The 72,089-nt window shown below is 33.7% G+C and overlaps 4 protein-coding genes across 4 annotated transcripts; all 4 read right to left on the minus strand.

The window, feature by feature from the left end:
• Window positions 1-20,904: 20,904 nt before the first annotated feature.
• Window positions 20,905-25,886, minus strand: LOC115874132. The gene is made up of 5 exons (XM_030889225.1): window positions 24,127-25,886; window positions 23,843-24,073; window positions 23,689-23,763; window positions 22,893-23,621; window positions 20,905-22,836 (listed from the first exon to the last, which is right to left on the minus strand). Exons 1-5 carry the CDS (start codon window positions 24,221-24,223, stop codon window positions 21,557-21,559), a joined length of 2,412 nt encoding a protein of 803 aa, XP_030745085.1. The 5' UTR covers window positions 24,224-25,886; the 3' UTR covers window positions 20,905-21,556.
• A 1,516-nt stretch (window positions 25,887-27,402) lies between these two features.
• On the minus strand, window positions 27,403-27,870 carry LOC115874126. The gene has a single exon (XM_030889221.1). The coding sequence runs from the start codon at window positions 27,868-27,870 to the stop codon at window positions 27,403-27,405; it is 468 nt and encodes a 155-aa protein (XP_030745081.1).
• A 19,204-nt stretch (window positions 27,871-47,074) lies between these two features.
• Window positions 47,075-47,452, minus strand: LOC115874127. Its single transcript, XM_030889222.1, has one exon. It carries the CDS (start codon window positions 47,450-47,452, stop codon window positions 47,075-47,077), a length of 378 nt encoding a protein of 125 aa, XP_030745082.1.
• A 7,763-nt stretch (window positions 47,453-55,215) lies between these two features.
• On the minus strand, window positions 55,216-56,709 carry LOC115874128. Its single transcript, XM_030889223.1, has one exon. It carries the CDS (start codon window positions 56,707-56,709, stop codon window positions 55,216-55,218), a length of 1,494 nt encoding a protein of 497 aa, XP_030745083.1.
• Window positions 56,710-72,089: the final 15,380 nt, after the last annotated feature.

The raw sequence follows: 72,089 nt of genomic DNA on the forward strand, positions 1-72,089 counted from the left end.
GATGAAATTGTCTCCATGACACTCATCGGGCAAAACCACAACTATCTCACTGACAGTTAAACCAAAAAAGTGGTGTAATTGCTCGCAAAACAATACACCTGGACTAAAAACCAGAAAAACTAATAAAACAGAGCAATCATCATCTCGCCATGCACGCCACTAAGAAACTCAATGCATCTGCACATTCCATACAGACACTGCCAAAATTTACAAAAAAAACTAAACTTGATATAGATGTCCCAAGACAAAACATCTCACAATACAAAAAGATATCTGAACATGACACAAGCATCAAAAAAATATCTCCAAATAACAGAAAACTAGAACTCCAACTAAACTCAAACTATTGACGCGTTTTGACACAGATATAGTTCTTCGGAAACATTGCATTGGCTATCAGATCTAGTAAAACTATTAAAACCAGGCAACAGAATCCGAGAACAGAAATGTCAAACGTCAATCCTCCATAAACTTGAGTCACAAGCGCCAAATCGCTCAAATAACTCAAAACAATCATCATATCAAATGATGACAACACGTTAATGATCCTGGACGTCTCCAAAAAAATCATTAACAACCAAAATGTTCACAGTAGCCTCCTGCTAACTGTAAACCATAAATACGACAAGTGCTCCCGCATATGTCGTCTGCAACACTGCAAAAAATTTAATGTCCTCCTGACACTAAATCACTAACCGGTAAATGTCTGTATGAAAAGTTATTCGGCAACTATCATAACAGAACAAGTACCAAACATTCCTTTGACACGTACATAGGCAGCTGCCAAAAGAAAACTAAACGATACCTCACGTATCAAATATGGCAAGTCACCCTCGTCATACACTCAAAAAACTCAAAATATACACTTCCTGTATCACCATAACAGTCCTGGTATAACTGTCATAACCAAAAAAAAACTCAAAATGTACCTAAAGTACCAAACAGGACAGTCTAGCAACTGTCGATAGTAACTGACAACACTGAAGGTTCAGATGGTGAAACATAGTGAATGCGGATACTAAATAGAAATATTGGCATAAAAAACATTGTCGTAGAAACCTGAAGGTAAATTAAACAATAAACGAGATGAGATTAACTCTAACGTACTTCTATACAAAAAAATAACCCTAAATGTAAGTTTAGCAGCTCGCCCTAACAGTTATCGATAATCACAAAAACTTGTAAAATGAATTGCAATCAATTAATCAACAAAAACAAAATCAAAATGGTCAAATTGTAACCACCCAGTATAGTAAAATTATCAAAATAATCTCAACTAAGTATAACGTTTAAAATTTATAAGGAAATTCTCAAACCACTAGGAGATATAAAAATCAAAGTCGAAAATTTAATGCTTATCCACCCTGTATAGGAAAATACAAACCAAAATGTCTGTAAATATAAAGTTTCAAACTTTATCAATTTTTTTTTATAAAAAGACTTAAATTTCAAAGTCATTAAAAAGTATTGACCACCCTGTAAAGGAAGTCCCAACAATAGATAAACTTTCAAGTTTATCTACCAAGAAAAATTTTAAACAACTATTAAAAAATTTTTAACCCCAAAGAAAATTCAGGTCCAAGCATTAAATCTTGACCGCCCTGTATACCAGGTTCAAAAATATATCAAAAACACACAGCTGACACATCTCCGTTATATGAAAGTGTCCAAATTCCATAGACCCAAATAATAATAAATAGAAATATCAAAAATAAGAAAGAGAATTAAAACTTCAGTCTTAAATCGTACCAAGAAAACAACAACTGTTTCCTCCTCTGTATCATGCCAAAAAAAAAAATTAAACTACAAAAATTAATTTAAGAAAATTAATCAGGAAAATTGTCAGACTCCAGTGAAATACATTACCAGTAAAAAATAAAACAGACTGACTGTCAAACTAAAAACAATAAAGTGTCAAATTAAAGGTTCTCCGCAGTCGTGGATAAGGTATTTCACTGGAAAGAAAACTAATTAATAACAATAAACAATAAAATAGATATTGGGCGCCAGGCATGTACAGAGAAAGAAAACACAGTTGTATATTACTTAAAACTAATCACTATATTCATTCATGATGTTCGTTGCTGATACATGACATTGTAGAGTTCTAGTGAATATGTAGTGTTTATATGTCAAAAAGAGGCGGTGGTAAGAGTTGTATCAAATATCTATGAAAACGACTATGATAAAATACAAGAAATGTAAAGTTTAAGAGAATGTATGAAATGTAGCATTACTTTATTAATTTGATATATTTTATATGATGTTAGAGTGCAATAATAATATCTATAAAAAAGTAATACTATTACAAGATATAATGCAATGAAACCTAAGATCTTAAATTATATTTTAACTACTAAATCGACATGAATGTTCTTTACAATCTAACCACCAACATAGTCTATAATGATATTATTTAAGATGTACATTATTGTTTAAGACTGTAATGTTTTAAATGTTAAATGCAAAACTATAACTTAAATCTACACTTAGCTGTTCTTATGCAATCCTGCTTAAAACAGTAACATCGTGAGGTGGTCTCGCATCTCTCTACTCAGCCATCCAACACAAACAAAGGGGCCAGAATGAGAACACCATGACTTGATACACCCGTAACTAACTAGCTTATAGCTGGGAACGAAGCAGCATGGGACTCGCTACATCCACGCTGTGGCACTTATATGTAGGAAAAAACTATTCTTATTGGGACACTCGTCCATTGCGGACATCTGTACATAATGTCTGTACATAAGACACGGTCCGTACCTTGGACACAGTCCGTACCTTGGACACTGTCCGTACCTTGGACAGTCCGTATCTTGACACAGTCCGTACCTTTGACACAGTCCGTATCTTGGACCCTAAAAATATGAAACTCTTGTTTAAAACCAAACAAGGTCTAATAAACAAATAAACCTACCTCGAAATACTTCTGAGGGCTCAATAAATAATAAAACAACCTTTTTTCCATGTGACACTTGAGGACAAAAGAAAAGGGACGCCAACGTGTCAGCAAACACAAATACAAGTTGGGACATCCGTAACTCTACCCTAAAAATATTCAATAATAATATCGAATCTAAAAGGTTAATATCTCATCTTTATCTGTTGCTTTGAAATAGCAGCTGATTCAGATTATACAGCAAGATTTAAATAATCACCATTTCTAAAAGCTGGGATAAAACAGAGCGTCAAAACAAAGTGAGATTAAGCACGGAGAGTTGACAGAAGCGATGTTGACAGCGCGCGCCTTCACAGAATAGTAACAGGGTTGTGTCGAACGATCACAGGGTTGGCGACCAGGGAACGTAAAAATTACGCGTCATCTATCCGGCCTGAACGAGAGGGAATCCGGTGATGATAGGCCAGACATCATATATTATATATAAAAAAGACATGTAACGAACTAAAAACGTTACAGTATACAGGTTGGAACAATTAAATAAATCTTTCAACGTTATTCCTACTCATCTAACTAAAAATAAACTAGAACGGCATATCAATCTCCTTATGATACAAGACAATTATTTCAGTTTGGATAACGAGGAGCAAATATTTACTCCTGTTAAATTTCATTATGTATGGACCAAAAATTTATCGCGTTTAGTTTCAAGCCAGATAAACAAGGATCAGAAAAAAATTATATGTGACAGGTGTCTTCACTATTTCTATGATGAAGACAACAAATTTACATTTAAAAGATTGTATAGATCACAATAATGGTCCTATTCCAAAACTTCCACAAAACGATAAAAAGTGGATTGAATTTAAAGATTTTTCATTTAAAAACTAAAGTTCCTTTTCACAATTTATGCCGACTCTGAATGCCTTTTAATACCCACCGAAGATAACAAAATTAAACACTTCAAAAATATCAATCACATATACCGTTTAGCGTAGGATACTATGTTAAATGTGATTACGATGATTCGCTCTCGTTTTATAAATCGTACACAGGACCGGACTGTATTGAATGGTTTGTTAAAGAACTGTTTGATTTCGCCGAAAATGTGGAAACGGTTTTCCTTTGCGATTTGCCTATGGATCCCTTAACACCACAACAAACGCGAGCTTTTTTAAATTCTAAATTATGTCATATATGTGAATCTCCTTTTACCACTGATGATAAAAAAGTTAGAGATCACTGTCATCTAACGGGGAGATATCGAGGTGCGGCCCATGAAAATGTACCTAAATTCAAGATAAACATATACTTCCCGTTTTATTTCACAACTTTAGTTCGTACGACGGACATCTGCTGATTAAGGCCCTGGCAGAAGTAGAAGGATCTATTGATGTATTTCCCGTCAATAAAGAAAAATATATATATCAGTAACTAAACATGTGCCCGGAAATTTTGTTCAATTTAGGTTTCTAGATAGTTTTAGATTCATGGCATCAAGCCTGGATACTTTAGCTTCTAATCTTTCGGAATATCCAATTCTAAAGTCGGAATTTCCACACTTAAACGAAGAACATTTCAATTTGCTCACTCGTAAAGGTATTTTCCCATATGATTTCATGGATGATTGGAATAAACTGAATGAAACTCAACTACCTCCTAAACCTGCCTTTTACAATAAATTAAATGATTCATATATTAACGATAAAGATTATGCGCATGCTAAAACAGTTTGGAATATTTTTAATTGTCAAAATATGCGTGATTATTCAGAATTGTATATGAAAGTAGATATTCTTTTACTGGCTGATATCTTTGAGCAGTTTAGAACTACGTCCCATAAAACTTATTGTTTCGATCCAGCTCACACTTATACTCTTCCCGGATACGCTTGGCAATGTATGTTGTTTCAAATGAGGAAATCTGATATTAAAACACTGAAACCTTACAGATTTGGAGGTAAAATTTTCATTGAAAAGCAATCGAGGTTCAAGGAGTCAATGCTCGAAAAGGTACGCTGAAGCGAACAATAAGTACATTCCATCGTACGACTCCTCTAAAGACGAAACCTATCTTATGTATTTCGATATTAATAATCAATACGGGTGGGCCATGTCACAATACCTTCCATATGGCGGTTTTAAATGGCTTAACGAAAATGAAATTTCAAACTTAAATATTCAGAATATCACCAATGAGTCAAGTAAGGGATATATATTAGAAGTCGACCTGTATATTCCATCCGAGGTGCATGATTTCTTTTCTGATCTACCCCCTTGTCCTGAACATGATATACCTAAAGGGTCTAAAAATTCTAAATTATTAGCCACGTTATATGATAAAAAAGAATATGTTACTAATTATAAAAATTTACAAATGTTTAGCTTTTTGTGGGCGTTAGAGTAAGAAAAATTCATCCTGTTTTAGAATTTAATCAATCTCCCTGTTTAAAATCCTCTATTATACAGGGTGAATAAAAAACAAATAAAAAAAAAAAAAAAAAAATGATTTTGAAAAGAATTTGTTTAAATTGATGAACAACGCGGTTTTCGGTAAAACCATGGAAAATATCCGGAAGCATTCTTCTGTTAAACTTATAACAATGTGGGAAGGTCGATACGGGGCGGAATCGTTAATTTCAAGACCTGAATTTAAAAGCAGCACCATAATTAATGAAAACCTTATAATAATTGAATTATCTAAATTCGAAATATATTTTAATAAACCACTTATGGGAATGTATTTTGGATTTGGCGAAAACCACAATTTACGATTTCCATTATAATTATATGAAAAACTTTTTCCGATTGTACCGTTCTGTATACTGATACCGATTCGCTGATTTATGAAATTAAAAATCAAGACGTCTATGACGTAATGAAACGAGATTGTTCGCTGTACTTGACACCAGCGACTACTCTCCAGATAATATTTATAGAATTCCTCTAGTAAATAAAAAAATTCTCGGTATGATGAAGGATGAAAATAGCGGACGCATTATGACTCATTTTGTTGGCCTTCGATCTAAAATGTATGCAACAAAATTATATTATACACCTATGGAGCTAGAACAGAAAGAAATTGAAAAAAAGGGGGAAGAACAACAAGAAATTGAAAATTATCTGAAAAACATTGGTTTAACAAAAAGATTATAAATAAAAAATCTGTTATTAAAAATTGTATTAAATTTGATGATTACGTTGATTGTTTGAAGAGTTGTAATGAAAAATAATTTCACAGACGTTAATACGATCTAGTAAGCATAATATTTATACCATAAAGCAGTCGAAAATTGGGTTAAGTCCCCATGACGATAAGAGACATCTAATTAAGGACTCTGTTCAGACTTTACCGCATGGGCATTGCTCCATAATGGATACTTAGTTTATTATATATATATATATATATATATATATATATATATATATATATATATATATATATATATATATATATATATATATATATATATATATATATATATATATATATATATATATATATATATATATATAGTTATATATATATATATATATATATATATATATATATATATTACGCTTCTTGTCATGATATATAACTATTTAAAAATTATTATAGGGACCAAACGCTAAAAAAAGATCAAAGTATCTAGACACATAGTTCAAAACATGTTTTGGTTGATCTACACATGGGTTTTAACTCAAAAACTAATTATTCATCTCACACACACAACCGTCTTAAATCATTATACTAATACATGAGTATATTTGGTTGATATCCTAAAGAAATTAAGAAAAGATACTACACATAACTATAATAGAGTATTTAAAGTATTTATTAATTTAAAGAGTTTACATTAAAAATATGTTCAAATACAATAAAACGCTAAATTATATTTATACATTTATTCATAAGAGGTAAATACACATATGAGTTGAAAATCATTTTGAGCTTATCTGGATTAATTTATAGAAATTCCAACATATAATATGATAATTCACAAACATTTAAATAACAATATTTTTTAATTTCTTCTAAACAATTTTCTTTCAGAGACATTACAAGTTCAATATATGTAAAAGAAAAGGGTCTTAAACCTAATTTTACAAGTAACTCTAACCTATAATTAACAATAAACTTTTGATTTAAAATTAATCGAATGTTCATCCAGCCACATCATTTAGCATGTTTATGGGAGATCTTCAATTCTAGAAGTTTCGAAAACATATACTGTTTCTCTTCGTAAAATTTTATAAGTTCTTTTAATTGTTGTAAATTAGCCAAATGTTTCTCTAGTAAAAAATTTATATCTGCTGTAGAGATCTTTCTCCTTTCACACTCGAAACAATCTGGTGAGGAACATGATGAATTTGAGGTTATGTCTAGCGCTCTCATATCGACATACACACAAGCGGCTGTCTTGATGATTACTAATCGATCGTATATGTTTTATTTCCTTCCCCTATCACCACCAAACTAATTCATTTGTTTAAACTTGTTTATATTCAATTCTAAAAATAGAATCTTACGTAACGACCAACCGCTATCTCTTTCCTGGAAAGCACCAAATTTCGTCACTAAGACTTATTTAAACTCGTTGAATACTTCATCCAGATTTGTATTTTCACAAACAACATAATATCGGGAATTAAACGATTTAATATCTTCTTTCGTTTCAGATCCTAATATGTATGAACAAAATAATTCCATATTGAATTTGATGGCGGTTTGGTTTGGTTTGGAATGAATCGATATATATTCCTGAAGTAAACGTACAATAGTATCTTTAAGAGCATCTAAATAATAGGATATATTATTCGGATATGATTCAGAGGTTATCTTATAAGATTTAATTCGATTTTTAAAAGCACACCTAACAAGCTGAATTTCAGGCTCTAATTCTACACAACACTGATTTTTATGTTGATGACTTAAACAGTGTAGATTACACTCCTTACACAATGAATGCATTTTTGTGGTGGATTTATACAGACTGTCTAGAAAAAATATTTATTACTCGTAAGTTTAATTTATATTGTAATTATTGAATTTTATATAAATAATTTATATAGAATCCGTATTAATATTTATATTTTATACTAACATGTATGTTAACACTATTTTTAAATGTTACTACTATACAGGCTGTCTAGAAAAAAATGTTTATTGTTTGTAAGTTTATTTTATAATTTTATATAGAACCCGTATTAATATTTATACTAACATGTGTGTTATCACTATTTTAAATGTTACTATACAGGCTGATTAATATTTATACTAACAAACTGTTTATTACTCGTAAGTTTATATTGTAATTTTATATACTTGCATAATATATATATATAGCAGAGAAGAGCAGTATATATATATATATATATATATATATATGTATATATATATAAAATATATATATATATATATATATATATATATATATATATATATATATATTAACAAGTATCTATTTTGTTATTACATATTTTATCACACACGCTATCCAAAAACACACGTCATCCCGCTAACTATTCATTAGTGGGCAGAATCATCATTTCCTTTCAAAACCGTATCAAAAATTTCTGATATAATTATCTACATCCGGCATCCGGCGGATGTAGATAAGACCTATGCAATAAAGTTTAATTTTACTTAAATATTTATCAAGTTAAAAACCGAGCGGTGATTTCATCACGTATTACTTTTACACCATATATTTTACAGTTTATTTTTTCTCATTGTATATATTCAAAAAAAATATTTTATGTAATTATTAATTTTTCCGCACTATATTTTCTGTTAAATTACCCAATACCATCGTTAATAATTTTTCAACGATATTTTGATGGACCATCAGGCTAATACAATTTCAAATGTGTGTTCCTGTAAGTCCAAAATTATTTCTATAGAAAAATAGATCGAACAAAAACAATATATTATGAGTATATGAGTATAGAAGATAATTAGAATAAAATAGGGTAGATAATTTGAATAAATGTGTAATGTGAAGGGCCCATTTAAAGAAATTCAAACTAATGATATATGTAAAAGTCTAAAAAGATTACAAATATGTTACACGGTAATCAAGAGCTATATTATATGGGTAAACGTTTTTCTTTGTAATAGCTATACCAAAAAAAATATTGAGAAAATTTCAAACTAATTGGTTTACATTTTGAAAAATCTTTCTTAACGACAGCTATTAGGTTTGACCCGCTATAGATTCGATTAAAAATATGTGAAACATTCAAAGACCTAAGCTTTAGCCGATGTAGGGCTAACCGCTCTATCAGACCTGTTGACCCGATCGATATCTGGCTAGGTACCTGAAAAGAAAAACATATACAAGTCCAAAATACGTCATATCTATTGTTTCACGAAGCTATAGCATCATTTCCTTTCAGAAACCACAACATCCGCTAGATGACCAAATTGTCTAACCACCGAAAAAATATGATTGTGGTTAACCACATGATAGCAATATTCTAGAAAAATATGATATCATACCGGAAAACCAAACTGATAAGGGGGATTGCACAATGTCGGAAAAATTCTAGAAAAACAAAAATATGCAGAAATAACAGAAACCGTAAAGACTGATTACTACTTTTTATTTTACATGTGTATTAGCACTAAGTTTGATTTATTTTTACTTAAATATTTATCGCTAAAACCAAACCATGGTGACGAATTTTCTCACGTATTGCTTTTACACCATATATACTTTTTTTCACACCCGGTATATATTCCAAAAAAATTTATAAGTTCTTTTTAATTTTCCACACTATATTTTCTGTTAAATTACCCCGTAGCATAGTTAATTATTTTTTAAACTATCGGCAAGGAGCTTGCGCTAGTGGATTTTAAAAATATGTACCTAAGCCAACGTTAGACAATCAGGGGTCCGTTGAAGCGGTTCAATCAGGTAAACGGGCCGTTCCAATCAGATCTGTTGCAATCAGGGCCGTTCCAATCAGGGCCGTTCAATCAGGTCTGTGTTGCTTTCCTGTTGCTTTACTCTAGTGTTCCTGTTGCTTTACTGTTGTGTTGGGTATAAATACTACATATTCTTATGAAAGGTATTATTAGTACGTCATCGGTCATGGAACGACAACGCTGTAGGTTAAAACTCCTGGATATACCAAACCAAAAATATATTTGGTAATAGAAGAGCGAACAAACGTCTGCTTATCGGTAACGAACCAGTTAAAGTTCAATATGATGATGGGTATCTAGCGATTAAAGATGAAAAATTTGAACTGACGAGCGGATTATTGAATCTTCTTACTCAATCGCATCCTACTGAGTACTCCGAAATAGATTTAGAGAATTATAAGTTTATACTGTTATTGACAAACGCACATAGACGTCAGTTTAATCAGGATAAACACATTAATTCAAGCAAGAGCTGCAAAAATATGTAATATTATTTTCTAAACTATTTCCACCAGCAAGGAAGAAAGGCAAAAGAAAACGTGTGAAACAACAACAAGGAAGTGAGGATTATAAACGAACAAGTCGTAAACTTAGTTCTCCTGCTTCTGGACAATGATGATATTAAACAAACAAAGTCTTAAACAATAGTTCTCCTCCTCTGGAATACGACGACGAATTAATGAACTAGGCGATAGACTATATGTATTTGGATCAGACCCAAGGAAAAAAAGAGGATATTTTCAAGATTTTAAGGGAGCTTGAGCGTTTAGAAGTGGTATATAAGCCCTAAACGTATATATGGTGGTTAACAAGCTACTTACATTCAGTTGACAGCCTAATCTTGTCTGAACAACATGTACGTTATTTTAGTGCTAGTGGCAGTGGTTGTTGTGCTTATTCACCCTGCAAGTGGTAAGGAGCTAACACAAGAAGAAGCCCAGACTTTCTTACGATTTCACGGTTATTTTCATAATAACGAATCAGCAGACGTCCAGAACCTAGAATCATTGACGGAGAGTTTAAGCGAATTTCAGACTATATATAATCTGCCAGAGGATGGAACATTGAACCCCAAACCGTTTCTTTTATACAGAGGTATTGGTGTGGAACTTCTGATAATTACTATACCCTTCGTAATAGCAAACAAGGAAAATGGAATACTAATATTCTAAAGTGGACAGTTTACCCTCCATCAACCGCATATCTTCCACATAGACAAAAATATGTAGGAATAACGAGACAGGCTTTCGAAATGTGATCTGCCAATAGCAATTTGCAGTTTGAGTATGTCAACCCGTACTCGAAAAAAAATTATTTCTGTTAAATATAGTGATTTCATTTACGGAGGCAAACCATACGTTCCAAAGAATTAATAATAGGGGTTGGTGCCCATTTCCAACAGGAGGAATGGTACTAGGGCATGCCTATTTTTCCGATTTAATGTCCACGACCGAGGAAGTTCACCAATACAAAAAAGTTTAAAGTTGGTATTTGGATGAGGAACCAGTCCCGGAAGGCGCTACAAGTCTGTTGAGAGTTTTAACACATGAAATAGGTCATGTCCTTGGTATAGCGCATTCTGCAAACTACGAATCTATAATGTACCCGTCTTTGGTGTTTGAAAACACAACGAAACTATCGCAAGATGATATATTGGCAATTCAAGAGTTATACGGTTCCAAACCGGCCCGGAGTGTGAGAACTACGGTGAGAACCATGAAGACAACAAAAACGATGCCTACGACAACCACGAAGACAACGACGACTATCCCAACGCCGGACACGCAAGGAAATTCTAATTAAAAAGTTCCAAAACTTATGCGATTTTAAATTGCCTAAGGATGTCAAAATACTTTCGTTTTCAATTGTGAATAATAACTCTATTGTTTTATAAAAAGTACGTGTGGATGTTAAATTTAAACACTAGGGAAATTCTAGATACACCGCTTGTAATAACTTGATTTGGTTAACATTTTTTACATAACCTTTGAAAAATCGGGCTATTTATCAAAAACCAAATAACGAAGTTGTATTATTCAGTGAAAGTATGGTTTATATTTTCGAATACGCCTCGTTTAGGTTGCTTAAACGCGAGCATTATAATGTCCTTATGCAGAATTATCCAACCATACGAGGGGTCGTCAATTCGTACCGTGGTAAAACGTACTGGTTTTTCGATATGTTTAGCGAAATTGATGATTGTCGGTTTTTACCTAAAAACACCGCTCTCATAACTGAGGCAATTTACAGAGTGCCTAGTAAATAAGACTCTCTGTATTTCGGTACACCGGCGGTATAATTTATTTCCTTTATAATGGGCATTATTATGATTATGATGAATTTTCCAATAGTTTAAAAGTAAACGGTAAACTTAACTTGGATTTCTTTGGAATATCTTGTCCGAATATTAGTATATTAGAGGAAACTAAAAGTATTGTAAATAAAAAATTATAACTCAAAAATTGTGATTAATAAGGTTATTTTTATATAATTTAAAAAAAAAAAAAAAATAAAATGTAATTAAAAATTATTTCTCGTTTTCTTATTAGTAGAAAACAAAATTACCCATATAAATCGGTTTAAAACCCTAAAAGAACCTTTGCGAATTTAATTATGTAAAAAAAAAGGTTTGACTTACCAGATAGACACACAAAACTACAATGTTTTTGCAATACGTTTGTCTGTTTATTGTAAATTCATTGGAGCGCTCTGATTGGTTTAACTCTAAGAGAAAAATATGCGCACATCAAGCGTTATTGTTTTTGACGCAAACTGAGAGGTGGTTAGCGCTTGCTGATTGGTTGTAAGGGAAAAATTGTGGGGATTTTTGGCTATAAAAGGAATGGATTTTTTTCATTAAGGTATATAGTTTTCAAAAACAAGTGTTAATACTCTCGAAACTTCTCCTAGTGTAGTGTAGAGTCGGTAGAGAAAGGCGTCAGTTGTTGCAAGACATTGATACGATGAGGTTCGTTGTTATAGATGTACAAGGATTTTCCATCCCCGAATTTGAGGTTAAGGAATAATCCATATACGATGGAAAAGAAATGAAAACCTATACGTCTTTTTATTCTGAATGGCGCCTATTGTCCTGTAGTATCATTTTAAATAAGTATAATTCTGTTGGAGGCTTGCGCTTAGAGCCCACACCTAGTTGCGTAGTTTGACGTTTTGACTTTGAATACTTTTAACATTATATTATTTTTTTTATTGTTAGATTCTCAGAATTGTTTGCTTTTTAGTCTCATCCTAAATTTATTATTATAGCGTTAAGTACTTGCTACATATTTTTTTTAAATTTTTTCTGTTGGAGCTGCGCCTTTAGGCCTACACTAGCGTGATTTTTGACGTCAATGGTTGACAGATGACGTTTAATCTCTGTTTTTAACAATGCCTTTTTGTTTATTTAATGCTCTTTTAATTAAATTAATCGCTATGTTGCATTAGATTTTTTAATTTTTTTCTATTTATTGGAGCTTGGCGCGCCACACCTAGTAATTTTAGCGTCAATGTTTGACAGATGACGTTTAATCTTTTAGTAAAAAAGATGTCTTTGGTGTATACTCTTAAAATTAATGTATGTTTTGCATTAGATTTTAAAAAATTTTTTTGTTTATTTCAGAGCTTGCGCGCCACACCTAGTTGACATTTGACGTTTGACTTAATACTTTTAATCTTTTAGTAAAGAAATGTCTTTTGGTTTAATACTCTTAAATTAATTTCAATACCCCCCACAATCGTTATGTTTTGCATTATAATATGTACATATTTTAAATTTTTTCTGTTTACTTTGGAGCTTGCCGTTAGAGCCACACCTAGTTGACTTAGTTGGCGTTTGACATTTAATCTTTGTTTTGATTCCCAATACTCTTAAATTAATTAATCGTTATGTTTTTATAATAAATCATTTAGACAAGCGTATATATTTTATTACTATTTTTGCTAAACTATCCTATAAACTATTAATTAGTGGGGCTTGCGTGCGCGCGACAAAAGACAGTGCCACACCTCAGCGCGCTTACGATAACAACCGATGTTTGCCGAAGTCAACTTTGTTTACCTAAACTTTTTCCTTTTGAATTACATCTAATTACTTTGCGCTTATTAGTTCTCATTGTTAATATCTATAGGTACTTACCTTGCGCCGTCGCCGCTGCTGCTGCCGCCGCCGTATCCTCCTCCTCCTCCTCCTAAACACAGCTGATGTAGACGGAATAGCTATTGTGGTAAGTAAATAATATTTTTAATCTACGCTATTATTTTAATGCGCTAATATATTTTTTTATTCTTCTAGTCTTGACAAAATGGCGAATGTATATATTTTTTTATTAAATCTTGTTAAAATGGTGAATGTATATATTTTTAATTTTTGATAAATGGCGTTAATATATTTTTCAGTAAATTATTAATGACAAAATGGTGAATGCGCTAATAAAAATTTAATTTAATTAACCTATATGTTGGGGGCCTCCTGAGGGCGCAGGACTAGGTGTTAGGTATATGGCATTTGGTGAATAGCGCTCGTATATGGTATTTGACTTGTATACGAACGTCGTTCATTACGTGATCTATACCTATGGGCCCCCCGCGCGCCCCCCACCCAACGTATGACGTAAGATTTATTTGCTTTCTCATAGATAACTCCTACCTCTAGGTTCTGGACTTTCTCATTGGTCGTACAGGTAACGCCTTTTCAATTTTGATTCGCCGGCAAAATCTTATCTTTTACTTCTGAAGCTCGCCCCGCCCCTTTACCCATTCCTAGGCCACGCCTACTTCCGCCAGAAAAATTACCCCCACCACTTGGGTACCAAAAACGTCTCATACCAAAAACGTATACCACTTGGGTACCAAAAACGTTTCATGTCCAGAATGGACATGAAAAACAATGGACAAGAAAAAGCATGGGATTTTGCTGCTGGACATAGGTTGCCTATCTACTTTCTGGTTTATGATAAATTATTCAACTCTATTGGCAAAAGAAATACTGAGTATGGAATTTTAGCAATCTTATCAATTATATTAGCAATGAATTAATTAAAAATTCTTACTGAAATAGTTTACAACATAAGATACCTGTTTGTCTATATGTTAATTTGTGATGTTTGCCCTTTTTCCTATTTTATCACATATCAAAAATATTATTATAATATCAAAACCGTTCTATTTAACTAGTTTTCTTTTGTTAATAATATAATATATTAAGCATACATCATCTTGCCTTTTTCCGCAGCGATTATGATTATATAAACAAACGTGGCATTTAGGATTCTGAATTCTGACGACTCGTGTATTTAGCGAATACGAAAATATTTGTATGCTTGGCAAGTGTACTATCTTTGTAAGCAACATATTTTGCAACAAGCTTAGCGCTCACTTTACGCGGCGAGTGACAAATATTTGCACAAGGAAACCACTCACACCACATGGCAAATATATCCAAATAACAAATGTTTGTACAAGTACACGAGTCGTCAGAGTCCACCGTAATAAAAATAAACTTTAATAAATAATAATAGAAATGTACGATTTTTGATGGTCATAAACAGTTATAAACTTTAATGAATACCTACATATCTATTTTTTATTAAATAATTTAATCATTTTTTGATCTACTTTTTTTTGTGTCTCACCCATTAAAAGATTTACGGTAAATAAGAATAATTAATATTATTCTGGTTTATGATAAATTATTCAGCTCTATTGGCAAAAGAAATACTGAGTATGGAATTTTAGCGATCTTATCAATTATATTAGCAATGATTTAATTAAAAATTTTTACTGAAATAGTTTACAACATAAGATACCTGTTAATTTGTGATGTTTGCCCTTTTTTCCTATTTTATCACATATCAAAAATATTATTATAATATCAAAACCATTCTATTTAACTAGTTTTCTTTTGTTAATAACATAATATATTAAGCATACATCATCTTGCCTTTTTCCACAGCGTTTATGATTATGATAGTTTTTAGGTCTCGTTATAGTAGGATTTAAAAAAAATCATTTTTGTTTATAGTTTTTCTGCAAATCAAAGAGTCGATAACTAAATAATTTATAACGTATAGAATTTACTAAATTTCAAACTGCAGGTACAATGCACATAATCAGAAATAGGCCTACGGAACATCGCGTCCTCTGTGCCGCCAAATAAAATCAGTCTCGGGCGCGGGCGGCGCGGCGCTGCGGGGCCCGAGTGGTCTCGCGCGCGGCCATTTCGTAAATTTAATTTAGGATAACTAGAAAAGTATTAGCATTAGAAGATTGTACCACGATTTAAAACTTTTTCAATATCTTTACTTTATTTCATACGCAGATACTATATAAAAATTCCTTCAAATAAAAAAGTTTCTCGCTTACCAAAAACCAAACCAAACCAAAATCATGATACAATAAAGTTAATGTTTGAAGTTTAATCCATTTTCCAAATAAAATACACTCACTATGGAATTTTAATTACCTCAGCTATCACCGCCTATGTGTTCCCAATCGATTAAAAAAAAGTTTGTGAATAAGTTGATTAGTTAGCAGTTATCGCGTAGGAAAGGTAAAAAAACTTGGTTATACATTTTTGACATTTTGCGGGATAACAATTTCTGACCCCCCCCAAAAAGGTCGTAATTAGTCATTTCACATGCACAAAGCCCTAACTGATAATCCTGTATAGATATCATGTAGTTATATCTCCAAAAAATTTTTGACACATTTTGATATCGTTTTTACTCCTCTATAGTAAATCATGTTTTTTTTGGTTTTGGCATATCAACAATAGCCTTAATATAATTTTTATCTGCCTTAATACCTACTGCAGAAAATATTTGACCCATGAAATTTACTTCTGAAGATTTAAATTAGATTTTTTCCATATTAAATTTAACATTATATTTAGAAGCTCTATCTAAAACTAATTTTAAATTATTGTCATGCTCCTCCTCTGTCGAACCAGTAATAATAATGTCATCAAAATAGATCCCAATTCCAGATATATCACCAAAAATTTCAAAATTAATTTTTTGAAATACTTCTGGGGCTGATATGCAAAAGGCAATACCAAAAGGCAATATACAAAACTTATACCACCCAAAAGGTGTACTAAAACTGCAATAATCTGATGATTGGTCATCTATTTTGACTTGAAAATATCCATCCTTCATGTCAAGAACCGTGAAAAAGTTTTTATCAGAAAGTTGACTAGCAATTTCCTCTGCTTTGAGATGAGAAAATGTTCTCTCTTAATAGCCTGATTTAAAAATTTCGGATTAAGACAAAGCCGAAGGTCGCCGTTCTTTTTTTCCACAATTACGAGCGGATTTAACTATTCTGTTGGTCTTGCTACCTTTTTAATTATACCTTGCTTTTCCAGGTTTAAAAGTTTTGTTTGAAGTCTAGAATGGAGAGCTTGAGGTACTCGTGTTGCCTGCTGAACATGAGGAATTCACCCAATCCATTAAATGCGGCTGGGTAAAACTGAACTAGGTCTCGAACGGTATTTAAATTTTTATCAACACTGTTGATTCTCGCTATCAGTTTCACGCACCCGTTCAATCCTAACAAAGGCATTTGATCTATTGTATCAACAAACATGAAATTTAATGCTATACGTTGATCGTTTAAACAATAATTCAAATTTATCTCACCTACTATCTTAAAATCTCTACTCCCATATGCCATCAATGTTACATTAGTTTTCCTGATGTCCTCCTTGTTGAGATTTCTTATTAGCTTTAACGGCACAATGTTGACTTTTGTTCCAGTGTCCAACTTGAACTTCACTTTTAACCTTTCGACTCTAATTACTTTAGTCCATATTAGCTAAGAACAGTTTACTTGGCTCACGCACTTAACCACAGAGCTCACAAAAATGTCACTTGAGCTGCTGCTTCCATCTGATTCCTGTCCCTGATCTTCGTTCTTCTTGATCTCATGAACTCGCCTGTTTTTCTTAACAGTTTCATAATTTTTCTTGTGTACAGACTTCTTTTTGCAGACTGTAGCAAAGTGGTTTTTGCCTTTACACTCTGTACAATACTTCCCATAAGCAGGACATTTGCCCTTCTGATGCTTATAACTGCAGTATCCACAAACATCTTCCCCTAGGAGATGCAAGACCTTGTCGTTGGTGGGGAAGCTCCTGGTCAGGTGCTGAGGGGAATCACCTCTAGCACTTTGGATTGGTCTAAGAAGCATCTCACTCATTGTCTTGTCTCTGGCTGTAGTGTCGTGGCCAGGGAATTGCACCAAGACATTTAAGCAGGCACCTTCTACTGTCTGTGGTCAAGTCTCGCGGATAGAGGGTGTAGGGGGGTCTTGGCTTAACCGCCCGGACCAAGAGGAGACAACCTCACCAAAAAACCTAAATCCTACGATGGTGGGACCAGGTCAAAGGGATGCGTGGGTAGATAGAGTCTAGCCTCTACTGGTCTCAACCTTGGGGCACCAGGGGGCACCCCATTGTATTTACCTCTTACTTCTACATGCGGGGCTCTGTAGAAGTTGACTGACTAACCCTAGCTACTCGTGGGAACACCATGAGATGAAACAATCATAAAAACAACACCGATGAAGCTGTGGGGAAACCCCCTAGTAACGCTGGGAACATTATGAACGAAAGTTCCAAAGGACCAATCCCAAAGGGAACTACAGGAGAGGCGGCTGACACTTGTGCGAGGCCAGCCTCCACAAGTGGTACACAAGATACCACCTCTTCTAGTAAGGGCCGGGAGTCCACCTCTAGACCTAACAAGCGACACCAGCTACCGTTCCGTCTACCCGGCTTGGGTCAACCATAGATTGTGCATCTGAAAAATCGGCGGATTGGTTGGTGGAAACGGCACCTAAGCTTAAAAATGGGCAGGACTGGTTGCAATGAGGGGAGAAAACATCCCTAAAGGGACAACCATCACGGTCTTTCTGCCAAGAAGCAATGGGAAAGACACCAACTACCTGCCTTATCACCTACCTTATCGAAGCTCAGAACGAGAATGTGAGTACATCGAGCTGGCGAGTCCTCAACTCGAAGGAGGAGGGCCATTGTCAGGTCCTCACAATAGGAATTGACCTCAAATCCAAGGAGGCAATAGAGAAAGAGGGATATAACCTCTATTATAGATTTGGGACAGTACCGGTATCAGGTCCAAGAAAAGAACAAGCTAAAGAGGGGGAGAAAATGGAGACAAATACTCCAGCCTCCAGCTCACAAGTACCTCAGCCGGGTAAGGACACGGATGGCGTAACTCCAACCGTGAAAGGGTGTATATCCTCGGAGGAGGTTGATGACCACTCCTCGGAGGAAGAACAGGCAGGAATTTCCCCGAGCCTGTATTCTTATAAGAAACAACATTAACTACACATGTGTTTCAGAATTTACAACTCGAGATCTTGTTCCAATCATGGTTCAACTTAATATCGAGGATTGTAACAAAAATATCGTGATTGACTCTGCATACTTTCCGGGTGATGGGCAGACACCGCCTCCGGAAGTAGAGGAGCTCGCGCGATTCTGCAGCCAACGGCGACTACCTCTGCTATTGGGATGTGACTCCAATACGCACAATGAGGTATGGGGAAGCACTAATACTAACACTAGAGGTGAGTGTTTGCTAGAATTCCTCTTAGCATACAATCTTGAAGTTCTCAATATAGGGAACACCCCCACGTTTGTGACAAAAACGCGGGCGGAAGTATTAGATTTAACAATCGGGAGAGCTAGTGTAACTAGTTACGTGAAAGATTGGAGGGTCTCAACGGAACCCTTCCTATCAGATGACAGAATCATCGAGTTCAAATTAGAGGAATCATACTCCAAACTGAAATTCGAAGGAATCCAAGAAAAACCGATTGGGAACTATACCACACCAATCTCGTAGACAACCTGGACCAAATAGATGCAGGTAGGGCTAGGAACCACCTGTATCTAGAATGGTACGCAAAGGAAGTCAGTGGTGCAATATTGGATGCATATGAACCTAGTTGCCCCACAAGTAAGGGCATACAAAAAAGTAACAACAAGCCCTGGTGGAACAAAAAGCTGGCCAATCTTAGATCGGAGGTCCGACGACTCTTCAACAGAGCCAAACCCAGGGGCGAATGGCAGCTCTACGCCGAGAAATTAACTCAGTAGTTAGAAAGTTTTAATAAAGGGCAAAGCGGTCTTACTTCAGATGCTTTTGCGAAAACATCACTTAAACTACTTATGCAGCTAGGCTACACAAATCTATGGCCAAGAGTGGGCCCATCCCCAACATGGCACTTAAGAAACCTGACGGAAGCTACACGGAAGGAGATGAAGAAAGAGCTAACCTCCTACTTCATACACACTTTCCAGGTAGCATATCTATTGATGCGCAAGTAGCTCCGACCGAACCCCACAATCCTCGGAGGGAAGACTGGGAGACGGCCAAGCTAGTAATAACAGAACAAAAACTGAAATGGGCTATTGACACCTTTCAGCCTTATAAAACAGCAGGAATAGATAGGATTTTTCCTGCCCTTCTAAAGAAGGGTCAGGAAATAGCTACACTCCATCTATTAAACATTACAAGAAGCAGCTTAGCGATGGGATATATACCAACCATCTGGAGAAGAGCTAAAGTCATCTTCATACCCAAAATAGGCAAAACTGACTGGGCTAACCCCAAATCATTTAAGCCTATTAGACTCACATCGTTCATATTAAAAACGATGGAGAAAGTAGTGGACAACCATATTAGAGTAAATCATCTACAGGTTAAACCACTGCACGATAGTCAGCATGCATATAGAGCTGGCAGATCCACAGAAACTGCTCTGTACCAGTTAACTGAGCTAATACAGGCAAGCCTGGATAGCAAAGAAACAGCACTTTGTGCCTTCTTGGACATTGCAGGGGCGTTTGACAATATACCTCACAAGGTGGTCAAGCGATCTCTTGAAACAAGAGGGGTGAACAGTACGATAATTCGCTGGTTTGCTCTCAACTGGAAATGCACATCACTGGAAATGCTCTCAACACGAACAGCAGAGGCTGAGATAGGTACCAAAACTGTAGTTGTTAAAACAACTCAAGGAACTCCACAAAGTGGAGTGACCTCCCCCCTACTGTGCTGCCGTCCTAACGAAAAACGCAGTAACTCGAAAAAGTAAGTTTTGGGGAAAATAGGTTTTACTGTTTGTTCACTGTTTGTTGCTTTTTTATAAGACTTTTTGAAAAATTTGAATAGAGTTGGAAAATATAGATTATTTTTGACTTTTTTGAATATTTTTTGTGCATATATAGTCATTTTGACTAATAATAATTTACGATAATGCATTTTAGCCTAGCATCGTAACCACCATAACTTCATAATTACTAGTAAGAAATGCAGTAAGTACCGCATTGTTGCCATTTTACTGCATTTATCACTAGTATTCTTTGATATGCCGCCGTACTAATATATGAAAAGAGGACCTAACTTTACGTATTAATTTTGCGAAACCATACCCCAATAATATTTATTTTAAGTAATAAGCTGATTTTTTGGTACCTATAATAACGAAAAATATAATTTTTGGGCAAAAGGGACAGGTTTAATAAAAAATGTAGCCATTGAATTGGGAGTGTTTATTTGAAAATCTATACATTAAATACATAGTTAAAAACAAGGGTGAAATTGGACTCCCTAAGCGAACCGTGACAACCAAATTTTTTTAAACAATAACATAATTGAATAAAATACAGGTAAGTATAAGTATAGAAAAATATATAAAAATACTTTCAAAAAACTATTCAAAGGAACTATTTAAATCATTGACATTGTCATCAACGTCAATGTTATACCAAAACTGCCGCCTCCCTTCTGCCATGAGGGGGCACAATTTATTAATTATGCCCTCTTTCTTATTTTTATTAATGCCCCTGGCTTTAGTGCAAGGCAGTGGTTTTGGGATCCCATCTCGTTCTGGTTTAGCCTTTAAAAATGATAAAGTTTTAGGATCTTCTAAATTATAATTATCGAAGTAAGTTAAATATTGTTTGCCTCGTTCCGCCAAGATCATAGTTATATCTGTCATGTATGGACGAGGCTGCATTTTTTTAATTTTGACCTGGGAGGTCTGATCAATCCAGTTAAAGAAATTATTAATTCTCATTTCAAGAACCGTGACTTTTCCGGAATTAGCCGCCTGTACTGCATCACTAAAGTCTTTAAAGTCGCTTAAGGTGCCCTTATACTTCATCGACAGTTCTACCTGGTGATGAAAACTGTCGGCACTCATGTAAGTATGCCCTGGTTCGAAATATTTTACCCATATTTTTTCTGCTTGTATTTCTGAACTGTTTATTATATATACAAGAAAAGAAAAAAATGTCCAATTTTTATTTTGGGCTGAACAGTTGTCCAGCCACAATGTAATGATTCTGCTGTCACGGTTTTCCAGAAAAAAGGAGTAGAATGTGCTAATGATATCTTCTTTTTTCCGGCCAGCAATACCCTCATGCCAAATGCAAGCTATGGGTTTTAAGCCACATTTCTTTCCAACTGGTACAAAGGACTCATTGAAAACAATAATTCGCGGGGTAAATAGAGCAATTTTATATTGATCTAACCTTGGAAGCATAATAACCTTTTGCAAATCTGCGGAATAGCAGACCTCCAAATTGTTATTATGATCCATTTTGGCATCGTTCCTATACATATTTCTGGATTCCTCCGCTTTTTTTATGTGTTTGGTATAGGTCTTACAGATGTCACAATCAGGATCAATATTTTCTTTTGAGTGGCAATGGTTTTCAAATATTGCACAACATTCACACTCCTCATGTCCCAGTTTAGTGAACGAAATATTTTTAGCCTTTACGGCTACTCTATACAACTCGTAGGAACAATAAAAGGTAGGGTGTTTAGTTAAAAAGTCTTTATACATTAACGTAATCGACACATCACTTGGTAGATACCTTTTATTTGGAGCATGCTCCCTTCGATAATGGGACACTGATGGGTGAAAGCTCTCAATATGTGCTTCTATAACATCCTTATTAAATTTTCTTGTTTTAGGATATTTTCCTAAAACAAAAATAAATAATTTAGTAAATGCATATGATTATTTTCCTTGTAAATACCTCTCATGTCAGAAGAAACAGATATGTGATTGTCACTTTTGCTGATAGCTTGTAAAATAAATCTATCATTTTTTTCGTGGTAGCCTAAAGTGGTTAAAAAAAACGTTTTACAAATTTTGATTCTTCTCCCAGTTTCATCCTGAAAATAATATGTAATGCTGCGGCACCTTTTGGAGTTTTCAGTATTATTTAGCTCAGTTTGCTCTGTATTGCTTAGGATAAATTTTTTTCTGTCTGTAAAATTCAGTGATTGATAGTTTTTATTTAGTTCAATCCTCCTATTTTCTGGAATATGAAGGTTGCATTTTTTTGGACAATTTTTACATGGGGGTTTTAAATTAAACTTTTCTTTTGCTTTTTCTTTTTTTTGTTTTAAACGTTCTTTTAAAGAAATGTTGTATTTTTTTCTCTTACGTATTTCACCCTTCTTAGTAAGAGTAGGATTTTCGTTAGTACCTGGTGGGTCTCTTTCTAATTGAGGATTTTCAGTTCTTGGGGGAATAATCTGAATATCGTGAATAACAATTTTTGAAGAATTTTCAGGAGATATTTGCGGGGGCTCATTTTCTAAATTATTTAAAACACTTTCGTCAAAAATACTGCTTCTAAATGAAAACTCTAATAAACCCTCATCGGCCTTTAGGTCATCAGTCAAAATAAAATCATTGATGGCGCTAATATCTATTTCTTTATCACTAGGTATTATTGGATGCTCATGAGAAACATTTTCTGCAAAAAGTACACAACTTAATACTATTACCCTTATTTAATTATTAAAAAAAGTTGTAAAACTTACCATCTACGGGTCCTAATGGTGTGTGATTCCTATCCTTTAATTTCAAATCAGTTTCAATAAAATCAGATGTTTGATCTAAAAATAGTTAATAAAACGCATTTTCTTAAGTTACAAAAAACTGAACCGCCATAAATTTAGTTAGATAAAGACACACCTTTATTATTAGTGGTTAAAGGTGGAATAGTATCGTCAGCAACTTGATGGAAAATTTCATCTTTATCATATCGATTATTATCAACAACTTTGTCATTAATTTTTTCTTCACAAGTTACACTACTAGAGTTATCATTAAGGAATAATGCCACATTTTCCTTATTGGCCAAATTTATTTCGGGGTAGTTGTAGGATAGTTCGGCTTTTTGAAAGTCTAATTTCGCTTGTTTTCCTGTAAAAATATCATTAAAATACGAGTTACTAACTACCAAAACCTTGACTAACCACCACCAGTTACACCACCAACACCACTTTTTTTACCAGATTCACTACGGATATTCTCCATAGATTCACCTGTTTTTCGTTTACATGCAATGGACATTAATAATTTAGTTCTTGAACTTATCTAAAAATACAGTTAAAACATTTATTCAGTATTTAAACAATATTAAAAAAACCAGCTCAGCGCCTGGGACTTTTGGGAGATACAGAGAGTAAAGTAAAAAGAAAAAATTAAAAATCAAAAACTAGACCGAAATTTTTGGGCTATGTTAATGATGATAGCTTCAAATAAGGCGAAACATTTTTATAAATTTTCTTATTAATACTTGCTCCTAAATACACAGGGTGTTAATTAAGTATGTACCATGAAAGGGTTTTCTACTACCGTGTGTAAAGTACTCACTTTACGCACTAAAAACAGTGTATAAAGTAGCACTTTTTCGCACTAGTGCATAAAATAAGTATTTTACACACTAGTGCGTAAAGCAGTCTGCCAAAAAATTGCATCAGCAAAAATTTGACACCTGACGCACTGGTTTTTAGTTCGTTACTTTACGCACTTACTAGTGTGTAAAGTAAATTTACTTTACGCCACTACGGTGTAAAGTTAACGACTTATTTTCTTTATTTAATGAATTTTCGGGAAAAAATTGAGGGTATAAGAAAAAATATTGTATGAAACACGTGTGGAAAGTTCTTTTTTTAAAATGAAAAACAATCCCATTCGTAAAAAAAGTATCACTTAACACAATTGATACATAAATAACGATTTTATATTTTTAACGAATTAAAATGTAGTTTTTCTTTTAAAACTCTGAAAACCTAGCATGTTTATAGGATTTTTTTTCGTAAAATATTTTTTAAAAAATCGTCTGGTAAATTTATTGCACGTACCTAACTAACGGCCGTAAATTTTCTACTAATAAATTGAAATAAATCCACAGACTTACCTTGCTATCCATTATGACGACAAAACCACAAAAACACACAATTTTTAATTATATTTTTTACTATTTGATAACCCGGTAATAATATTATATTATTTATAATACTAAATTAATAATTATTATTTAAACACCTTCGCACCTTCGCATCAGCTAAAAGCTCAAATCGATCTGTTCATTCTTACAATAAATATGCTGTTTCAGTGTATTTTCTGTCCTTTATACATTAATAAGTTTAAACAGAGACAGAAATACGATTCATCAACAGTAATCTTGCAAATGAAATAGGTTAGAAAACCGTTAAAGCTTACGCGGGAAAAGTTACTGCACTTTTCCTTAGCAAAGTGTGACGTATCGCGTCACTAATACAAGGGTATAGGCGTAAGTTATTTGTGAATACTGCATTGTGATTGGATAATCCATCGTACTGCGTTTTTTGTTAGTAATAGATGATGTTTTTGACTCCTTGTACATGTATAAATTATAGCAAAGTTTGTTGTACTGCGTTATTCATTAGGATTTCTAAGTTACTGCAGTTTACCTTAAAATAAAGTGATTTTTTTAATGGAGATCCAAAGCAGTTACACAGTATATTTTTAAATACTGCATTTCTCGCTAGGATAAGTGCTTACTGCGTTTTTAACTAGTAATATGATGCTTTAAGCGAGTTACTGCAAACTTTTTTTTCAAATTTTGAAAAAACCAAATTTTTTTTGGAAAAACTGAGTTGGTAGAAAGATAGAGAATATGTTCAAGAATACGAATTCACCAAAATCTCAAAATCGAAAAAAATCGAGTTACTGCGTTCTTCATTAGGACGGCAGTGTGGAGCTTGGTAGTGGATGAACTACTGGAAGAATTAACTCTAGCGGGAATACACTGCATAGGGTACGCAGATGACATAGTCATCATTGTACGGGGGAAACATGAAGGCACCCTGTGTGATATTATCTAAAGAGGATTCCGCATCGCTGAGAAATGGTGCAGGACTGTCGGGCTGAGTATTAACTCAGATAAAACCGCAGTAGTGCCATTCACCAGAAAGCGAAGTTTGAAAAACTTGAAAAGAATCCATCTAGATGGAAAGAAAATACTGCCATCACAGGAAGTGAAATATCTGGGAATAACCCTGGATAGTAAACTTCTCTGGAACAGGCATATTAAGAACATTACCAGCAAAGCCACAAAGGCTCTCATGATATGCACAAGACTGGCGGGAAATGATTAGAATGGTTAGTGACGGAAACAGTACTGGGAGAATTTTCAGGTCAGGGGCTTGGAACACCCTCAAAAAGAAAATTCCACTTCTACAACTCCCAGTGGATAACATACCAAGAATTTACAACTTTGAGAAACACCTCACTGTAGTATTGAGTAATAAAAAGGATTGGAAGAAAGAAACGCTTACTCAGCATATAAAAGACCATACCATCACGTGGTATACTGATGCTTCCAAAACCAAAGCAGGGACAGGGATAGGAGTATTTGGGCCGAAAACTGAATACTCCGAACCAATGGGCACCTACCCCAGTATCCTTCAGGTAGAAATTTGCGCTATTGAAAGATGCGTACTATCTTAGATAGGAACTATCGAAAACAGGAAGTTGCCATCCTATCCGATAGTCAAGCAGCACTTAACGCGATCAACTCAGTAACCATCAATTCGAAGTTGGTCAAAGAATGCCTAGAGAAGCTCAACAAATTAGGCAAAGAAAATAAAATCCTCCTACTCTGGGTGCCTGCTCACCAAGGGATAGAAGGCAATGAAAAAGCAAATGATCTAGCTAGAAAAGAAGCGAACACTCCACTAACTGGACCAGAACCGTTCTGTTTTCCAAACGGGAACCAACTGAAAGCGGAACTGAAGAATCTGGAAGACTCCATCCGTAACTTGGAATGGGTGTCCTCCAACGGTCTAAGACACTCAAAAAAGTTCCTTAGAACTTATGACCGAGAAAAATCAAAGGTTTTCCTTGATTTAAGTAAAAACAATCTTCGGATTGTCACGGGGTTTCTAACAGGACACACTCTCCTCAATGAACACCTCAGTAGGCTGAAACTGAGAAGCAACGGCGAATGCAGATTTTGTGGGGAAAATGGGGAAACACCAGAACACCTTATCACTGAGTGCGCCGAGACGACGACCATTCGTGCCATGAACCTTGGTGCGTCTGATGTCGAGGATGGAGAGCTGGCCTCTGTGGAGCCGTCTCAGGTACTGACTTTTCTGAAAGCCCTGAGACTGTATGATAAGTTATAACTCGTTATAACTCAAGAAAGGGGAACACACAATAGATCTATAAGGTCGCGGTGATTAACTCCCCTCCTAAGCATTCTACATTCTACATCCACAAACATGATAATCTTTTTCTTTTCTAACAGCACTAACTGATATTGCCTCGCTCTGAAGCATCTTACACTGAGACTTGCTTGCTTCAACAGCCCTACATACCTTAATTGCTGTGTCCAGTGTCAAATCTGATTCTCTCAACAATCTCTTCTGTGTGTATTTTTTAAAAATTCCTATGACAATTCTGTCTCTAATCATATGGTCTTGATCTCTATACTCTGTTGTTTTGATCGCTTTCCGTAAATCTGTCAAAAAGGTATCAAAACTTTGCCCTTGCTTTTGTATAATTGAATTAAATTTAAACCTTTCAAAGATTACATTTTTCTTTGGACAGCAGTATTCATCAAATTTCTCCTTCACTATTTTCAAAATTGCCGCTTCCTCGTCTGTCAAACTAAACGAATTGAACAGATCCAGGCCATCTTCGCCAATCAGGTTCAAGAACGCCGCCATTTGCTTTTTCTTTCGTTTCTTTTTAGTCCTGTTACCTCCAAAAAAATATCAAACTTGTGTTTGCATTTTCTCCAGTCCTCGGCAATATATCCTCCCAGGGATAGCGGTTCCGGTGGACGGATAAACGATTCCATTTTTTCCAAAGACTAGTTAGCCTTACAATTCCAGATCACAAATCCAAATCACGTTGTTGTAACGCAACTTCAAATTCAGCGTATTACTGCTTACTTATTCACGTCGTTTTCACTAATTTGTATAAACACTGATAAATCTTGATTAAAAATTGTACTCTCTGGCGGTGTAAAAATTCCTCAAAACTTTTGTGTTAATTTTTCACGCAATTCTGCGTGGACTCGTTTGACGAAGATTTTCGTTCAATTTGAGTAAATTTTCACTCAAAATTTTTTACAGTGTAGCTCAGCGCGTAGAGGTTCTGCCCATCAAGCGAGGAGTCAGAGTTCGAATCCGGTCAGTGTAAAAACTTTTTCATTTTATTTTCGTTTATATTCTGATACTAAAGGTATTAAATATTTGTTTTTTTTTTTAATCACCAGAATTATTTAATATTTTATTATCGGAATATAAACGGAATTAAAATAAAAAAGTCTTTGCCCTGACCCGGATTCGAACTCTGAATCCTCGGAATCCTCGGTTCGTAGTAGGAAAATCTACGCACTGCGCTATGGAGACATGTTCGATTTATATTCAGTACTACAATTTATAGGACTAAATTAAAAAAAAATATATATAGGATCTTCTTTCGATGCGCAGTAGTGAACGCAACGTATCGGCAGCCAGACGGGCCGCATGCTGTTCCAGAGAGAATAGTAAACGATATATCAAAGAGCCAGACGTCTTAAAATACTTTCTCGAAAACGTTGCTAGCTCTTAGACTAATAGTTTCTGCTTTGAGTTAGATTAAAAATTATATGAAAATGTATTCCATTGCTGTCGGATATCTGTCAAGTTTGACATTTAGAGTAATAAATGGCTAAAAAATAGGTACCTGGCCAAATTTCGAAAAACTGTATTTGGTTTGGTTTGGTTTGGTTTGGTTTTGTTTTGAATAAATTCGAAAAACTGTATTTGGAAAAATTGTTTCATTTTTAATTTTACAATGTAACAATTCTTTTCGAAATTATTTACCAATAATAGCTGATTCTCTTGATAAAGGCAAAAATAACTGATGGAACTCGTTTGTCATTCAAATATTTATCTAGTACTCATATGTATACTGTATATGTTTAGTTCAATTTTTTGAATAAATTAATAGTTTTTTTATGAAAAGTTAAATTTTGTTGTAAAAATATTGACTTGAGTGATGCAAACTACATACATATAATTATTGAGGTGACATCATTTCTAACATTTTTTATCTCTAATTACCCAATTTACGTGTAGATTTACTTTAAAATTCAGGCCAGTTATAATAGTATGTTTATTAAACAATTTTTTATAATACTTTAATTTTAGTTTGATCAGCCAACCAATCAAACAATTCTATAAGTAGGCTATAAAAATACATTTTGATATCTAATATTGCGCAAATAAGTTCCCAGCATGAACCAATATGAAATTTGTGATGTCATATCCATAAATGCGGAAGTTATTCATACTTTGCGTCACTTTTAGTCTGATTTTTACAACTAAATTTATTTTGTTAAAAGCTTTTAACATGTGCAATAGATTTTAGTGAATATATAACCGCTAGGTAAATATTTGACTAATCTAATAAGTGAACTACCATCGATTATTTTTGCTTCTACCACGAGAACATTAGTACACTTATATAAAAAAAACAACTTTTTCAAGTACAGTTTTTCGAAATTTATCCAAGACACCAATTTTTTAATCTTTTATTACTTAAGGGGCGGCTGTGTTCATTTGCTTAATTCATTTTAAATTTAAATCAAAGCAAAAACTATTGCCGAAATCAAATTTTACCTAGGTTAATATATAAAAAAGTTCAATATGATGCGGCTTTATCTGTGTATATCCCTTATATTCAGAATCCCCATACAGAAAAATATCTACATGTAAAATTTGGCTACCCAACATCATCTTAAATTTTAAAAAGTAAAGGTTACAACGGGATACCACTTTACTACTAAACTACTTTACCATAAATTTTAAGTTAGTACCCGTTTTCCACTCTATTTGTTATTACTATTCTGAAGTTTAAGTTATGAAGACTTTACTTTTACAAATTCAAGACTTTTATTTTTTATATTTTAGAAATCCACATGCTGTTCAACCCCATTTAAGGAAATGTTTTGATGCTATTTCGAAACTGGAATTTGGTGTAAAATCTCTAGAGGAAGGTAAATTAGCATTAATTTATAAGTAGTTTAAGAAATTACTTAATTATTTATTAATTATGGTTTTAGTTGTAGAACTCTAATATCGTTCATCGAGTATACACTATACACGTGTGTGACTGTGCTCGGCATATCCAGCGTTAGATTAAATTGTTAGTTAGTCTACAGTTTAATAATTGTAGGGTGTAGTTTTCGAAAAAGGTTCTTATAATATTAAGTGTATTTTACTGAGAGGCCAACAAGATCTCAAACTGAATTTGAGAGATCGCTGATTGATGCACTAAGATCAAGCAATGAAGCGGATGCAGTAAGCGAGGCAATTATAAGTAGTGTCACTAAAAAACTTGCAGAAATATTTAATTATTACTATGCTAAAATTGCATCTCTTGAAGCAGAAATACAATTAATAAAATCTAATAAAAGTGATATTGTAAGTAGTTAAACTAATACGGGACTGCGACAGTCGGATGGCCAAGAAGGTTACCAAAGATTTTCACCTGTATTTTTTGTGTGCGTACCTGTGGGTTCTCGTAAATTTACCAGAGGCTGTTGAAGAGGGCCTTAATTGCTGTGGTTTAGGTAGGTAGCAGGTAAATGAAAATTGTGTGACGTCAGAGCAGTTTGGTGAAGAACTTCGATAGGTTAAAGGTTATCTCGAAATATTGTGATAAGTTATTATTGTGTACGAGAGGTTACGGGGGTCGGGTTTTATCAGTAAATATTGCGATAAGGATGTTTTTCGCTGTTACTCATAGTGCGAGCCAAGCCTAGCCTTGTGAAATATATTTTATAAGAAAAGATAAATTAAATTATAAGCACATTTATTTTTATATTAATATTTTCCATAAATATTACAATATCTAATTTAATGAATATAGTTTTTGCAATAGTTTAATGTTGTAAATTGCTGTATTTCTTTCTGTATCTAAATATGAATTTTACTCAACAGTGTACTTATTTGAATAAGAACAATTAAAATAATAATTAACAACAGGATTTTCTAAACACGTTTATTTTATATTAATAATTCCATTTTTACATTTTCCAATGTAATGTAAGTTATTTAAATTGCTTTAGTGTTTTATTACCTCCACTTATAATGAGTATTTAGTTTTACAATAATTTAAATATGTAAATGTAAATTACAATATTTCTATGAATCTAAAATATAATTTTTAGTGAACAGTGTACTTATTTAAATAACAATTTAAAATAAGATTACTTTAAACACATATATTTTACAATAATTTTATATGAAAACTGATAATAATAATAATAATAAAGTGATATTGTAATATTGTAATAATAATAAAGTGATATTGTATTGTTGATTACCCGTGTGGTTGCCGGGTTGTAAAAAGAATAGCACCAAGGAATCTCCTGCCTGTCGTAAGAGGCGACCAATTGGAGCAGTTTGTCCAGCTGTCCTTATAACCCCTATCCATCTAACTTAAAAATTATCTTCATCCTACCTTACCTTATCCTTTATTTCCTCACACACTCCAATTACTTCCTCCGGTGGTTAAACCTACCTGAAACAAAAATATATTATTTACAATTGAATTTTAATGGCGTCGAGTTCAAAACAAAAGGATTTGCCCCAGATGGGTAGAGATATTGGAATCTCGGAATCCCATACTGCAAACGCAGTCTGCCCCACGGATTCTGGGGGGACAAAAACTCGATTTCATTGATAAACCTCCAGATAATTGAAGAAGAAACAACACCTGTAAATGAAAGGGAAAGTTTGGTCGATCTAAGTGATAGGCCCGCTAACCCAAGACCCACCTTGAAAAGAAGGCGTTGGACATGAGAAATGAACCTATTTTTAATTCACGCACACCTTCAAGCCACTGATTTGGAAGGAGACCTAACAGGATACAGAGACAGAGTAAGCGACTTATGGCAAATACGATACCCTAATATACCATGTACAGTACAACGACTAACTGACCAAATTCGCTCAATTAAAAGGCGTCAAGTTTTTTCGGAAAGAGAAATGAATAGCATCAAAGAAACAATACAGAGTGACAAAAGTCGTAAGTCCTGAAGAGCTTACGACACCTGAAGCACAGGTGCATGCAACCGAAGCAGATAAAACTAATAATAATAATAATAATAATCCTAAGATGCATGTCTCGGATCAACAACTTTTACTCGGTTATGAGGCTAATATTGTCAAATACAGAGGAGCACATCATTCGGCACGTCCTAGATTACCAAGAATAACATATAATGGCTCATGGCTGTACCATATAAGTTATTTACATCAAAATACATAAGGTATGATGATTGAAGGGTAGTGTTATACTCATTTCCCATAAAGACGTCATTTGCTTTCCCATATCGGTTACTACATTGTGATATTCCACCTCTAATAACTCTTTCGATAAACATTAATTTATCAATATCTGTTGATAACTCTAAATTAATTCCAGATACATTTAAACAACTGTCGTAGGCTAAACCTGGGGCTGTGTAATACTTTAAACATTCCAAATTATATGTTTTTAAACAAACCTTATGAAAATTTTCAAATACATCAGCTAAAAGCAATACATCTGTTTTTAAATATAATTCCATATATTCACAAAGATTTTGAATTTTAAATGTATCCCATACTTTTATAGCATGATCATATTCACATTGTTCTATACCAGATTTTCTTAAATTACTATAGAAACACTCAAGGGCTGGTAATTTTAATGGAAACATAATGGTTGAATTTATTGGTTTGAAATCTAAAATGTATACATTTAAAACGTTACAAAACAATGCAAATAAGAGTATTAAAAAGGATAAAGGGAGTAACAAGTGCATCACTAAAAACAATTACTTTTGAGGATTATTATGAATGTCTATTTAATAATAGCAGTATGTCTGTCAAAGAAACATTGATTCGGAGTAAAAAACATTAGGTGTATACAATAGACCAGAAAAAAATTGCTCTAACTCCATACGACGATAAAAGAACTGTAAATTATATTACAACAGATACACTTCCCTGGGGTTATATAAATTGTTAGATTAATCCACTTACTTTATTTATTTTTCTTTTATTTAACCTTATGTTGAAATTGAAACTAGAAAAACAAACAGTTCTAAAATATGTTAGAACAACACCTGCAGCATATGCTCCAGTTAAGGGTTCAGCTAGATCAGCTGGATTCGATTTAAAAAGTATAGATGACTGTATAATACCAGCAAGAGACAGAAATATAGTAAATACAGGTTTAAAAAATCAAGTACCTAAAGGGTGTTATGGTCGAATTGCACCCCAGATCTGTGGTATAAAACAATTTCATAGATGTTGGAGTATTTTATTTTAATTATAAAATTTCCTCTCAACTAATAACAGATATTTATTTTACAGAAGGAGTCGTAGATGAAGACTATAAGGGAATAGTTAAAATTGTTTCGTTTAATCATTCTGAGAACGATTTTATTATAAAGAGAGGTGATCGCATCGCACAGCTGATTTGTGAGAGGATATTCTATCCTGAAGTGCAAGAAGTACAAGGTATTTTAAATCATTTATATAAGTAAATTTAAATTTTAATTAATATTATATTTTTCAGAGCATTTGTGATACAGAAAGAGGAGAAGGATCATTCGGATCTACTGGTATATATGAAATATTGAACATTTCCTCGCCCATAAGGTGTGGAGATTTGGATCTACAGACATATCAGTTTTCATATAAGATTATTGTAAAAATATATGTGTTTAAAGTAATCTTGTTTTAAATTGTTATTTAAATAAATTACACTGTTCACTAAAAATTATATTTTAGATTCATAGAAATATTGTAATTTATATTTACATATCTAAATTATTGTAAAACTAAATACTCATTATAAGTGGAGGTAATAAAACACTTAAGCAATTGGAATAATTAATATAAAATAAACGTGTTTAGAAAAATCCTGTTTTTTCCTTCAAATAAGTACACTGTTGAGTAAAATTCATATTTAGATACAGAAAGAAATACAGTAATTTACAACATTAAACTATTGCAAAAACTATATTCATTAAATTAGATATTGTAATATTTATGGAAAATATTAATATAAAAATAAATGTGCTTATAATTTAATTTATCTTTTCTTATAAATATATTTCACACAAGGCTAGGCTTGGCTCGCACTATGAGTACAGCGAAAAACATCCTTATCGCAATATTTACTGATAAAACCCGACCCCAGTAACCTCTCGTACACAATAATAACTTATCACAATATTTCGAGATAACCTTTAACCTATCAAAGTTCTTCCCCAAACTGCTCTGACGTCACACAATTTGCATTACCTGCTACATACCTAAACCACAACAATTAAGGCCCTCTTCAACAGCCTCTGGTAAATTTACAAGAACCCACAGGTAAGCACGTAAAAAATACAGGTGAAAATCTTTGGTAACCTTCTTGGCCATCCGACTGTCGCAGTCCCGTATTAGAATAACTACTGACATAAACATTTCAAGTTGAGTGACAAATGATCATTATGTATTCCTACTTGTTATGTGTTAAAAAAACCTTCTTTTGTGTTAAAAATACATTTAAGTCTAGGGAATGTCATTTTTGTTAAAACCTACTTTATTTTTTAAGTTTGCTTTAGTTTAAGAAAAATGTATAAGAAACTTTACAAATACTATCTCCTGATATAACATTGTAATCTGTATTATCTATATTTTTATTTGTAATATTTCACCATTTCACCTGAATATATATACAGGGTGGCGCACCTCATTCGCCTCGGTTGATTATACGAAAACGGAAAGATGTAGAAACAAAATATTTTATGGGTACATGTGGGAATTTAATGTGCATAATTTAAAATTATTTTGAAATGTACAGGTTGTGTCAAAACTGAGATCCATAGCAAAGTTTTGTTTCTTCTTATGGAACACCCGGTATTTTATTTCATTTTTGGATTCTTGGACATAAAATAAGGCATTTATTATAAAGGTTTAATATATTTAAAAGCTTTTGTTTTTGAGATATTTAAAGATATTTAATTATGCATGCTATAATAAAAAAGTTTGTCAGCACCTCGTACATTACTTTTCAGAATTAATTCTTGTGCTGACTTTCAAGCCAGAGAAATAAACTTTACTTAAAAACTTGATTGCTTTCTTAAATGTATACAGGGGTATTAAAAATTGCTGGTCTATTTTAAATATTTATTTTACATAAAAACTTCGTTATTTCAAATACAACACCCTCTATTTTATTAAATTAGTCAAAGCAGATTTAAATGCTCTTTCAAACTGTATTAAGGTTTCCTGTACCTATTTGGCTCAGATTTTGAATAAAAAGCGATTTTTCAATAAAATTGTAATCAAAATGGCTGGTGTCGCTATGGCAATTTTCTAAGTGACACTTAGTAGCTATTTTCAAAATCGACATTAGTTTATGGACTTTATTTTAATTTATAACAAGTTATTTTTATTTAATTTATCTACAATAAGGTTAATAAGTAAGTAATTATTATTTTATCAAGAAAAATGAAGCAGTATCTGCCGAAGGAATGGATATGTTACTAGCGGTTTTATTTTGTGAGAACAATTGCTTGGGAGGGGGGGGGGTGGTTAGCCTGAAGATTTTATGCTCAAAGATATCCAAATATGAATTTTCTTGACAAGCGTTCCTTTGAAAAACAACTTTTCCTATTTCGCAGTGTAATAAAGTCCGTATATTTTTCTTATTTAACCTGTTAAATGCTAGGCGTGAACATAAATCTAACACGGCACGATAGCTCGGCGTGAAAGTACTTCGCTGGTACACCAAAGAGCCCGGGTTCGATCCTGCCTTGGGACCTGACTTTTTTATTTTTTTTATCGTTAATATTCTCATGGTAAATTTTTAAATATTTGTTTTTTTTTGATCACCAGGACGGATAGCATTTGTCGATTTATGAACCATACTGTATATAAGTAGAATTTGATATGTTCATTTGTTTTGAAGGATTATGGTAACAAATAATTCTAAGACAAGCTTAGTATGGTTTATTTTTATTTTTAGAACTGTTATGATAGTCTAAAACTGAAAAATATTTTTAATACTAAAAATTATTTGCTGATAAAATTGTGTTAAATATTTCGTCGATTTGCATGGAGACGTTGAAGTTTTTTTTTTTTGGTACAAACAGCAAATGGTTTTTTGTAGGATCGACGGGTAAAAACCGTTTTTTTTTACTATAAGGAATCTTGATGGGAGGTAGGACGATGGTAACAGAACGTGGTTCGTGGTTCCCGACGGGAAAAATTATTTAAGGGACGGGAGGGCGAAAACGGGGGCCTTCCTGTTGAGACTAAGTACCGCTGATCTTTTCTAAGTAAACCTCGTGAGTTTAAGTCAATTCTGATCAGTTTTTTATCAGCGCTGCTGTAAAGAACCGAATTCTTGAGTTTTAAAGTAAAAGTACCGTATCTCCGTTCTTGATTTTAAATAAATATAAATCGTGGTCTCAGAGATTTGATTTAAAAATAAGTGTAAACCGTATTTCTGATTTATGAGTATAGATAGTTAAAATCCGAGCATTTAAGTTTTTTTTATACCTGACCGTGAATAGCCAACCAGACCGTTTCGTTTTGATCCGACGGCGATTTTCTTAAGTTTTCTTTATACCTGACCGTGAATAATTAGTGTGACCGGGTTCCGGGCTTTTGTAACCGCCAGATACCCCATCAGAGTTCTAGTAATCACAAATTTTAGTTTCAGCACAGTAGGGTTTTTATTTTATTTTTATGGTATAAAATTCCTTTACGGAGGAGTTAATTAAGGTTCCTCTTTTGTTTTACCATAATAATATTTCTTTACAGGTTTGAATTTAAATCCTATGAACTTAATTATTTGCTATTGTAATTAACTGATTTAATTTCTCTGTGTTAAAATTTGGGATATTTCCTGTTTTAGTATTTTCTTCATATTTTGTTTATTTGAAGATATTGAGTTTAAATAATATGAACTAAATTATTTGCTATTGTAATTAATTGATTTAATTTCTCTGTGTTAGATTTTGCGATATTTCATATTTTAATATTTTCTACATATTAGATTTATTTGAAGATATTGGATTCATATTTGATTTATTTAAAGATGCATGTGAATATGTATTGCTAGTATTTTCTATTATAATATTTCTTTACAGGTTTGAATTTAAATCATATGAACTTAATTATTTGCTATTGTAATTAACTGATTTAATTTCTCTGAGTTAGATTTTGCGATATTGCATGTTTTAGTATTTTCTTCATATTTTATTTATTTGAAGACATTGTATTCATAATTAATTTATTTAAATAAACCTCGTTATGGAATATATTCGACTTTAACTGGCTTTTACCCCATTTCCCTGGATTCTCCACTGTAGAAAAGCTACCCGTATGGTGGTCTCTCAAACACTTTAAACTTTGGGAGTGGCGCCCGGGAACAAAAAGACCGACTGTTAGGCGTTAGTAATAGCTCTATAGAAAAAAAGGCTGTTACAAAATTGGCACCCGAAAGCAGGGATTTGATTGATTTAAAGCCGAAGCCGTTTAAAAGGAGGAGAAACCGGGTATAGCTAGTTAAGCCTGAAAAGCTCTAAAACAAGGTAGTATAGACAACACAAATAAGAAATTAAGTGAAAACGAATCAAACTATAATAATTTTGCAAAGAAAATTAAGTTTTTTGATGAAAAAATTACAAAACATGAAGATAAAATTGTACAATTTAATGATAATATAAAAACAATTAATAATTTAAAAACAGAAATAGAACAAATTAAAGATTCCATTAACGATACATCACAAATTGAATCAATCAAAAGAAATCTCAAAAATGATATTAAAACAAAATTTGAAGATTTCGCAAACAACGTTTACGAAAGAGTTAATCAAGAAGTAGCTTATTTTAAGAATGTTCATGATAAAATTGACAGAAATGAGAAAATTACAGCGACAGCATTAAATATGCACATAGTTAACCATAAAAAAGACATAGAAGAACTACAAGATCTAAGACAGCAATTTAATAATACACTAGCTCAAATTACAAAATTAAAATCAAAAAAATTTTGGAAAGTGAAGATAGAAATAAAAGTAAAAGTGAAATTTCTGCAATAAAATCCAGTTTAGAGAAGTCAAATTTAAAATTGGATGAACTTTATGCAAGTCTAGAATCGTTGAAAGAGTATGTAAAAGAAGAAAATAAAAAAATTAATGCTGATATTGATGAAATTGATAAAACCATGAACACTCAAATTAGAGAAGTGATAATTAAAAATCAAAAAGACAAAATTAAACATCTAAGAAATGATATTGATAATATTGATCAAACTAAACGTAAACTTATAAATGATACTCTTAATGGTAAAAAATTAGTTGATGTACGTTTAGACAGTAGACGATATATACAAAATATTTCACAAATTATATATAATATCTCTAAAATATTGGATGAAGAACTAACAAAAATAGAAACGCAAATAGAAAATTCTGCAAATAAAAGAAAAGATTTTCTGTTAACAACAGTTAAAGAATATCTAGATAACCTAGTCAAAGAAATAATTAAAATTAATGAAATTTTGATTGAAACTAATAAGGATGAACAAACACAAAAATTAAAAGAATGGAGATAGACGTATAAAATCTTTGTGGACAACTACGTTCAAAAACAAAATACCTTTTGGTAAAATTTCAAAAGTATGACAACAATTAAGGAACAAGTAGTTAATGAGTTACATAAACCTGCTAGAATAAAATTTATGCGAAGAAGGGTAATTGTTAAAGGACTAAATGATCTTTTACAGGCAGATCTAGTAGAAATGCAACCATATTCCAAATTTAATAGGGGTTATAGATATATTTTAGTTGTTATAAATGTGTTTTCAAAATATGTTTGGGCAGAACCTGTAAAAACAAAATCTGGTAAGGATGTTGCCACAGCAATAGAAACTATATTACTTACTTTAAAAACCTACCCACAAAATTTGCAAACGGATAGGGGTACAGAATTTTTCAACCAACATTTCCAAAAACTGATGGAACGATTTAAAATTAGTCATTATAGTACTTTTTCCAATTTAAAAGCAAGTGTAGTAGAAAGAGTAAACCGAACATTAAAAACCAGAATGTCGAAAATGTTTAGTTTGCAAGGAAATTATAGATGGCTTAATATTTTACAAGATACCGTTAAGGATTACAACAACACCCAACATTCAACAATTGGAATGAAACCAAACCAAGTAAATAAACAAAATGAAAAGAAGATTTTAAGATCAGTCTTTACTCATGCTAAAACAGTAGATTCAAAACTTGCTAAATTTAAAGTTGGAGATCATGTGCGTATAAGCAAGTATCGCGAGGCGTTTTCCAAAGGTTACACTCCAAGTTGGTCAAATGAAATATTTAGAATTAAAAAAGTTAAGATGACAAATCCCAGAACATATATAATTGAAGATGAAAGAAATGATGAAATTCAGGGTGGATTTTATGAACAGGAGTTACAGAAAGCAAAACACTCTGATGTATACCTCGTTGAAAAAATTATAAGAAGAAAAGGAAACAAAGTTTATGTAAAATGGTTAGGATTAGATAAAAAGTTTAATATATGGATTAATAAAAATGATGTTGTATAGTTGTTTTATGTAACTTAAAATAAAATAAAAGCACTAATCAGTATAATATAGTTTTATTTAATATTTGGTTAAATACAAGTATTAGTAAATCGTGTTAAATACATTTTAGTTCTGTGTTCTTTGCTTAGTATTGGATCAAGAATAAGCTTACAATTATTAATTCGTTTTTCAAAATGAAGTCTATCTAAATAATAAGTTCTAAATTCACTTTTTCGTGCTTGTTTATAAGCAAAATTCCACTGCACTAACACAAAAAGTTTATTTTTCTCTTCCTGAAAAGTCACCGATTTCTTCATAATCTTTTCTTTTAAGTCCATTTCTCTTTGACCTGGTTTCCAGTTCTTCAGGATAGAGTGTTAGAAACTCCAACATTGTTGAAACATTTTCACTGTTTGGATTTTGATTTGGTTGTAAAATACGATAAATATTATCAATATGATCATCTTCCTGACTTGAAATGCTGGTTTGGAACATTTTAAAGTAAAGTGAAAATTCTTGTTTCTTAATAATAGAAATCCTATAATCCACAACTTCCTTCAAATGCCATAAGGTTTCTATAGGCTCATATCCTAAATATACATATATCTCGAATATTTATCTTTAATTTTTACAACAGGAAGACTGTTGACTTTCTCAAAATATAATTTAAAGTTGTCTATATTCAACATGGGTTCGTTAATTTGCTGGGGAAAGCAGAAGTAATTTTCAATAGCACCCCGATTACTGCAAAAACTGTTCCAATTTTCTTCACTTAAAGTTATAGAGAAACCATTTTTTCCACCAATTATAATTTTCGGTGATAAATCTTGATTACTTATACCAACAATAACAAACTTTGACGAAGATTTATTCAAAAAGAAAATTTTTGAATTTAAAAGATTTTCAAAAACTTTAGAAGACATGGTGAATGAACTAAATAAAATTAAGTTCTTCTCTTACTTTAATATTCGAACCCCTACCAATTCGTATCCCCACCTAATCATATCGTCAACTCATGCGCATTGCTTATTGTCTATTCGAAACAATATTTTAAATGAAATTGATTAATGAAAGTGTAAATTTCCTGTTTGAAATTTATAATAAAAAAAGATAATTAAAATTGTAATATACAAAAATATTGTAAAAGTTAAAAAGAGATTAACGATATTAAAAATGTTATATCCATAATTTTTTTCATTAATAAATTTAGTATAGTTGAATGATTCATTTTGAAAATGTGAATATTTTAATTCGGATCTTTTAATCCAATTAGTATCAAAAATGGTTTGATTGGAATAATGATATGAAATTTTAAAAAACCTACTAACATTTTCTCCTTTGTTTATGGGATATATAAAATTATATGTATTATTATTGATTAAACCAACTTTCATAAATTGACAATTTTTATCAAGGGTTATATTTTTGTCTTATTAGAGAAACATATTTCACATCGTGTTACATTAGGAGGGTAATGAACATAAATAATATTTTGAGATATGAAATAAAGGAGGATAAAACGGTATAGAGAAGCCATTAAAATAAAGTAAACACTGTATAAATTTATTTAATATATAAAATTTACATCCGTTCGAGAGGATAGCACTTTAACATTTGATTATATTTCCTATCATAAACTAATATGATACATTTTGCTATCACAAATATATATTGATAACAGAAATAAATTATTACTAAAATCGCTAGATTTTTATATTTCCAATTTTTGTTATTTCTAAACGTTGTAAAAAGTACAGGCGTGAAGATAGCTACGATTTTTCATCCACGGTTTCGGATAAATCCCAACCATAGTAAACATATGGTAACAACGCTTTTTAGTCAGATTTCAGCCACATCCACGGTTCTCTGTACCGAAACGCCTCAGTTAAAATATATCTACAGCCACACTTTTCTGTTGTTACAAATATTATTAAATATTTACAATATGTCGAGTTTATATTTATATGCTCGTATAATGAACAATTATTTATGAATGATATTAATTTAACTTTAAAAATCCTCTTAAGAAATTGAGTTCTATCTAGTTCTTCGCAAAAATCGCCGGTAATTTATTAAAGGTTGTGACACGACGAAACCTTTTGGCAAAGATGTATAAACGACTAGGGTACATTACCCCATATCCAAAACCTTGGCCGGACCGTGGGAAAAGGGCCAGAGTCAAAACACCGCTGTTTCTCTTGAAAATTAACAGAAAAAAAAATTGTAGCTCATTTATTAAGAGTTGTGCCGCAACGAGACCACCTGGAAACGATGTACAGATGACAAGGGTACACCACCCCGTATTCAAAATCATTTGCCGGTCCGTAGGGAAAGGGCCAAGTTCAAAAAACCGCTGTTTCTCTTGAAAATTAACAGAAAGAAATGTGTAGCTCATTTATTAAGGGTTGTGCCGCAACGAGACCACCTGAAAACGGTGTACAGATGAGAAGGGTACACCACCCCGTATTCAAAATCATTTGCCGGTCCGGAGGGAAACGGCCAGAATCAAAGAACTGTCTTTTTACCTAAAATTAGACAGAAAAAAAATCCCCCTCAATTTGTTAAGGGTTGTGCCGCAACGAGACCATCTGGAAACGATGTACAGATGACAAGGGTACACCATCCCGTATTCAAAATCATTTGCCGGTCCGTAGGGAAAGGGCCAGATTCAAAAAACCGCAATTTTACCTAAAATTAGACTGAAAACCGAAAAACAACTGCATATTGGTTTATTTTTTTCAGGCAAATATTTAGTGAAAAAACGATTTTTGTACTTGGTCTTTTTTCTCCGGACCGGCAAATGATTCTGAATACGGGGTGGTGTACCCTCGTCATCTGTACATCGTTTATCGCTGGTCTCGTTGCGGCACAACCCTAAACAAATTGGAGGCAATTTTTTTTCAGTCTAATTTTAGGTAAAATGACAGTTTTTTGATTCTGGCCCTTTCCCTACGGACCTGCAAATGGTTTTGAATACAGGGTGGTGTACCCTTTTCATCTGTACATCGTTTCCAGATGGTTTTGTTGCGGCACAACCCTTAACAAATTGGTGGCGATTTTTTTCTGTCTAATTTTAAGGTAAAATGACAGTTTTTTTTATTCTGGCCCTTTTCCTACGGACCGGCAAATGGTTTTGAGTATGAGATAGTATACTCTAGTTGCCTATATGTCATTTCCACTTGGTGTGGTGGCGGTACAACCCTTAATAAATGAGCTACAGTTTTGTTTCTGTTAATTTTTACGAGAAACAGCGGTTTTTTGTTCTTGGCCCTTTTTCTACGGACCGGCAAATGATTCTGAATACGGGGTGGTGTACCCTTCTCATCTGTACACCGTTTCCAGATGGTCTCGTTGCGGCACAACCCTTAACAAATTGGTGGCGGTTTTTTTTCAGTCTAATTTTAGGTAAAATAGCGGTTTTTTGATTCTGCCCATTTCCCTACGGACCGGCAAATGATTTTGAATACGGGTTGGTTTACCCTTGTCATCTGTACATCGTTTCCAGATGGTTTCGTTGTGGCACAACCCTTAACAAATTGGTGGCGGTTTTTTTTCAGTCTAATTTTAGGTAAAATGGCGGTTTTTTGAATCTGGCCCTTTCCCTACGGACCGGCAAATGATTTTGAATACGGGTTGGTTTACCCTTGTCAGTAGAGGTAGAAGGGGGTTTCACCATCAGTGGAGCAGTGGAGCAGAGCGCACGGCGCATGCGCGAGGAGTGGGGGTACAGCGCATGCGCGAGGAGTGGGGGTACAGCGCAGGCGCGAGGAGGAGGGGAGCTGTCAAACCTCAAACGTCATATGTCAAACGTCAAACGTCAAACTTGTCATCTGTCAAACGTCAAACGTCATATGTCAAACGTCAAACTTGTCTTACGTCATCTGTCAAACGTCAAACGTCATATGTCAAACGTCAAACCTGTCTTACGTCATCTGTCAAACGTCAAACGTCAAACGTCAAATCGCGAGGAGGAGGGGGTACAGCGCAGGCGCGGCGAGGAGGAGAATACAGCGCAAGCGCGAGGAGGAGGGGCACCTGTCAAACGTCATCTGTCAAACGTCAAACGTCAAATGTCAAACGTCAAATGTCAAGCCTGTCTTACGTCATCTGTCAAATGTCAAACGTCAAACCTGTCTTACGTCAAATGTCAAACGTCAAACGTCAAACCTGTCTTACGTCATCTATCAAACGTCAAACGTCAAACCTGTCTTACGTCATACCTATTATATACAGGGTGTTAATGAAAAACAAACGCAAATTTTTATTATTTATTTTAAAGTATGCAATACATTTTACTTTTTGATATTTTGGCGCAGGTACTAAATACTATTATAGCAGATGATATAAACGTCATAATTATATACAAAATAGAACTATATATGAAATCACTGTAGGTTCTTCCTTATCCTTTTTACACGTCTGATTTTTCATGGTTGAACTATCGTTAAAATTGATGGCTAGCATCTGCCAATCAGATTGATCTCCAACACTTCTATTTGAAAAAGATTACCTTATTTTATATTTTATGTTCGTCTTATTCCTAGTCTCTTCTTCCGATAATGGACGTTTGAAAACTTCCACCGATCCGTTATTGCTATATTTCAATCTCTGCCAAGCTTCTGGCCATTTACACTTCGTTGTAGAATCATTGTTTTTAAACATACGAAAGCTTCAATAACATCTTTTCGGTTTTATTTATATAGAATGTATTTTGCACTATAACGGCTTAAATATAATAAAAGCTGAACTTAACGCCGCCATGTCCTGGATACTGAATGACTGTTAAGCTATGTTGGAGAGAATATAAACAATCTCGGCATCTTGCTTGAGAAGGGGGGAGGACCGTCAATATGAGTCCTTGATCAGGTCTGTTGTGTGAATAAAACATGGCAATTGCGTTTGCAAATAGAAATTATTTTTGTATTCGATAGGAAGTCGAGACCATATATTTAAAAGCGTATAGGGGCTAATATGCTCTGCTAGAAATTCTACAGACAGTGCTTTTAACTCCTCTGTAGTATATTTTGCCAAATCCAAATACATGTTTACTTTTCAAGTGGTTAAATAATACTAAAGAATAAAACGTTAAATTATTATTTTTATACATTTATTCACAACAGTTACAAGGTGTTATTTTTACAAGTAACTCTAACCTATAATTAGCAATAAACTTTTGATTTAAAAAATTATGCGTATATCGTAGGGCGAGTCATCCAAACAAATCATTTAGTATGTTTATGGGAGATCTTCAATTCTAGAAGTTTCGAAAACATATACTGTTTCTCTTCGTAAAATTTTATAAGTTCTTTTAATTGTTGTAAATTAGCCAAATGTTTCTCTAGTAAAAAATTTATATCTTCGGTAGACATCTTTCTCCTTTTACACATATTTACTCTTCAAGTGTTTAAATAATACTAAAGAATAAAGCGTTAAATTATTATTTCTATACATTTATTCACAAGCGGTAAATACACATATGAGTTGAAAATCATTTTTGAGTTTATTTGGATTAATTTCTAGAAATTCCAACATATAATATGATAATTCACAAACATTTAAATAACAATATTTTTTAATTTCTTCCAAACAATTTTCTTCAGAGACATTACAAGCTCTAATATAATGTAAAAGATTATCGTAAAAAGGTCTTAAGTCTAATTTTACAAGTAACTCTAACCTATAATTAACAATAAACTTTTGATTTAAAATTAATCGAATGTCTTCCATAGTGAAACAAAACGGTACATCAAACACATCACTGTAATTATCCACTCTTCCAGGAATTTGCTTGCTTTAACGGTGAAATTTTCAGATAGGGGCTTGAACAGTTTTCTCCATTTCTCATTGTCAGGTACCAAAATAAATGATGAAGTAATGTTCAAAAACTCAGACAATCCGAGTATCGTCAAAGAGTTATCAATGGATTCATTGGGTAGGTTGAATAATTTGTTCACAATTTTAACTGTAGGTATCAAACCTCTCGCGATACTTATTCCAGCAACAATATCAAAGTTCTTCGTGGGATAACACGTTTCAGCCAACAATCTGCGTTCTTTCTTGATTTCCATATTACTTCGTAAAACCATACTGTTTAGATACTCGAAATAATCTGGTGAGGAACATGATGATGAATTTGAGGTTATGTCTAGCGCTTCCATCTCGACATACGCACAAACCGGTGTCTTGACGATTACTAATCGATCGTATACGTTTTATTTCCTTCCCCTACCACCACCATCAAACTAATTTATTTGTTTAAACTTGTTTATATTCAATTCTAAAAATAGAATCTTACGTAACGACCAGCCGCTATCTCTTTCCTGGAAAGCACCAGATTTCGTCACTAAGACTTGTTTAAACTCGTTGAATACTTCCTCCAGATTTGTATTTTCGTAAACAACATCATATCGGGAATTAAACGATTTAATATCTTCTTTCGTTTCAGATCCTAATATGTATGAACAAAATAATTCCATATTGAATTTGATGGAGGTATGAATCGATATATGTTCCTGAAGTAAACGTACAATAGTATCTTTAAGAGCATCTAAATATAGGATAATATTATTCGGATGTGATTCAGAGGTTATCCTATAAGATTTAATTCGATTTTTAAAAGCACACCTAACAAGCTGAATTCCAGGTTCTAATTCTACACAACACTGATTTTTATGTTGATGACTTAAACAGTGGAAATTACACTCCTTACACAATGAATGCATTTTGAATACTGAAGAGGTTTAGACAATGTCTTTACTTTTATCAATCCAACTATTATGTGATTTGTCGAATCCTAACCACTTGACTAGAATTTTATTTCCTTTCTTTTTCAACACTTGCTCTACAAGATAGATTTCAGGTTGTTTAGTTTTCTGTAATTCTTCTTCGTAAAATCCACCGCTGATGGGATTACCTTGATAATCTTCTAAAAGGTACGTTACAGGGTTTGTAATTTTTACTTTAGATGCTGAAAAGCTCAGTGGTCCAATTTGGCGTATATCCTTTTCAAAGATGTTTCTGTTTGAGATTCTAACGGTATCGCCAACTTTAAATTCTGATTTTCCCGCTACCTTAATATGACTATAAACGCCATCTAGTATTAGTTTCTTCTCACTATTACTATCCACATTCTTCGGTTTCATTCCAATGGTTCTGTGTTTCGTATCGTTGTAGTCTTCTGTAACTTTATTTTAGTAATTCCAGCCATTTATGGTTCCCATTCAACGTAAACGATCACAAACAATTTTTTCCTTAATAGTGCAATTACGTTCAGCTATAGAGGCTTTCAAAGGCTAAAAGTACTGTAGTGTTGGATCTTGTATTTTTTCATCAAATTTTGAAACTGACTGTTGTAATACTCTTTGCCATTATCCGACACCAACTTTTTAGGAATTCTGTTTGAAGATTTCAATATGATTTCCATGGCCTTAGTAATGTCTGGTGCAGATTTTGATTTTACAGGTTTTGTCCATAGATATTTGGAAAAACAATCAATCACAACCAAGATATATTTATAGCCCTTATTCTCTCGAGAATATTGATCTAATTGAGCAAGATCGGTGGCAAAAGTATCGTCTAAACCATACTGAATAAATCTTCGTCTTTTGAATTTAATACGAGCGGGTTTATGAAGTTCCCTAACGACTTGTTCTCTAGAACCCATCGCTTTGTCTAACGAAATAGTGCTGGTATATGTGTATTTATATTTTATTTTGGGTTAGAATTTTTTTTACTTAATAATAAATCTTCAAGGACACCTTTTACATCACCCAAATCGTTTGATAAATCGTCTATTTTCTGGTTTGTTATTGTCTTAAACGAATCAAGCACTCTCTGATATTGTGCTGCTATATCCGTATCAATGTTCTGTATATCATGCTCAATGTTTGATAGTTTAGAATTGATACTATCCAGTTCTAGACGTTTAGCCTTATTAGTTTTTCAATCACCGTATCTGTATAATTCTTTTATTGCACTTTCCAGATATCAAGATCTATATGCAGTTTCTTGACTATCTCATCCTCTAAAGTTCCAAATTTCTTATCCATATCCGTTAGACGTGTTGAAATTTTTGAAAACGTCTCCTGTAAGTCTATCTCTAACGCTTCTAATCTTTCGGCAAGAACACTGTTAAATGCGTTTATTGTTTCCATAGAACGAGCTTGAAATTTTATCTCTTCGCGGACTTTCCCTGCTAGCTCATCAGTATATCGTTTAGTCGATACATCGCTCTCTTCTGTAGGGTCTTCAACATTAGTTATTTTTCGATTTTCAAAATCATAATCTCCTTCAGGTGTGTGGGAAAATTCAGGTTGAGGGTGTACTAACCTTCGCTTGGAAGATAAAGACCATCCGAACTTGTTCATGGTTGAAATAATAATGCTCAAATATCTAGTATAACACTTTATTTATAGGTTCAACTACACCTAGTTCTAACAATTCTTCAAGAATACTCATTATTTCATTCGTATGGTTTCCGTTTCCTGCTGTTTGAGAGGCATCCAGTTTACTTAATCTATCCACCAACTCGTTGACGTCATCATAATAAATATATTCTTTAGGTTTTTCATTATACTCAAGTAGTGCGGATCCAGATTTAGTTTGCGATCTGGTTTTAGGGATTTTCTGTGCTATATTGCTGGCTGATGAATGCCTAAGTCTTGAACCTTCAAGCGAAGCCGAAGATGCAGCTGTAATCAATGGTTTAACGAAATCCCTATATTTCACAGATTTACTACCTCTCAATTGTCCCAATGGACTAAAATCTCTTTTGTGAACGTTGGTTTGCTTCAATATTTTCTGAAATTGAACTCTATCGTTTTCAGTAAAGTGCATAGGTTTCTTTAGAAATAACAATTCATATAAACCACGATTTCCTTTGTAAATAGAATCGCCTACTCGTATATCACCATTTTGAAGAAAATCCACTTTTTCCGTCCCCATTTTCCAAGTTTCAGTTGGTGCATTATGTTGTAAACCATACGTATGATCTATTTCATCGGAATCTATAAAGTACTTATCGATAAATTCATGTGCTATTTTTGGATACTGATCCAAGTAGCTCTTGTACACTTCAGTTTGTTCTAGAATTGATTTTTGAAGATCTTCGTTAGCATCTTTAAATGCTTGTAGTGATTGTACTTCCATAAAAACATTATCATCATCATCATTATCACTGTTTCCAGACTTCTCCGCAATCATTTCAGTCGGCTGGAATTCAACATACTTTTGAGAACTGCGTTCAGGTTTCGGCTGTTTCTTTATCGATGATGGTGGTGTTATCTTTTCCATCTTTACAATTTCCTCTTCCTTGTTCTTTATTGTTCTGTCTGCGAGTTTATTTAAGGGTATAGTTATAGGTCCCAATATTCTATTTAGAGTTTCATCTCCCTCATCACGTTCTAATTTCAAGGCTAGATGTTTTTTTCGTATATGTCTAGCAGCATTTATAATCTTTCTCTGAACTTCTCGCTCATCTTTTGTTAATATTTTAGGCATTTCGAACTCGATCTTCTGTTTCAATCAGGGCCGTTCAATCAGGTCCGTTCAATCAGATCCGTTCAATCAGGTCTGTTCCACAATCAAGGCCTGTTTCAATCAGAATCTGTTTCAATCAGGTCTGTTTCCAATCGGGTCTGTTTCAATCAGGTCTGTTTCAATCAGGTCTGTTGCAATCCGGATCGTCTGATACTGAGGTGTATCCTCGATCAAGGACTCTTACATACTAACCATTAAACTATGTTTATGGTATTATATAGGTATTAAATCTGCTTCGGTAACGGCCTTTGTGAATATCACAGTCTTTAACAATAACAAGAAATCCATATTTGTCTTTCCAACATTCCAGCAGAACATATATCCTTAAACATGTTTATCGACGTATCACTGTATTTACGTGATCATCATACGTACTTGCCTAAAGATTAGTATCATCTTAGCTTGAAAAGAGTATTATATTAGCATTATCTCGAACCAATTGTTTAGGGATCTTTGAATAGGTCTGACAGAGGTAAAACGAGTCGAAGTTGCATTGTGACGACCACATGCAAAAATAATTTCTAATTTTATCTTGTTTCTCTAAGCTACATCATCGAATATGAAGACAGAGTCAGGTTTGGCGTTTTACGGGATCAATACACTATCGTTATCGCGCTGTATCCGTAATGTAATTAACACCTTTAATACGATCAAAACCTGTTGCAAAAATGTGTATTTGTCTTGAAAGACTTTGAGTAAACATACGTTCTCAAACCGAGAGATCCGTTTGGATCTGTTAAAAGACTTAACATCACATTCGTTTTCCTGAATTACTGGGGCCACAGATTATAAGCCCTTATAGTAGTATTTGGTAATAGATCGCTATGTCGATTTCTAGCATCACCCTATGCGATATCGAAATTACAAACATTAATATCGATTTTCTGTTTAACTTTTCTCATTTTTTTCACATATATACGATGTTTATTCGATCACGTCTTCAGTTGTAATGAGAACGTCAAAGGGTAAAAGGTCTCTTAAATAGGGCTATCAATAAATTACCATTTGAACTTCATTTACCTGGTTACCAGTATTGTGGTCAGGAACAAAGCTTGCTAAACGATTAGCTAGAGGAGATCCATAAACAAATTAGATCGAGAGGCGTGTAAGGGCACGATATCGCATACTCGAAAGAAAGGATTTGAATCGACGACATCAAGCCGATATAAAGTGTTGGAGGAAAAAGCGTGGGAAAGAGTTAAAGCTTTGGATTCTAATATCGGAGAAAAAGTGCTGCGTGGCTTGTTACAAACGCAATGAAAACAAAACGAAGCTTGGTATGGGTGTTAAGCGAAAACCCTTCAAATCTTTATTGTTAATAAAGTGAAGAGACATATTAAACATTATGGTAATGGCACCCTCAAGGATAATATTAAGAGCTAGCACTGAGGAGCTGCTCATGAGTGTTAAACAAGCTGGTGGAAGAAGAAAGAGTTAAAGCTACCTAGAGTTATACCAGTACCTAAGTCGGAGGCATTTTACCTCTTATTCCACTCTTCGCGGGTCTAAGTGCTTTGGGAGGCTCTTACCGGGCGCTGCCTCTGTCGCTAAAGCTGTTCAAGATAGCCGAGCGGCAAGAGATAAATTAAAGGAATCTCAACGACATAACGAAACCATGGAAGCCATTGCGTTGGGTAAAAGAGGAAGCGGATTATACCTTGCCAAACACAAGACGGGATATGGATTATTTCTTCCAGAAGCAATCACCAAAAACTTCCAATAAAATACCCAATCGACCTTTGTCTAACCTAGATATACAGAAATATGTAAAAAAGAAATTAAAAATTGTCAACTGGAGGAGTATTTATGCAGGAATGCTCTACCACAAACACCTAGAACGAACGAGTGCGGTGTTGTAAATTTGGACGAGATTGAAGGAGATGGAACTCATTGGGTAGCATATAGAAAAACAAGGGATAAAGTTGTGTATTTTGATAGTTTGGAAATTTAAGCCCACCAAAAAGGGGTGTTCGATATTTCAAGAAATGTAAAAATATATTATAATTACGACCGAGTATCAAACATATAATGCCTATGGTGTGGTCATCTTTGCATTTATACTTTCTCTATAATAATAAATAGTTATAAAAGAACATGTGTTTAATTTCACGCTCAGTCATGTCAGACATTCACACTGAAAGGTCGTTCTAGCTGTTTAAGCGTGGATATTAATCCTCTAATAGAACTCGATTCTAGATACAGTTATTCTCTGGCTCACTGATATCTCTCAGTACCGCAGAATTCAATACCGAATATCCAGACAGGGTCGAAATAAGTTTCATTATTCTGTAGACGGTATAAAGCAAATGATTAGAAATTCCAACAGGATCTTACGAGATTACCGACATTTGAAGAGTATTTGCAAAAGAGCTAAGTTTGAAGAAGTAAAACCGTTATAAAGTTACACCCTAATAATAATACACTAAAGTGTGAAATAAAGTGTATCTACGATATAGATTTTCAACCTGAAGATAGTGATGGAAAAACTATTAGGATTTTCACCGCAAGTTTTAGCTGCCAACAAATTGCACAAATCAGATATACCTGTGGAAATTTTTCCTGTGGTAACAATACGTATCGGAGTGCAATATCATATGGATCGTATTACATTAATAATCCATCTCATACACTGTACGAGTTTAGTCCGAGCGTAGATCCTGGCTATAGTATAATTATCGAACCCAGGAATCTAATCTACCTTCAAATAGAAATTTTATTGATAACATTACACTGGATATATTAGATCAGGAATCAAGACCAGTCAACTTTAGAGGTGAAGAATAATATTGTTATACGTTTGGAGCTTAAAAAGAATGGGTTTAACTTTTTAAACCTTACTATTTGAAATACCAGATCACAGAGCAATCAATCAGTTAGTACTTGTACTCCAGAAGCAGACGCTCACGTCTAAAGGTATACTTCAGCTTCACCATATTATCAGTAAATATGGACTCCCGTATCAGAAGAAACTACTAAATATTCCAACCGGTCAACGTAGATGAATCCATTGCTCGAGAAGAATGGCATACGTATCACCCGTTCACCAAATCATTTAAGAACAGCGATGAGATAGAAATTGTTATTAATCAGCAGGATGTGTTTATGGATATTAGCCAAGCCGAATTATACATTGAAGCCAAATTTCTGGAAGAAGTATCGACAGTTGTGAAAACAGGAAAATGTTCCTTGACAAATAACGTTGGAGCATTTCTATTTGAATCGATAACGTATGAATTGAATGGAAAAGTAATCGATAAAGTACGAGATCCAGGGCTTATAAGTACCGTTAAAGTCTTTTGTTATCCTCAATCAAAATGAAAGTACTGCCCTTGATGTGGCGGGATGGAATTGGCCGAACGGTACTGTGAAATCATATGAACCACAAACGGATAATTTCAGTCTCCTAATACCATTTGAATTTCCCTATTGAACGTCTTCTCCGATTATACTAGCGCTATTACATAGAACCGCAGAAATTAAAGCTTGTACGTGCCAAAAATTGATAATTGTTATGTTAATTCAGAGGGAAACAAGAAGCAGACATCACCATTTTGAATATCGAGTTAAAGAGTAAAACATATCTACCCGAACGATTCTGTGGAAATTAAAATTGTTTGAAGCAATTTCCAAGGACAAACCAGTATTTATTGGATTTAGGGAAATGCAGGAAATTCATGAACTACCTGCTCTGCAAAGCGAGAAAAGATGTATGAACCCAGTGAAGGCAGCATCTGAACAGGCAGAGATATGTTGTTGTATTCTTCCAAAGAAGATCGAAAGATAACTATAAAGCTGATGGCACATATTTCGATAATTTGAAAATTACAGATGTCAAGCTTTATCTAAATTCAAGACTACCCATATGAATCCCTAGATTTAAATTTCAAAACCAAGACAGTTTATAAAGCCTATTCCATGTATGCAGGATTTTCAAAAATCGTATTTGCAGGAAAGATCAATAGCGAACCTTTGCTAGATTTTACCGCTTTTGCCAGTCAGGCCCTATTTGTAATTGATTGTTCAAAACAAAACGAGGAAACTGAAAAAGTAATGATAGATGTAAAGCTAGAATTTGAGAGTTCGGAAAATTTCCCCGAAAACACCCGGCATTTTGTATCATCATATACGATCGAGTCATGGAATGTTTACCTTTATCAGGACATGTTAGAACATTAATTTAATCAGTTGCTGCAAGACATTGATACGATGAAGTTCGTTGTTATAGACGTACAAGTTTCCCATCCCCGAATTTGAGGTTAAAAGATTATCCATATACGATGGAAAAGAAATGAAAACCTATACGTTTAAAGCCGAAGATTTATTACAACCATCTGCCGATACATAAGAAGACGATAAATTATATATTTCACAATGTTCATGGAATCCCTTATAATTCAAAATTATTTACCCTATAAAGCGATGTATAACATATTACGGGAGGGAATTGGAAGGTGTCGATATGGTTTTCGTTAAAGGATCTATTAAAAGGAATTTCTGCTGCGCACATGTACAACAAGAAATGAATCTTGGTCCACCCTGTATAGTGAACTTGGAGATTTACTTCTGGACCATGTTACGAAATTAGAACAATCATACAGTAATAATTGTAATTATCATAGACTAGAAATATGTTCTTGTACTGTAAATAAATGCTCATATATTATATGATTATATTATAAACCTTTTAACTCAATAAATTTAAATCTATTAATATCTAGGATTTTTGCTTATTAGCCTGTACATTATATATATTAAGCTCATTTTACTGTAAACCATTGTCTTGTTCACATCGCTCTCATCAACTATCGTTATGGATGGAAATCAAATTAATGTATTCAGAACCATAATTAATGTAGCATTAAACATTTCCGAGAACCTGGCAGAAAAAGCAAATTATTTTCCAAAGTACAAACAGGAGAAGAAGAAGATTCAAATTGTCATATGAGAGGTTTTTCAACGTTTCTGGACTTTGTTGATGAAACCGTTAATAGTGGTTGGTGTGATAAATCTATAGAAATTGATGGGCATTTAAACATAACTTATGCTCTTGAAAGAAGAAGTGAAAGTGCTGATAATTCAAATAGGAAATGGAAAACTTATATTGATTGGGAGGATGATTGTATATTGTTATTTAAATACTGTTTACCTATTTTTTATAATTTACTAGATGAGAGAAATGTGGAAAATAAATACACAGTGAAATGAAAAAAATTGTTTTATTTAGAATACTCTAAATCATTTTTTTTTTATAAAATCAGTCTTGAACAATATAAAAAAGTTTGAAAAATGTTTTTCAGTATTACTGTTAAATACATGTGTAAAATAAATATATAATAAAAATAATTATTTATGTTAGGAAAAATTACTAAATTTGAATGCAACTATTGAAAAGCTTAAATCAAACAGTAGACATAGTATAAAACGCCTAAATTTGTATACAATATAAACATGTTAAATATAGTAAGATAAAATATATTGGATATAATACTCTAAATAGAATACACTAAAAATACAAAAATAAAATTAACCCATCCTCTTAAACATGAAAGTAACTAAATCTTAATAAATAAATAAATAAAAAAATAAATAAAATATCGAAGGAAATAGAAGTAAAAAATAGCTGCCATTGGTTTCAGCCTATAGATTTTCCGATATTTCATCCCTATATTTTCCTAGATCTTTATGGCCCCATGCGAGCGTGTACTCGGAATTGGGAATAAGAAATCTCTTATCGTCCGCGTAGGATAAGACTATCTTATTTTTTAGCTCTACATACATATTGTGTAAATGTGAACGGAAAGTGTTCATCGAGCGATAGATTTTCGTACCTGCTACATCGACCGTGTTTTTATAATCATCCAAACTAATATCTTGTTTGGTGATTCCCAATCAGGCACATACTTTGGCCTTTTTCGTTAACTTTCTGTCCACATTTACACAATATGCTTTAGCCCCAGTTCCATAAAACTCCCACAAAATTTTTCCTGCATATTCATCCTTCATACGGCCCAACACAGACGAATTTACAGGAATATCGTGTGGATTGTTTTGCGAGTAATTTGACGTATCGAATCTATCCAAATTTTCGCGCATGTCATCATAAAAATTGTCGGTTTGAATTTGTAAAATTAGAGAATCGGTGTCAGTGTAGAGCAGTGAGGCTTTATTACCGTACTTTGGTTTAATATAACTATACAAAAAATCATACATAATAGTTTTGGAAATTTCCAAAATTGAAAAACCTACGTAAATAGGTTTATTATATACGATTTTCTGTTTAGCCATATGTATTGCGACTAAATTCTCGCTAAAAATCGTCAAGTCTTTAAAATGCGGTTTGGAAATGTACGCTTCTGCCCCTAGCTTTCTACCAATATTTTCCCAGTGGGTAACTAACTTAATATTTACCCGTTTCTCCACGTTCTCCATTGTCTTTCCAAATACAGCGTTATTCATAAGTTTGAAAAAATCTTTTTCAAACTTATTTTCAGCGTTATTACGCTTTGCTGTATTTAGATCAATGTAGGTTTTCAACCAGGGAGATTGATTAAATGATAAAATGCGATGAATTTTGGCAAGTTTCAGACCATGGTTCAACGCTTGTTGTAAATTTTGATAATGAATTACATATCTAACTTTAGAATTAAAATTGGGGATTAATTTTGAAACTTTAGATCCCTCTGGTTGAACGGACTCTGGGCAAAAGGGTAATTCGTTGTGTAAATCATGTAAATGCTCCGGATACTCTAAATCGACTTCAAAAACATAACCTATATTAGAATTTTTATCGATATTCATAAAATTTAAGTTTGAAATTTCTTCTTCTGTTAGCCACGTAAAGTTACCTGTTGGTAGATATTGCGACATGGCTGCACCATATAAATTGGTAGCATCCAAGTACATAATGTAGGAAGTAGGTTTGGAAGCGTCGTATATAGACATAAATTTGTTATTCGCGATAGCTTTTCTAACACTACATTGACTGACACCGCCGCGAATCCCGTGTTTAAAGAAATGTATCATGTCTAGATCTGTCAATAATTTCAGCTCGATAGATGTAGTTTTTAAAGCCGCGTCAAAGGACAGAGATGGTGCGGTGAAGTATTGACAAGGATCTAGACCGTATGTTTGTAGACACACCTCTCTAAAATTCTCAAAAACATCAGTTAATAATAGTACGTCGGATTTTAAATATATATCTGAATATTCGCCTAAAGTTTGACATTTAAATAAATTCCATACGTTCAATGCACGCTCGTAATCTCCTTGTTTGATGGCTTCTTTTCTAAGCTCGTTATAGAAACCATCAATGGGTGGAAGCTTGGTATCGTCTAATTTGGAAAAAGAATCTGCACGTACGAATATGGGGAAAACACCCTTCATACGAATAACCTTAAATTAGCTTCTTCGTTGAAAGGAAATACTTTTCTAACCTCGCACGACATACTGCTGTGATGTTAAATTTTGACTTAGTTTATCAGGCTGGAGGCCATAAATCGAAAAACTATCAAAATCTTAATTTTAAAATAACTTTGTTGTCGCTTTTCCTAGTTATTGTCGTCATCCCCACCATAATATATTTTGTAAAAAGAAATATATCTTTCTTTGTTTGGGGAATGACGTCAATCGTTCTTCCTCCACAGCCAATTCTTTTTATAAAAGATGACTGTCAAAATTTGACATGTTGTGGAAGAACACAGGAATGAAATTAGGTACTTTAAAATTTAGATTACAAACAGAGTGAGCCGCACCTCGATAATTCCCTCTCAGATGACAGTGGTCCCTTACTCTGTCATCTTCCACATTAAAGGAGATTCACAAATATGACAGTGTGTGCATCTGATAAAACTCGGCTTCTTGTACACTACTGAGAGGAGACATGGATACAATATTTTTCATAAATCGATTGTAGATTGATTTACAATCAGTCTCTAACCAATCTATGAAAACTTTATGTGTGCATCAAGGTCCTCTAAAAGTCTTGAAAATCGACTGAGAATTATCAAAATCGCATTTATTATAATAGGCAAAGAATAAAGAACTTGATGTTGGTGTGTTTTTCACCGTATAGGAAATTTCAGGATCCAGCTCGTTTTGCTCTGTTTGTATAGGTTCCAAAATAGTTTCAAAATCAGCGTATACAACAAAAGGTACTTTTAATTTTCGTTCGAAATTCGTAAATTTAAGGATATTCTCGGGAATATTTTCACCATATTTATTTTTCTTTAAATTATCCGAAGGAGTTTCAACTACAACATGACCACAATCGTATTTTTGATGATTTTCTAATTTAATATCTGAAGAAAAACCAAGCAACCATCACACGAAGTATTTAGCAACTTTTTTAGCAGAAAGCTGCTGTGAGATTAGGCGAGACATATTTCTTATTAAACAATAATGATTATTGCCAGAATCATCACTGATTAATAACAAATTCATGTCTATCTGCCTTATGAGATCTAGTAAAATACAAAGGACCAACAACTTCAATAATATTCCTATCATGTTTATAACCCTTCTCGAGTCCATAAGCATTAATAGAAATATTATTGAGTTGTTCAATTACAATTTGTTTTAAGGATATCGGAAAATCTATACCTGTCACATCCAATTTCTGCTCAAATGAGTGGTAATTCAGGACTCTGTTAGCGTTCTGAGTCCAATGAACTGGGTGAAAGGCGGCTAAAACCGACCATACAAAACATTTCTGGTCAGTGTTTTTGTATGTTTAACACAACCCTTTTCCTTCTATTTCCTTCGGTAATGGTATATAAAGATGGAGGCTTTTAATTGGATTGATTTTATTTACCCTTATCTGCGTGGAAAGGAGTTGCTGAAGAGTCCAACCTAATGTACACGAAAAAATAAGTGAAGTATGGTGAAATCAGAAAAAATTATACTTACCACTATCTTTTTCATTGAACTCCTGGAATCTCCGCTTGATAGTGGTGAACTGATCAAACAACTCCTCCAAATAGGTGCCTGACTTGCTCCCTGAACCTAGAGCCAAAGGACTTGGTCTCCTCTACCTCCTTTGTCTGCGGGAAACGACCGAAAAGCTCCACATACCGACTTTCCATTGCCAAATCTTTCGATTTGGCTGCCCATACCGCAATACTTTTTTCGCGGAGATTAGCTAAAAAATCATTAACGCTGATGGGATCTTTTTTCGATAAAAGTCGGTATGCCATGAAATTCGGTTTAAGAGAGGTATTAACTAAGTAAACACCTTCCTCCTGCATTGCAAGTGTTCTAAAAAATACATTTTAATTTAAAAGATTGTATAAAAAATAATAATAACTTACCGTTATTGAAACCAAGTCTAGCTCTCTTTGGCACCAGAAGACTCTGGCTCCTACTGATTGACTAAAAAAAAAAAAATATTTAATATAAAATAGATGCTTTCTGTTAAAAGCCAATGAAATATATGTTAACTAGTTAATTAGTTTTTTTAAATAATTGAAAAAAGTTAAAAAATAATAGTTGAATATGTTAAAAATAATTAAATAGTTAGTTAGTTTAAAAATAATGGAAAAAAGTTAAAAATAATAGTTGAATATGTTAAAAAAATAATTAAATAGTTAATTAGTTTAAAATAATGGAAAAAAATATAAATTACTTACTGTTAGTGCAGAACTCATCCTTTTTAGGAGGTCTTCTCTAAATTTTTAGTTCAGGCTGATTGACTAAAATAGAAAAACCATTTAATATAAAAGGCCAAAAATAAAATAAAACTCACCATTAGGAGGCTCCTTTACAAATCTTCATATGCCTGCCCTAAACTATCACTTCTGCTAAAGGATTTCAAACATTTTTGGCACATATCTAAAATAAAAAGCATTTTTTAAAGCCAGAACATAAAATAAAAATATTTACTTACGTTTACTAAGGCTAGCACCCTCGTCCACGCTGGTTTGGGGCGTGGCAGTTTGAGATTTCATTGGCTAAAAATAGAAAAAACATTTAATATTGCACAATATAAAAATAAAATAAAAACTCACCATTACAAGTCTTCGCATGTCTTGTCAAATTCCTTTATAGGAAAACAATTTGCTAAGTGCTGCACAGAAACATTTTTTTTATTTTCACAGTGAAACGACTAATTTCGACGAGAGGCAAATAGAGACTGACGTGAATTGCGGAGTTGTTTGCTGGAATACAATGCTATGAGCCGGGAAACGGAAACGGGAAACCGCAATCTGAAAAACAAACGCGTGATATCATGAGTCTCGTCATGCCGGAAGCTGCAAAGTCCGATTAAAAAATAATACCGACCTGAAACTCCGATAAAGGAATAAATGTTGCACAATGTATTTTTTTTCACCAAGTTTGATTTATTTTATTTTACTTAAAAGTATTCATCACAATGATTCATCTTCTAGAAAAACAAAAGCATGACATCATGAGAGGAAGCCGTAAAGATTGAAGTATTAGATCATTTTACTGTAAACCATTGTCTTGTTCATCGCTCTCATCATATCGTTATGGATAAATCAAGTTTGATTTATTTTTACCACGTTAAATAAATATTATTATTATTTATGAATACCCAAAAGGCATTATTAATTAAAACTCAATCGTCAAACGTTAAAATTATCATCTGTGTTAAAACATGGAAAGATTTTTTTTGGAATATATACCGGGTGTGAAAAAACAATCTATGATGTAAAAAGCGTTTGTTTTTCATTAACACCTTGTATATAATAGGTATGACGTAAGACAGGTTTGACGTTTGACGTTTGATAGATGATGTAAGACAGGTTTGACGTTTGACATTTGACAGATGACGTAAGACAGGCTTGACATTTGACGTTTGACAGATGACGTTTGACAGGTGCCCCTCCTCCTCGCGCTTGCGCTGTACCCCCTCCTCCTCGCGCCTGCGCTGTACCCCTCCTCCTCGCGATTTGACGTTTGACGTTTGACATTTGACAGATGACGTAAGACAGGTTTGACGTTTGACATATGACGTTTGACGTTTGACAGATGACGTAAGACAAGTTTGACGTTTGACATATGACGTTTGACGTTTGACAGATGACAAGTTTGACGTTTGACATATGACGTTTGACATTTGACAGCTCCCCTCCTCCTCGCGCCTGCGCTGTACACCCACTCCTCGCGCATGCGCTGTACCCCCACTCCTCGCGCATGCGCCGTGCGCTCTGCTCCACTGCTCCACTGATGGTGAAACCCCCTTCTACCTCTACTCTTGTCATCTATACATCGTTTCCAGATGGTCTCGTTGTGGCACAACCCTTAACAAATTGGTGGCGGTTTTTTTTCAGTCTAATTTTAGGTAAAATGGCGGTTTTTTGATTCTGGCCCTTTCCCTACGGACCGGCAAATGATTTTGAATACGGGTTGGTTTACCCTTGTCATCTGTACATCGTTTCCAGATGGTTTCGTTGTGGCACAACCCTTAACAAATTGGTAGCGGTTTTTTTTTTCAGTCTAATTTTAGGTAAAATGGCGGTTTTTTGATTCTGGCCCTTTCCCTATGGACCGGCAAATGATTTTGAATACGGGTTGGTTTACCCTTGTCATCTATACATCGTTTCCAGATGGTCCCGTTGTGGCACAACCCTTAAGAAATTGGTGGCGATTTTTTTTCAATGTAATTTTAGGTAAAATGGCGGTTTTTTGATCTGGCCCTTTCCCTACGGACCGGCAAATGATTTTGAATACGGAGTGGTGTACCCTTGTCATCTGTACATCGTTTCCAGATGGTTTCGTTGTGGCACAGCCCTTAACAAATTGGTGGCGGTTTTTTTTCAGTCTAATTTTAGGTAAAATGGCGGTTTTTTGAATCTGGCCCTTTCCCTACGGACCAGCAAATGATTTTGAATACGGGTTGGTTTACCCTTGTCACTTATACATCGTTTCCAGATGGTTTCGTTGTGGCACAACCCTTAACAAATTGGTGGCGGTTTTTTTTCAGTCTAATTTTAGGTAAAATGGCGGTTTTTTGATTCTGGCCCTTTTCCTACGGACCAGCAAATGATTTTGAATACGGGTTGGTTTACCCTTGTCATCTATATATCGTTTCCAGATGGTTTCGTTGTGGCACAACCCTTAAAAAATTGGTGACGGTTTTTTTTCAGTCTAATTTTAGGTAAAATGGCGGTTTTTTGATTCTGGCCCTTTCCCTACGGACCGGCAAATGATTTTGAATACGGAGTGGTATACCCTTGTCATCTGTACATCGTTTCCAGATGGTCTCGTTGTGGCACAACTCTTAATAAATTAATAGCAATTTTTTTTCTGTCTAATTTTAGGTAAAATACCGGTTAAATTAATATCATTCATATATAATTGTTCATTATACGAGCATATAAATATAAACTCGACATATTGTAAATATTTAATAATATAATAACAACAGAAAAGTGTGGCTGTAGATATATTTTAATTGAGGCGTTTCGGTACAGAGAACCGTGGATGTGGCTGAAATCAGACTAAAAAGCGTTGTTGCCATATGTTTACTATGGTTGGGATTTATCCGAAACCGTGGATGAAAAACCGTGGCTTTCTTCACGCCGTTGTAAAAAGTTGCTTATTAATATTTTTGTTTAGTCTTAAGCACTCATTCAAGTTACATGTTGGTGCAAATTTATAATGCTCTTCGATAGGACAATCGTCATACAACCAATTATAAATTTCAACTCCACAATAGTAGCATTTGCAAACATCACTAAACAAAATTGAGTAAAATCCCGCTCCAGCTAATATCTCAGGTTTTAATCTACCTTTCCATTTTTTAAAGGTAGAAAGCCTTGTATCATATGTTTTATAAGCAACATTATCGATATCTATATCAAAGTTTTCCAAGCACATCTTATGAACGATCAATAGAAAATAAAATAATTTAAAAAGAATTTAATATAAGTACTATACTTAATTTACTATACTATTAATTAAAAAAAATGTACTTAATATAAGTACATTTATTTGAGAACATTAGCAAGTGAAATATAAAATATGTGGTGGACTAAAATAATTGATTACTAAAATTTACAACTATATAATCATAATTACATGTATATACATTTTTTATATACCTACATAAAACATATATAATAATAATTTATTAAAACAAAATATGTGATTAAACTACTAATATAATATGAACAATATGTTTGATATGTAAGAGCGAGAAAGAAAAATATAATATAATTTTTTTTAATTTATATAGCATAATATATGAATGGTGTTAATATCAATTTAATATTCAAACAACATAAATAAAAGAAGCTAAACTCACCTTAAATGCCGGAACACTTGTGTAATGCTCTCACTCTATGATCACGCAATTTGCAATCTATAAAAATAAAATATACTTGAGCATCACTGAAAAACGCACATGATCACATCACCATAATCGAGTATATAAAATAGTTAAATACTTTTAATATTGTTTCGTAGCTAAGCGACAAGGCGTCTCTCCCACACACAAAAGGGATGGCCACAAAGCGACATAGCTTAATGTTGTTGTTAAACAATTTGGGTCATACGTAAAAATATAAAACACTCCAAAATAATAATACTAAACACCATTTGATAATTTGCCAGGTATTATAATTCACACCCAAATAAATCATTACCTAAAATACTCTTTGAAAAATAGCTGTCCATTACGTATCTATAATAAATAACGCTTAAACACTCTTTGATAAACATCTATCTTTCAAAGCTAAACTATATTAAAAATGCCCTTTGATAAATATTTGCTACTATAAAACCACAACACACACAAAGTAATACTAAGATACCCTTCTCTATCTACTAAACTAAAGCTCAACAAACTGTAACTTAAAAAATATTAAAACTACTCCATAGCAATCCCAGTAATGCCCGTGAGTGAACAAAATACACTCACCTGTATAATACTTCATTCCTTCTATTCAGTCCCAGAAATATTTTCCACACAATTATAATCTGAATTTAATATTTTTTTGATAAATGTCCACGTCAGTCAAAGTAATCATCAGCAATACAAACCGCATCGTCTAGGAAACGACAATTTATAATTTTCATTGTAATGCGGCCAAGAAAAGTCAATTAGAGATTGAAATAAAATATTATTTCTTAAAATAACACAATTTAATATAAACAATTTTTTTAAACGGAAAACAAGACTCTTAAAGTCGGCCATCCTGCTAGAAGCTCGTCCCGAGCTTGCCTAATCGGATTTCATTAGGCTTACGCCTAATATCGCCTAATTATCGGATAAATACGCCTAAATATCGGATAATACTAAATCTCCATATTTACCATATCTTTCACTAGCAGCTGAATCTGAAACTTCTCCACATGTTTTCCAGTGTCTCACTGCCACCGTTCGTTTAGTTAACTTTACGTTTGTTTCAATAAGTGGACTCCATATCCACCATGTACCTATCATGTGACAATTCGGATTTTATTACCATTGGTCCGCGGCAGACGGAAAGTAATCTACGGCATATGACTGCTGGTGCTGTTCTCTTGATAAGCAACAAATCACCTATATTGAGCTGTCTTGCTTCTTTACGAGTTTTATCAAAGTAAACTGTCTGTTTGCTTTCAGTCAGCTCAGTTATTCTGCTTGTTCTTTCTCTTTCAAGTAAAAGATTATCTACTACCCGAGATATTCATGTAACTGTATAAACCAAACAACGCAATAGAAGAAGAAATAAGTTTATCCAAAAAAAAATCAAAAAAAAAATGATTTAATTTGATTTGATTTGATTTGATTTGATTTGATTTATTTGATTTGATTTGATTGATTTGATTTTGATTTGATTTGAATTTATTTGATTTTGATTATTTTAAAAAAAAAAAAAATTGATTTGATTTGATTTGATTTATTTGATTTGATTGATTTGATTTGATTTGATTTTGAATTTGATTGTGATTTGATTTGATTTGATTAGATTTGATTTGATTTTGATTCTGATTTGATTTGATTATATTTGATTTTGATTTGATTTGATTTGATTTGAAAAAAAAAAAAAATTTGATTTATTTGATTTTATTGATTTGATTTGATGTTGATTTGATTATTTGATTTGATTTTATTTATTTGATTTGATTGATTTGATTTGATTTGATTTGATATTGATTTGAATTTGATTGTGATTTGATTTGATTTATTTGATTTGATTTGATTGATTTGATTTGATTGATTAATTGATTTGATTTTGTGATTTGATTTGATTTGATTTGATGGATGATTTGATTTGAATTTGATTTGTTGATTTTGATTGATTTGATTGATTTGATTTGATTGAATTTGATTGATTTGATTTTGATTTGATTTGATTGGATTTGATTTGATTGATTGATTTGATTTGATTTGATGATTGATTTGATTTTGATTTGAATTATTTGATGATTTGATTGCGTCTGAAATGATTAGAAAAAAAAAAAAATTGATTTTGATTTGATTTGATTTGCATTTGATTGATTTGATTGAATTGGATTTGATTTGAAATTTGATTTATTTGATTTGATTTGATTTGATTGGGGATTTGATTTATTTATTTGATTTGATTTGATTTGAATTTGATTGAAAAAACATTTCTTTTTAAATTGATTATTGATTTGATTTGATTTGAATTTGATTTTGATTTGATTTGATTTGATTTGATTTGATTGAATTTGATTTGATTTGATTGATTTATTTGACTGATTTGATTTGATTTGATTTGATTTGATTGTTGATTTGAATTTGATTTGATTGATTGATTGATTAATTTGATGTTGATTTGATTTGATTTGATTAATTTGATCATACCTTTGATTTGATTTGATTTGATTTTTGAATTTGATTTGATTATTTTGATTTGATTGATTTGATTTGATTTTGATTTGATTTGATTTGATTTTGATTTTAGATTTGATTTGATTTGATTAGATTTGATTTGATTTGAATCCCATTTAATATAAATACAATTGGTACTAGATGTAGTAGGATCTTCGACGAAGAATATTATACAGAAAACTGTGTGTGATCACACACCTCTTTCCTCTCCGAAAAACAATTATTCATAAATATATCACGAGAGAGTACAAACCACACCAGAACTTATACCGCCTTATTACTTATACACAAACAAACCAATTCCAATTCAGAATTAATATTATATATCTGCCGATAAGCCTTGAGTTTTGAGGTCCCGGAAGAATTCGTTTAGCTTGTAGTAGCTCTTTGATATATGAAAGAATTTTTATCTAAATTATCTTATTTTTTTTTTTAAGTATCAGAGGTCAAAGAGTGATACCTATACACGAATTCACTTGAAGTTTTTCTGGTGTTCTTATTTGACATATTGTTTATGGCACTTTCTTGATGTTGGTGTCCTATTCCTTTAGAGTTCAGATCATCAGTGAATTGTGGAGCAGGGATTGTTTAAATTGTAATGTTTCAATTTGACTATGTATCCGCTTGTTACAGCGTCCCTCGTCGCCTTCCGGTTTCCATGCGCCACTTTCCTCTGTTGTCCCCATATCTCCTGATAGTATAGGTTCCTTTCCAACATGGCTCTCTCGAAAATCCTTGATTTCAGGAAGGTTTAGGTCAGCCTCGTTTACGTTTGTCTCTAGATGTCTACTGCAATCTTGCTTTGATATTCTGTCGTCAGCCATTTACTTTCACTGAACTTCTCGTTCGTTGTACCTACACGGCCGTACCACTGTAGTTTTTCTTGTCCATATCTACAATGTTACCATCCGCCTTCATTTTTTTTCACGTTCTCTCGTCCCAATTCTGTTTTAAATGGAGATTCGGGCTGGATCGTTCACCAGAAGGTCCGCATTTCGGTAGACAAACAACACTTCTTATTTAATCTTTTTGCCTTAACAGCCATACCCCAGAGTCATATAACATTGCGCTTTTCATAATCGCGTTATAAATCAGTTCTTTTCTGTGATCCGAGATATTTATAAAATTAAAGCACCAAGGCTACTTTTCACAGGTATAAATTGCCGGGTTTCTTGACAATAAAGCACTGAAACATTTTGAATGTGAAAACAGATCAATGATAATCCGAATAGGTCGTTCAAATAAAGCAGATATGTCATCCAAAAATATCAACACTTTACTCGTCCTTGTTGTACTGACGGCTTTCATGAAAATAAACTTAGTAAAGACTATGGCGTTTAACGACCGTTAAAAATTATGATTCTTTCTTTCTGCTTTTCGGATAAAGTCCGAAGTGATCAAGATAGACGGTATGCATTGGAAGTTCTTTCTTCTGTTGGTCGTTTTCTTTATTCAAGCACAGTCTACAGCACTTAATGTATTTCCCACATTAGCTTTCATCCGGGGAAACCAATAATACTTAGTAAGTTTTTTTAGCAGCTAAGTGGTTCAAATCATCGTGAGAAGTTTGAACTACATGAAATCACATTTTTTTTGCAGAACTACCCATTGTAGTAATTTGGCTTTAGACTTGTCCTTCGCGTATGGGATAGTCCTTGTAGATTCTCCTAGCAAGCTCAGTATCCAGTGGTTTTGCTAGTAACTTGCTCACTTGGTGATATTCGCACTGCATGACTGATCGCAAATTTATTTTCTGTACATCATTTATTCCAGGAGAAGAAGTAGCTTCAGACAAGAAAGCTGTATCATCTTTTATTACACGAATGCTTCGTTGTCAGGTAAATATCCACCGATCTTTAAATGCGATCGATTTGTAGTTCGAAATTGATAGTATCCAAAAATTCAACTCTGCCATCACGATGTCCTTTCAATACACAACATCGAGATATATGTATAGGTAAAGTCAAAGGATTTGCTTCACTCTTCTGTATAATGTTACATGTACTTTCGAAATCTATGTATGCTTTCGACGTTCGGCTATATACTTTTACTAGTCTGTAATATTTTTGACTGGTTTTGATTATCAGGTCGTACCGAATCTCTACTGTCTCGTAACAAATTTTGAAAAATTTCCAAATTATTTCATATACTGACTTTCTCTTGTTGTTTGAACTCTTTTCTAGCCACATGCATACGTCTTTTCTTTCGTCTATCTGCCATCATTAAGTTGCAAAAAGGGGCGATAGTATATTTCTGCTCGCCGATACAAATTAAATACATCACTAGTAACTGTAATTTTATTAATAATAATACTACATATTTATTCACAAATAAAATGATCTTAATAAAACATAATTTGGGCATGTCAGATTACTATACCAAACTTAAATAATAAAAATAGGTATAAACTTGAGAATACACAAAAATATATTATACATAGACCTGAAAAACTCAGATCCCACTTCTGAATTGTAAGAGCGAAAAAGAAAAATATAATATAATTTTTTTTAATTTATATAGCATAATATATTGTTAAGGTGTATAACTGGTTGCATATATGTTCTGCATGATCTGGACTAAAAATATTCTCAAACGTGCATTGGAGGAAATGGCGTATTCGCCAGAAAGTAAAGGAAAATTATGAATGTCTTAGAAAAACTAGAAACAACCGCCAGGAGGTATATAAGGCCCGCTCTTTGACAGTTGGACAAGTTTAAAGTCTAAAGTCTGAAGATAGTCTGAAGTTTGAAAAAACCGCCGAAATACCGTTAGTGTAATAGTAGTTGCATAAGTTGTGTTGTAAATAGTACAAGTTGTATGTAGCAGAGTGAAAACAAATAAATTCGTTAAGTATTTTTATCGTGAGTTTAAATAGTTGACCCACGGAATCCGTAACAATGGGTGTCGGAAGTGCGATTCAAGAGGATTTTAAAGAGAACATTAAGTGGATTTGGAAGATTTTCTAGACCGGATTAGAGTAATTTTATGGTTGGTACAAGGAACACAAGCGAAAAAATGGAGAAGTAAGCAAAACTATTAGCGATTTTTTATGCCCCGAGAATATGAGAAGAGAAAAAGCAGAAGAACAAGAGAGGCTGCGAAAAAAAAAGCAGAAGACAAAAAGGCCTCCGTAAAGAACGAGAAGAAGAGCAAGCCCGATTAGAAAGAGAAAAGGAAGAGGAAAAATTACGACGTCAACAAGAACAGGACCGGCTTAGAAACATTTTCGAAAATGTTTAAAAAATTCAAACGACAACAAGAAAACCAAGAAGAACAGGACCGGCTGAGAAAATTTTCGAAGATTTAAAAATACAACGACAACAAGACAAAACAAGAAGAAATTATATAAAATAAAAAAAAATTAGGAAATTTGGAAATTCGTGTGGAGGAGCGACGTCACAGGGAAGGACAAGAAGATCAGGACCGTCTTAAAAACTTTGGAGAAATCAGAATTTCGACTACAAAAGAATTTTTGAAGAACTGGAAAAACGGCAGGAAAATCACCTTCAAGAAGCCGTAGAAGATCTTGAGGAAAGCCCTTCAACCAGAGATATATATATATTGAGATATACAGAAACCAAGGTACATCGTAAAAGACACCTGGCGTTCAAGGAACAGCGAACCTTAAAGCCCCGACCTACGATGGAAAAACGACATGGACAATGTACCACCGTCAGTTTGAAGCAGCCGCAGCTGCCAACGGATGGACTGACCAGGAGAAAGAAGCGGCACTTGTCATCGCGCTGCGCGGCACTACCCTGGAACTGCTGCAAACTATACCTGCAGCCCAACAGCAGGAAAACCAAATTTTGGTCGCTGCACTGGACAGAAGATATGGCGACCAACAAAGAGAGTCTGCAGGAAGATTTTGAAGCAGACCTTACGTCGCTGGTACACCTAGCGCATCCTGAAGCACCGGAAGAATTTAGGGAGGAACTCGCTGCTCAGTGCTTTATCAGCGGGTTAAGGGACAACGAATTACAGAAGTCGCTGGCAAATATCCCGATTTACTAAATGCAGCGAAGCACTGGTCAAGGCGCTGGAAATCGAAGCTGCTTTAGCGCCATCCCTAGACCGAAGATAAGATCCGTAACGGTAGAGGAACAGCCCGAGAGTACCCACAGAAGTTTGGAGGAGATGTTTAAAAAATTCCGACAAAACTATGTACTACTAATAAACAAGGGAGTCAACAATAACCAGACAGAGAACCAGAGAAAATACCAGGACATAAGGTGCTATAGATGTGGCAGGAATGGCCACATCAAACGGAATATAGGATTAGCCTGCGTTCAACACTGCGATCCCGTTCACCATCCAGAGAACGTAGGCACTAGGAAAAACTAAAATCATCAATACTAAGGGGCAAGTATTGACTGGGAAGAACAGAGCCCCCAGGAATTTTTCCATTAGGAGTCTAGGAAGAACCGCTGACAGTTTGTTGATCGACGGGAAAGTCAATTGAAAGGGAATTCGAATGAGTGTGGACACTGGCGCTATAGTATCATTGGTACGGCTACTCAGTGCAAGGATTGAAGCTGATACCTCTGAGAAGAAGAGTGTGTTTACATACAGTTACGGGAGAAATAGCCGTTGTACGGGGAGAGGCTATCTTCGAACTGAAGTTAGGAAATTTGAAGTTCCGGCATAGCGTTTTAGTGGCAAATATTGAAGATGACTTCATCTTGGGCATGGATGTGATTCTCAAAACATGATTTTGTATCGATCACCAGAGATATATCCTGAATATCGGAAATTAAGAGTTTATGTTATCTCCAGAAGAGGGACCAGGAAGAATGGATGTAAGATCAGCGAAAACTGTGGTGATACCTGGTAAAGACCGAGAAGATCGTAATTCCGGCTAAAAGTGCGAAGAGAAATCTCTGGTGCTGTGTTGGACTGGTACAAAGTAGCGACAACAAACAAGATAGTTACTTAGTAGGAAAGTCATTGGTGAACACTGACAAGAATATACCGATCCGAATTGCGAATGTTTTCCCGAATTGTGTCAAGATCAAAAAAGGTGACAAGATAGACATCTGCGAACCTGTAAGAACTGTCACCCGATGTGATGAAGAGCGAGATGCCGTCAGCTGTTACACATAATGCATCCAAAGAACACTAAAAATATCTAGAGCAAGCCATGGATCACCTAACATCTGAGGAGAAACAGAAGGCTAAGCAGTTCCTGCTAAAACATGGCAGTATTTTTTGAGAAGAACAACAGTGGAAGAACGGATATTGTGAAGCACCGGATTAATACAGGTCATGCTCAGCCGATTAGACAACGTCCTAGAAGGGTGCCCCTTTCCAAACAACAGGAAATGGAGACAATGGTAGTTAAGATGCTAGAAGATGGATTTATCGAAGAATCATCGAGTCCTTGGTCATCTCCTGTTGTTTGGTGACGAAGAAAGATGGTAGAACACGATTCTGCGTGGACTAAAGGAAGCTCAATGACGTCACTAAAAAGGACAGCTACCCACTGCCACGTATAGACGACACGTTAACCACACTGGCAAGTTCGTGCTGGTTCTCCACTCTCGACTTAAAGAGTGGATACTGGCAAGTTGGTCTGGACGAAGAAGACAAAGAAAAGAACGCTTTTCTACAGGAAACGGTCTATATCAATTCAAGGTCATGCCTTTTGGATTATGCAATGCTCCTGCCACTTTCGAACGTCTCGTGGAAGTGGTGTTAAGAGTATTAACTTGGAAAACGTGCTTAGTTTACCTCGACGATGTATTGTTTATGGAAGAAATTTTTGAAGGAGCATGTCGAAATTTAGAAGAAAGTCTTCGGCTGCATAAGGAATGCGCACCTGTACTTGAACCGAAGAAGTGTAGCTTATTCCAGCGACAAGTGGAATTCTTGGGTCATGTAGATTCGGCAGACGGAATTTACAACGATCAGAAGAAAATCGCTGCAATCAAGGATTGGCCTAAACCTCGCAACAAACATGAACTTAGAAGATTTCTGGGTTTATGCACCTATAACAGAAGATTTGTCAAGGGATTTGCCAATATAGCTGTACCCTTACATAGACTTACAAGTGATGAAGTCGGCTACGAATGGAACACCGATTATGATGTAGCCTTTGGAAGACTTAAGGCAGCTTTATGTTCAAGTCCTATTTTAGCCTACCCACAACAACAAGGGAGGTATATCCTGGACACAGACGCCAGCAACATCGGCATAGGAGCAGTGCTATCACAAGTCCAAGATAGTAAAGAACGTGTGGTAGAATATTACAGTCGAGTTCTATCCAAACCGGAAAGGAATTTCTGCGTTACCCGGAAGGAGCTGCTAGCAATTGTAAAAGCAGTTGATCATTTCCATAAATATCTATATGGCCAAGAATTTTTAATTAGGACAGATCATGCGGCTCTCAAGTGGCTTATGGAGATAAAACAACCTGAAGGTCAAATAGCACGACGGCTCGAGAAGCTCCAACAGTATCACTTTACAATCCAACATCGTGCTGGAAAAATACAGGGTAACGCAGACGGTTTATCCAGAAGACCCTGTCAAAACGATTGTAAGCACTGCTGTAAAACAGAACAACGTGAAGGCACTTTCATGATAAGGAGTTTTAAGCTTGGAACCGAGGAACAGTGGACGACGACACAAATGAGGAAAGATCAAATGGAAGATCCAGACATCTGAGCAATACTACGGCTCAAGGAAGGTAACGGCGAGAGACCACCGTGGCAGGTTATTGCGGACAGAGGGCTCGATTTCAAAGCTCTCTGGGCTCAGTGAACACATGGGTTATTGAAAAATGATTGTTAAAATCCATTCGTGGGAAAGAGCGGATGGCAGGACAGTAACAACTCAGGTACTGGTACCAAGGAAGAAAGTTACCCAGGTATTGAAGAAATTCACGTGGTAAAACTGGAGGCCCCATCTATGGAGTAAACTAGACCTTGAGCAAGCTGATAGATCGTTTTTACTGGGTTGATTA

This window comes from Sitophilus oryzae, unplaced genomic scaffold, assembly GCF_002938485.1.
Source record: "Sitophilus oryzae breed Bouriz unplaced genomic scaffold, Soryzae_2.0 scaffold_1229_pilon_pilon, whole genome shotgun sequence".
NCBI classification, from domain to species: domain Eukaryota; kingdom Metazoa; phylum Arthropoda; class Insecta; order Coleoptera; family Curculionidae; genus Sitophilus; species Sitophilus oryzae.

Bases quoted from the DNA above. Each gene is read 5' to 3' on its own strand.
- LOC115874128 (XM_030889223.1), bottom strand. From the start codon at position 56,709: ATGAAGGGTGTTTTCCCCATATTCGTACGTGCAGATTCTTTTTCCAAA.
- LOC115874132 (XM_030889225.1), bottom strand. From the start codon at position 24,223: ATGTCCATTGCATGTAAACGAAAAACAGGTGAATCTATGGAGAATATC. The intron at 24,074-24,126 runs GTTAGTCAAGGT...ATATTTTTACAG, and splicing joins TGGTGGTGTAACTGGTGGTG to GAAAACAAGCGAAATTAGAC. The intron at 23,764-23,842 runs GTGTGTCTTTAT...AACTATTTTTAG, and splicing joins TTTAACCACTAATAATAAAG to ATCAAACATCTGATTTTATT.
- LOC115874127 (XM_030889222.1), bottom strand. From the start codon at position 47,452: ATGGGTTCTAGAGAACAAGTCGTTAGGGAACTTCATAAACCCGCTCGT.
- LOC115874126 (XM_030889221.1), bottom strand. From the start codon at position 27,870: ATGGCGGCGTTCTTGAACCTGATTGGCGAAGATGGCCTGGATCTGTTC.